Raw genomic sequence first — 72,089 nt, 5'->3', positions numbered from 1 at the left:
TCTGGATGAATATTTATTTGGATATTTATATCAATTTAGAAATGCATTATGTATTGAAATACTAATAAATTGGCATAGAATTTTTTTCTAAGAAATTACATCTCCCAAGTATGTATAATAAGGCTGATATTTATTGCCAGTACTGTCATAACAAAACAAGTATGCCTTTCATTTTAGAGAAGCATTGTTATCAAGAGAAAAAAAAAAAAAAACAAGGTCTATACTATGAAAAATACTTTCATAGAGAAAACCAAAAACATGACATTATATCGCCCCCTATTGTTGATAATGGGATATGCATCAGAAATAGTTTCCAAATTGTATACAGATTAATGGAAATTTTGGTAACTCGTGGTGACTTTCAGAGTAGATACAGACATTTAGAAAAAAGAAACTGGATTCTTAAGAGGGCACTTCCAAAGGGTTTAAGATTTACAACTTGAATAATTTGCCCATTGAAAAGGAAAATTTCTAAGAGCTCCAGAAGATACAAAGTAAAACCCAATTGAGTGACAGTAACAGTAAACTTATTTTAATGTCTATTTTGAATTAATATGCTTAAATATTTTCTATTTTATGGAAGTAATTACCCCAATAGACACCATACATGCCCATATAAAATGGGCACCATATAACGTAACCCAAACATTCAGGCACCATATAAAAATACCCCAAAATACAATCTTTCCCAGAGGAAAGCAGGTGTGATAGACGGACTAGCCACATGATGGCAACATTTCACCACGTAAATGCAGATAAACCAGCATTTGAGAGTGGAAATCTTCTTGAGTTAAAAAAAAGTGCTTAAAATATGAAGTAAATAAAGGTCTATCTTCTAAAGTAATTATTACCTAAACCCCTACCAACTACCTCCATTTTAGTATGAATCAATATACCTTTTCAATTTTATTTGGTGGCTATGTTAATTTTCACATATAATCTACTCTTCATGCACTGCATACATTATTTCAACTTTTTAAAACATTCTATTAAATTTAAATGTTCAATATGTGAGGAATATGATGACCCTCCCCCTTAGAACAGTTATGTATTATTGAATACTACGTTGTAGAGCTGAGCTATCTCCCTAATCTGTTCCAAACCTAGGGCCTCTCCCTCAACCAGTCCCCCAAACCCCTTCCTAGTAGGACACCTGGACTCCACAGCTGTTCCTGGCATCCAAATGGCAAACAGCCCTAGGGTTTGTGGGAATCTGATTATCCTTTAATGGAAATACCTAGAGTGGGGAAATAAGACATTCTCGTTCTCCTGACAGCTGGGTCCAAAGTGGCTTTCTAAGAGAATCTTCAATTGTCTATGATATTGATGACAAACAATTGGGTCCACAACATTTAAAAGAACCAAGAGGTAATATGTGATTAATTACTGTGATAAAAATAAAATCTAGTGACTATTTTTCTACCATGTGATACCTTCAAGTTATATCTGTAACTTTATATGTAGTGCAAGTTAACTCATTTTCTGAAGTATTCTCATATATGCACTATTTATTCATTCACTGACATATAAGATGATAAGAGTGATAGCTTCTCTACATATTAACATACAATCCAGATCAAAGATGCTATCTTCTTAGAAATTAACTAATGTCATTGCATCATTCTGCGATCAGAGGGCAAGGTGCCAGACCTCTCACATACGAGTACCCTGCATCATGAGGAAACTCTTTCAAGAAAAATATTAATTTCTTTTTACAAACCCACCACTACTGAGAGAGAAAGCTGCACACCACATTTCAAAAACTGTCCAATAGCAATATTTTGGCTTAAAAAAAAACATGTTCCATCATTCAGAAATCAGTTGGAAAGTAATGAGTATAAAACACACACACATAAATACATAAAATTAGGACTACATTACAGTTTGCATGACTAACGTTCAAGAGGACATAATAATAAATATGCATTTTAAGCAAATCAATTAGACATGAAAAATGATTAACCACATAACAAGTAACAGGTTACTGTGAACATCATAGTCATATATATAGATGTGTGTGTTTATGTGTGTGTATAAATGTATACATTTGAAATTACAGAGCAAAGATGAAAGAAAATATACTGAATTATTCATAAACATTTTTGTACATTGATTCCACTTGTACTCACGATCCCAAAACCTGTGCATCCCCAAAGCAGATGAAGCAGTTATAGTACAGAAATTCAAGCATGATAGAAGGCTGCTATATATATTTGCAAAATAAAGATATATTTTCTTATTTCACTGATGTTTCAGGATATTTCTAAAAATGCATTCATAAGAAAAAATGTGTCATTAGAAATTTTCTTTTAATTTAGAGCTAACCAAGAATTTTAGGATGCTTGTTCAGTGTTGTTCCACAAATCAGCGATCTGAGGAATCATTCGTAACCGTAATTTTCACTTAGGTTGACTGAGATATAAAAAAGCTAAGGAGTAAGTTTTGCCCTGCTGACTTGTTGTAGAGAGAAGAGGAGAAGAGCATCACAAAAATTTTGTACAGGGAAATTTTGTCTTTGGCAATAAGAAGCTCATACACACAAACACAGGTATTCTCATGTTTTGCTAATATATATTTAAATCTAAATAATTATAGATTAAATTATTTTATTTACCATTTAACTGTGAAAGATGAAATGTTAAGTACAAGTTACTAGCAAAGTATTTTATACTATTTATATCTTATAAAAATAATTATTACTTGCATCTTTAATTTTATTCCACAGAACTTCTCTGAAATACTAAAACAAATAATAATAAGTTTTTGTCTTCATAGCATATTCTTCTTCCCACTAGGTGGCTCTGTTCTGAAAGTTTCTCCTCTTAATTTTAAAATTATGAATATTTATAGTTTCCGTTTTTACTTGTATAGATACTTTCTATTAAACACACATTGACATTGTGCTAGGCACTTAACTAAATGTTTGATTAGTGTATCTAAAGAAAAAGCAAAAATAAGTAAATAAAAAATAATTTAAGTATTTATTTTAATGTAATGAATATTAGCTATCTGTTCTTGGCCACTATTACATATCAGAGATCCAAACTTTTACCCTAATTATAGCTCTGTTAGGATAATTTCAGCTACATTTTACAAGGAAACCAATTCAAAATGGCCTAAATGAAAAGGAAATTTGGGGGCCTTTATATTAGACAGTCTAGGGTTGAATAATCTGTCTGTTCTATTCTGTCATTAAGGACCAGCTCTTTTGGTCTCTCCATTCTGCCATTAGCAGCTTCAGTTTAAGGCACTTTCTGGCCTCGTGGCTTTAAGATAGTTACCAGTGCCAATCAAAGCCACATATTTTCTTGTTCCTAACTAGCTCAAGAGAAAGAAAACACCTCTGCCCTAACAACACACCAACATTTCATTCTATTGGACGAACTTGGCTAGCTAGGTTATATGCCCAGTAATGTCACCCGGGGAATGCAATGCACTGGCTGCAATATACCTAAGTTTCTGAAAACTAACAAGAGGAGCAGAAATTTCAGGATTGCCTGGGAACCCTCAAGTATCTCCTCTTGGATTTTAGGACAATTTGGTAAGTCTCATGACACCTACATATATGTGAGGAATGCACAGATGTTGGTAAGTCAACCACAATCTCTACTCCCTCACTGAATAAATACACCATCCAACCTAAATTACTTAACATTCATACCTAATATTTACCATCCCAACTCTGAGTCAATACATTTTAATATGTTTTTGTTTTGTTTTAAAAAGACTTCCCTTTAAGTCTGTTGAGGGTTTTTTCCCACAACAAAAAGTTACCTTCAACTCCTGAGCGTATCTTTTTATAATATAGACATAGGTAAAATCTACATCCTTTGGAAAAAATAAACATGAAGAAAATATTTCACTTTCAAAGTAGCAAATGTCCTTAGTTCTAGTATATGTGTACACTCTATTTTTTGTACATAGTTTATACATACATTATGTACTTTTTGATAATTTAGACATAAAATCAATTACCTATTCTAGTTAAACTTTCTTGTGCCTCGCCCTAGACTGTGTCAAATAAGGCTAGTTTTTAAGAGTGTATTTAAAGACAATAAAGAGCCCACTTGAGGTGAACATGCATTTTGAGGGGCATTGTATACAGGGTTTGAGGTCCAACTGGTTCACACATTTGCATGTAATGAACACTGGTCATGTTGTGTTAAATTTTTAATTATTCCATTGCATCTACTCTCTCTTCACACAATATTTGCCTCGAAAATAGTTAACCAACGTTTTAAAATCATATATTTACTTATCACGGTCATGATTACATTTAGAGCAGATTCATATTCTAATTACATTTTTTCCAATAGTTTTACATTTATTTCATTATGCAAATTTAAGATCAAGATGATGCTTAGCGCTTCGCAAAAGAAAAAAATGCCATACAAATTATTTTAAAAAGAGAGGGATACTTATTCTACAAATTAAATTACTTACTTTGCTGAATTATCAAAGAACTCTCATTTTCTAATCCCCAGTGAGAGTGATTTTTAATTTTTTACCATTTTGTTGTAATTTACTTTGTATGTTTAATTTATGTGCTTTTTCATACATACCACAAGGGCAAATAACATCTTGACTTTTTTAAGTTATAGACATTATGTATTTCCCATCAACAGTTACATTGATGGTCAGGCATTTTCCATCTCTCTCTATTCTGTTAACTCTAGGATGTGTGTTTCATGTGCAATAAGGAAAGTCTCTATGTCATTCTGCTCAAATCTATATTATCTTTCACTGGTTCTTTTTCATAAGGAGAACATCTGGCTTTATCACCATTAAAATGCATGAAGTACTCTTTTGGATGCTTATTCTTAAAGGTGGCTGAGTGGCCAAATGCTGGCAGTCTGGTAGTTTGCCAAAGGTCTGTGGTCTAGTCTGCTGTGATGGTTGTCGAAACTTGTCCAGAGCTGTTCAACCATCAGGCCTGCAATTCCTGCACCTTCACTCTCAGTTGAAACTCCGAAGCTGAGAACAAAAGAGGATAATCCTTCCCGTGTTTAAAAGAGAGATCAGAGAAACTGTGTTGGACTTGCTAAATGATGGCCCTAAAATAGTCAGACACCTTAGCCCGTCACCTACCACAAGGGTGTATAAGAGGCAGTGAGGAGAGTGATTCTTGGATGACTTTGAGAGAACAGGTTTTTGGAGAGAATTGTCAGAGACCCATGCTATTTTCCAGCTCTGTAGAAAGTGGGAAAATGTGCTTCCTAGTCACATCAAAACAACAGGAGAGCCTCAACCCTATCACTTGGAAAACTTGATCTCAGATTTTGGGAGTTCATGGGTTGCTAGAGTCAGTGACTGATTCTCAATTGGAAATGTGTGAAAATTAAAAATGCAGCAGGAGGCATCTTGACATATGAATGATGGGTGTGGGATGGGCAAGCATGTGTGTGTACACTTCTTATAAGCCACATTGACCCAGGGAGGTCCCCAAGTAGCAGGACATGAAGTGTTTGCAAAAAGGATCCAGCAAAAAGCAAAAAGAAGTTTGACCTATTATAAAACAAATAAATTCAAGGAGAGTCTAAGTCATCAGGAATAGAATAAGTTTTCTATTTTCTGTGTGGTTATGCAACCAATAATATTTAGTTAGACTTATTGCATTTTGAGTTTGGCTTTTCAGCATTGAATCTTTTAAATTTTAATTAGTGTTACAGTCATTGAAACAAGTAGATGGTTGAAGAGCCAAATCTACAAAACAAAATATATTCAATGACATCTAGCTGATATCCTATCCCTTCTGCCCTGCTCCTGCACTCTGTTTCCTCTTCTCCCATAGGTATATATTATTTTGTGGTTGCATTTGAATACACACCCATAACATAAGTGGCATAGAATATTGACACACATAATGCACATCCATATGTGTGTATATATAATATATACATATATAGTATATGATGTACACATATATAATATATACACATAGTATATCATGTATACATATAATATATACATATATTATATATTATGTACACATATTATATAATATATACATATATTGTATACTATATATACATATATAACATATACATATATTGCATACTATATATACATTATTATATAATACATACATATATTGTATGTTATATATACATATATAATATATATACACACACAGAGAAAGTGAAGTTTTCCATAGAACTCCATTGTGTGGCTATACCAAAGTTAATTCAAATTATTCCTTACTGATTTATATTTGGTTATTTCCAGTTTTTGCCATTACCAATAGTTGTTGGAGTTAAGACAGAAACTTGGAGAAGGGAGGAAGATGAGCCTGAGAGCTAAGAATGGAACAAAACTTCTAAGGCTTAGAAGGTCATAGTAAAACGTTTTGACATTTTTTCCAAGGGCATCCATAAGCCACTAAAGAATTTCAAGCAGAAAACTGACGTGATGTAATTTTGCCTAAGTCTGTGTGAACTGAAGAAAAGAGGAACAGGAAGGTGGCTATTGCACGAACTGCAAAAGCAGTTCTCTTGTAGGAAGATAATTTTTATTTTTGAAGTATGCTCTTTGCTTATCCTGAAGGCTACAATTTGGACTCATTTCCCAGGAGAGCAGATTGATATAGACAAATAAAGTTTGTAAGATACTTCAGAATAGATTTCCAAGAATAAAAGCTCAAAATAAACTTTGATATTATAATATATTGCCTAGTCGAAATACTTATATTTATCTAACATATTTAGAGTCTATCAAAAGTTCTATATAAGTTATAAACTAAGAAATATGCAAAGTAATTTCTATATGTATTCAAAGATATAAATCTAAAATAATTTCGTGGTCAATTAGACTACTAAAAATTATTTAGTTTTTCAGAATCTCTGATATGAGTTGGCTGAGACCCAAGTCTTTTCTTTATCTTTTTGCTAATCTCCAGTAGCTATTGTGGCTAATTTCATTGTCCACAATATCTGTGTATATCTCCATAACTACACTATGTCTGCACAGAGTGGTGGCATATGTCCAGCTGAAGGAGGATCCCAGGATTTGGTTTATTAATGGGTTAGCACAGGATATCAATTTAAAATGAACATGTACTACGTTGCAGTCATATTCATGTGTAGTCTCGAAGCCATTACAGATGGAAAACTTTCCAACACGCTGAGCTGCAAGCAGTATACCTGTTCATCTATTTTGTGAAGAAGAGGCACAGAGTTCACTTCTGGTGGAGAGAATATACACAGATTCCTTGACACTAGCCAGTGGCCTGGCTTTCTTGTCAAGGAACTAGAAGGAAAGGATTGAGACAAAAAGTTATGAGGTAGAGTTACGTGTCTGGCTATATGGAGTGGGCAGAAAGTATGTATATTTTTGTGTCAATGTTAATGCCCATCACACATCATACACCATGGAAAGGGACTGGAAAAACAAGTGGTCAAAATTACTTGACTAATTGACATTAGCATATATCATCATCGACAACCCCAGATCTGTCACAGAGGCTACATTAAAGGAATAGTCATAATAGCAAAGATGGACGCGACATAGGGATCCATGAGCATGGACGTCCACTTGCCAAGTTCTACAGAGCTATTCCTCTTTCTGAATGTGTAACTCGTTCAACAACAGAGACCAACTGTGCACCTGATTGCTGAAAAACAATTCTCCATGCGTCTCTCACATGCCTGCATGTCTGCAGTGGCTCTGCTTTTGTTCAGAACCATCTTTCCAAGGGTGTTTTTATAGCAAATAACCTTGAAAGACAGATCATGTCTTTCATTGGAGGAAAGGGCAGGTTTGTTCACTATCTAGTAAAATAATTACTTCTCCCGCTAGGGAAAAAATACAAGTTACTTGTCACATAAAATACCTGTGTTCCCTAAAATTGCCCTGTAGTTTAGCTTACTGCATGTGTGTTCCTTCTCTCAAACCTCTTTGGGAATTGGAGCTGGGGAAACCAGAACAAAAATGATGATTACTTTTAGAAGAAGAGAGTTACCAGAGGCTGGGGGTTCAGTTGGTGAACAAGGGAATGGGGAGTTGCTGGTCAAAAGGTGCAATGTTTCTGCTACACTAGAGGGATAAGTTTTGAGATTTATTGCACAGTTGGGTAACTATACTCAGTAGTAATATATTGTGTATTTCAAAATATCTAAGAGAGTAAAGTTCAAATATGTCAACACAAGAAATCTTAAATGAGATGATGGATATATTAATTAGTTCAATTTAATCATTCCACATTTTATACATGTATCAAAACATCACATGGTACTCCATAAATGTAATACAATTGTGATTTATCAATTGAAAACAATATTAATTTTTTTTAAATGATCCTCTGACTAATGCTATTGCTTTAAGTATTAAATGGCACATTGTCTCTTATCCAAGAGTCTCAACTTTTCTACCAAAATCGATGAAACGATGGCAGACAAATTAATTACTGACAAATTAGGTAAAATGTCAGATCCTTCACAGTTCTTGACATCAATATGGCCTTATTAGTTGGGGAGAGCAATCAACCACTTGGCCCCTCCCATACCGGAAAGGCCATCAGTACATCTCTCTTAGAGGATATATGCCTGTTCTAGGTTTGATTTTGCCATTTTTACCTACACAGTTTCAATCAGTCACTTTGTAAGAATTTATGGAATTTCTAATCTAAAAGCAAGAATTTCACATAGCATAGAATCTGAGCAGGGGTTCTACAGAGCAGAGGTATAAGAGTGGGCCTATGACCATAGAAACTACAGGTTAAATCATATACCTAACATCCAGAAGTGACTGGATTTATCAAAGGCTGGAACAACTTTTTAAAGGCATAGATTTAGCACCAGCCCAAAAGTAATTCTCTGAAAGGATGGGATGCCATTCTTTGGTATGTTTTATATGAATTAAAACAGAGACCTGAGTATGGTATTTTGTCCTCAATAGTAAAAATACATGGATTCAAGAACTAAAAGATATACACAAGAGTGACCCCACTTATCATCACTCCCAATTATTCACTGGGGGATTTTGTGCTGCTCATCTCTACAATTCTGGGCTGTACAGGAATGGGGGTCATGAAATCCAACAAGAGCATCCTTTTACCTAGTAAAACAGCAAGGGTCTCATTAAATTATAAGCTACAACTGCCCAGAACACCATGTCCTCCAAGGCTCCCTATATCCAGGGACCAAATGACAAGAATAGTAATCAACATGCTAACAAGAATAATTGACACTGAGCAACAGGTGAAGGTAGGGGTGTGTTTGTTTGTTTGTTTGATTGTTTGTTTGTTTTGCAATGGGGATAAGGAGAAACACATGGAACTCAAATTATTCACATAAATACCTCCTGGTACTCCCTTGCCCATTCATCATGCAACAACCCAGGCTTGAGTAGGATATATTCATCAAGCATTCAGATCCTCAGGAATGAGAGTTTGACTCACACCACCAATCAATATTTACCGATGTGATAGCTGAGCACAGGGATTTAGAATGGATTTTGTAGATGGAAACGAGTAAGTACCAACTGCAGCCCAAGATCCACTGCAGTGACTGGGGCTATTGGAGGAAAGACCCCTGGGAACAAAGATGCAACTTCTCCCAAACCTGGGTAGAGAAGTAAATCCATTTGGAGGAAGTGGTGGGCTATGGCAGCCATGAAAATGCACCACTCAGACCTCTTGCTAAAGGGATTGTAATTGACTGACAGCCATAACTGTTGCACCCAAAGCTGCCAACATTATTATGCTGAGGTCACACTTGAGAAATTCCTCTAATGGGTGGCTTTGGCTCAAGCACTCCCCATTGGCTTGACCAAAACTTTCTACAAACTACACTGCAGACGCTAATTTCTACTTTTATTCATGTGGGTCAGAACAGCATTATGTATAGTTCCAAGAATTCCCCATCTCCTCCAGCTCTTTTACACTTGTCCCTTGCAGAAGTTTTTCCCAATACATTTCTTGCATGTCAAATTCTTTGTGTCTGCTTCTTAGGAGACCTGAACTAACTCAGTGACTTACTGTCAATAAAAACAATGAGAATAAAAGGCTTTGTATTAGGTAAGCCACTACCGATAGTGTCAACAGTGATCCTTATTGGCTCTCGTAGATACAATCATCATTAATTTGGTGAATTTGGATAAGAAATAAAAGCTGAATATCCTGACTTGCATTTTAAGTTCAAAGGATATTTCCATATTTTAATGGAAGGAGGTTCTATCTAACCTTCAATTTTAAGTGAATAATCTGAAATGCAGTGACATACTAAAAGGCAGTATCTAGAGAAGAATCTATCAGAACTCTTTAAGTGCTTTCCATATGCTCTTGAGTTAATATCAGTATTTGTCAGTACCTGTCTGTATGAAAGATATTTTCAAAGATTAAATACATAAAATCTCATTAGAGATCAGCATTAACAGATGAACACTTGCAATTTAATTTGGTCATAGAAAACACTAATTTTGAACCCCAATTAAATGAAATAGTAATTCTAAAAGATAATTCCATCCTCTTAATTAGTAGGCTTGGATTCCCCAAAATTATCTTTAATTTTTATGTTTTATAATTTCATAAATAAGATTTTTAGAAACCTATTTTCCCATTTGTTACAAAAAGACCTATAAAACATTCTTGATTTTGCCTCTCGGCTGGCCCACAAAGCCTAAAATATTTATTATCAGTCTCGTTAACTGTGACAACATATAGTATAGGTTATAACTATGACAGAGTCAAAAATTGAAACCATATAAAAATCCCCATTTTTGTATTGTATATTAATTTAGTATCAGAGTTTTATTCGAGAGCAATTCTATGATGCCTTTTTCTTTAAAGACAGCATACAGGCAACAAAACAGATATGTGAATGGAAAAGTTCAATGAGTAGTTTCAGAATTATGCCATTTAGGTATATATAACCCAGTTCCTCTAATACCACCTGAAGCCATTGTTTGTGGCTTGACATATGACAAAGTTATTTGAAATTGTTCAATATTTTCTATTATATCAGAACTTTCACTATGCTGTCAGATGCACTATTAATTTAATTTGTTAATTATATTGCTGCCTAAAATGTTTTAGCTGTATTTAAGATAACATACAAGGACATACCAGTAACAGTAATCTAGGGTAAAATATATAAGTGTGCAGAAATTTTATGTTTGGTCAGACCAGGAAATTATTCATGGATTCTACCTGTTTTCTGTCATACTCAGTGGCACATCGGAAAAAAAAAAAAAAAAAAAAAAAAAAAAACTATCTCAGAGTGAAATAAATAAATAGTTCATATACAATTTAATATAACATATTAAATGAACTTGTGTTCACATTAGTAATATTTAAAAGGTACAACATTAGAAATATGGTGCCCCTAATAATGAGGGTTTTAAAAAATATACACACCCAAAATAAAACTTTAAATTAAAAATAATAGATATTACTTATATTGCTCTTCTGAATGGAATTTCAAGACTGTTATTAAAAGTACAAAACAAATTAGACTGAGATTGCTAGTGTCCTTTTTATTATTATAGAAGATAAATGCTTTGTTAGAATTAAATTCATCTCAAACTTATTCCTTCAACATGCCAATTAATAGAACAGGATCATGGATTTGTTAATTAAGATGAGATACCTCAGGGAATGGAAATTAATTTTGATGTCCTAATAGATACCCTTATATCAATAAATCTCCCAGATGTTTTGTCAGCATTATACAAAAGTGTATAAAGAGCATTTTTAGCTTGATTTTGGCTAAAATGAGAAGGAATTATTCATTTTAGGCTAGTTACAATGTATGAGGTAGATTAATGTAGGTTTTCATTAAGACTAATCTCTACGGATATGTTAGAAATTTTAGAGTAAGCCCTCAAACACTATATATCTAAGTCATTTGTTCAAATGTGATCCTGTTTAATAGTTACTGAAAGCTATAACCATCTGGCAGATGTTTTCTGGCCTATGTGAAATGAGTTGAGGGGCTCATTTCTGTTTCTATTGAACACATGTCCGGGTCACCAGAAATACCACCACAATTTGTACCCTAATTAGCAATCTCAACCATGTTGTGGGCTGCATGGTAATGGAACATGGGCTACTCTCCAAATTTGGATATAAATCTATTCAGATACAAATAGAAATGCCCTTGTAGGGTTAACATCAAGAGAGCTTGCATTTCTGTGTAGTGTAAATTTCAAGAACAAAAAAGATATTTTGGCTTATTCATTTGGCATTTTCTCTGAAAATTCTTCTTTCTCAGTAATAATTGTAAAATACAACACAAAGCAAAAGAGTATTGTGGCTTTGGTTCTTAACATTTGGGAAACACAGACCCCTTTGAGAATTTCATAAAAGCTACTGAGTCTTCACCGAAAAATTAATGTTTATATACATACACCAATATTTGTATATAATTTCAGAGTTTTCACAGAATATCCTTACTTTAGCATAATTAAAAATCTTAAAATATGATCAATATTTTCACTATGATGCATAGGCTAATATCAATAAACAAGGCTTTTCATTGCAATACTAAGGCCAATAAAAATACATCGTAAGAATTTTTAAATAAAAGTCAAGAAAATCTATATCATTTCTTTTACATCCTAGCTAGAATCACACACACACACACACACACACACACATACACACACACAAATTCCAGATGATTTCTGAAGTTAATAGTTCTTTAACATCAAAAGCTACATTTAAAAGTCTTTGGTCATATAGGCCACATGTTTATCAAGTCACCTGCATTACATGAGTCCTTCTATTTGGTTCATAAATATCAAACACATACTATGAATGGCTATATAGAATGTTCTTGGCCTGCTCATAGAACCGTTGCCAAAGTATAAAAATAAAACTCGTTTAATTGAGGGAAAGCAAGAATTTTCCTTTTATATCAAATGTATATAATAGTCATGCGGGTGGTGCTGTGATCTGAATGTTTGAGTCCTCTCTCTTCCAAATTCATATATTAACATCTTTACCCCCAAGATGATGGTATTTGGAGGAAGGATCTCTGGGAGATGATTAGGTCATGAGGATGAAGGTCTCATGGATAGGATTAGTGTCCAGATATCAAATCTTCCAGTGCCCTGATCTTGGACATCTCAGTCTCCAGAACTGTGAGAAATAAATTTTTGTTGTTTATCAGCTTCTGAGTTTATGGTATTTGTTTTAGCAGCCCAAACACACTAGGACAGTGGGTATGTGGCACTTGGGAAAATTCATTCAAAACGTTTATCGAGTTATAATGAAAGAAACAGGATAGGGGAAGTTTCTGTCCTTTTGACAGAAATGAACATAAGAAAATAGTCGGTTATAGCATAGCATAACAAAAGCTTTGCTGGGGAAGGACAAGTTGGCATGGTAGCCTCTGAGAAATAGATCTAAGAGAGAACTGAGGGTCTCTGGACTTAAAGCTCCTAAAAGGTCATGTGTGTATTTCATTTGATTATAAGTACTTTGTCCAGGACCATGACAGGTCCATAGAAAGGCTATAACAATTAACAATGGAATTGGTGGTGGTGATGGTGTGTGTGTGTGTGTGTGTGTGTGTATATGTGTGTGTATAATTTATAGACCATCTGAGTTTTTTGAGTAATCAATGTGGATAATTACTGTTACATTTTATAAAAATTTTTATAGAAATCTGAAGACCAGAAGAGATGTATGAGCTAATATCATAGATTTTTGAGTTGATAGAGATTAGAGCCAGCATGTAGATACAATTGTTCAGGGAGAGGGTATAGAATGAGAAAATTAAAAAGGGGGATCAAGGGTGAAGCATAGATAACACCAAAATTAAATGTTAGGTAAAAACGAGAAAGCCCTCAGTGCCATAATAGCAAAACTAGGAGGAAACACTATCAAATAAGCCGGAGAAGGAAAGTGTTTTGAAACAAAGAGAGTTGTTAACAGTCAATGCCAAGAGAGGTCAAGTGAGTAAGGATTTCAAAGCATATTTAGGTTTGGCAACCAGAGGGCCATATGTTACCTTGGAAACAGCAGTTTCAGGGAAGCGATAGACCTTTGAAATAGCGAGCGGAAGCAGATTGCACTTGTGTCAGTAGAGAATGGTGGGTGGTGGGTGGTGAGAGAAAGTTGACAAGGCAAATATCGACACATGTTTTAGGAAGCTTCTACTCAGATGAAAGACAAAGCGTTTGACATGGCAGAGCTGCAAAATAGGAAAATATTTCTTCACATTTTCTGCCGTATGATATTTAAATCCTGAGCAAAGCATTCCACACAGATTTATGATCTTCGTGCCAGGAATGGGAGGTCAAGAAAACATTACAATGAATTACTAGAAATAGTTTATGGAGCCACCTTTCCTCTAAGTTTATCTGCCCAAATTACTTATAAAATGTGTCTGAAGTTAATGAGATAAAGCAGATAAGCCTTGGACCTTCCTTAAAACTCTGTAGCACTATCTACTTCTTCTGCTTTAATTAGTCTTCTGTGGAACAACTTCCAAAGCTAGTGTAACATTTCTCAGATTCTTCTTGGTTATAAAGAAGATAAAATATGACGGAAAAAATTAAATAGAGATGATGTATAAGCCTTTGCTTCAATTTCCTTATCTACAAATACTGCATCCAAATCCTAGCCAGATCCTACTACAATTTTCACATTTCTTCCTTGCCATTGTTTTGTTTGTTTTACTTAACAATGGGTTTTCTTCTTGAGTTCTCTTGTACACTAATATATACAAATGTAAACAAATTGAAACACAGTCCAAATGAATTAGATGAAAATTTACATATTCCTTTTTTCCTATATATAATAATTTTTAAAATGGAAAACTCTCACATATAGTTTGTTTTTCTTCATTGATTTAAACTGGAAGATCTCTGACCCTTCGCTTTCCTCTAACATGCCAATAAGGAGGAGGAGGATGGTGGGCTTCTGTGAGATTCCCTATGGTCTCCTCCTTGGGAAATCCTATTTCAGTTATAAATAAAAGATAAATTTATCTTGAATTATTTTCATCTCACTCTTTTTTAAAAATTGATTTCTTATTTCATTTTTAAAATTTTGTTTTTAATTCTTTGGGGTACATAGTAGGCTTATATATTTATGGGTAATATAAGATATTTGATACATGCATGCAATGCAATATCCATTACCTCCTTTGTGTTACGAACAATCCAATTATCCTCTTTTATGGAGGGTTATGTGTGTACAAAAAAAATAGAAAGAAAGAATAAGACCTAGTGTGTGATAGTACAACAGGATGACTATAATCCCCTCACTCTTTTATCAAGATATCTTGGTGGCAGAGCCACTTAAGGCATTCTGTGTTACTTGATAGGCAGGTTTCACACCTCCGCCTGCCTGGACAAAATTACAGATTACTTCTAGATTCAGCATAGACATGAAAATGCAGTATTTATACAGTAAATGGACAAATTATGCTTGCTTATTAATTGAATAAATTTCTTAAAGCTATTATCTTGATAAATGTAAGAAGACAATAAGAGAACTCCCTAAAATTGACAAATGCCAGGTTTTAAACAGGAACATGAAAATAATCTTTAGCCTGAGAGGTCACGTGGTACTCCCTTTCTCACTTTCACTTTCTGAAGGAACTGCTCACGTGGGATCGTATATTTGTTTAATAAACTATCTGGCTTTCAATGACTTAATGGATCTTTGTTTGTGGAGCAAAATAGGTAATACTGAGTTTTATGTGAATAGCAACCTGTTGATCTAGTTTCTTACTTTATCACCTTTCATTCCTTTTCCAACTTGGGTTATTTTATGGCTCATAATCACTTCAACTGAAAAACAATCAATAACGTGGCTGGAACCAAATTTTGTAGAAAACATACACAGCATTTATGAAATTAAGAGAAAATTACTCACTGTATCAATTCACTGTAATTAAATCTGTGTGTGTGTGTGTGCACGCGCACACAATCCCTTATTGTAGCAAATGATGCAAAATATGTTAAGTGCATGTGAATTTTCTTCCTTCCCTTTTCCTTCTTCAAGTACTCCCTTTCTCACATGAAACAAGGGATGTAGAGATACACCTTAGGCTTATTTTAAGAAAACAATCTTTATTTAAAGTCATTATTCTCTAATAAGAATTATTTCCCAAACGATGGGTATACATATTCTAAACAAGGACTGTAGAAAATGGAATAAATTTGAAGGAATTTCCCATTAATGGCTTTTAGGACCTGCTACACATTGATGGGACTGGTTTCCCACTTCTGAATTCTGTCAGTGTGACCCTGGTGATGTAATACATTTTAAAATCACAGTAGCTCCATTTTACTGGTTAGTGGGGGCATTTTAAGCAAAAGACACAATGCATGGAGTCATGCTAAGTTCCTAATTCTGAAATTTTTGCTCACACATGAGGCATGGCTTTGCAGGTTGTGCAGTATACAATGTCGTATTATCTATAAGAAGGCTATTCAATTGCACACAGGGCAAAAATCATTGAGTCCAATGATTTTTATGACAGATGAAAGTAACATCTCAGTTCTAACAAAATCAGAAAAGGGTCTCAACGTAGGGATTCTATGACAGATCTTTATTTTAGCCCCATACACCCACTCTCTGTCCATCTCCACCCATTCCCACCCTGCTCTCTGTCAAGGGAAACTGACTTCTTTCTCCTAAAAAACAAAATTTTCACGTCCTCTGTCTTCTTGTTGGCATTTAGTCAGTGAAGAGCCGGGAGATGGGAAGGTGGGAAGAGAGTGAGATCAGAGTAGCTATTTCCCTGTTTCGATCCCTCTCAAGACAGCCAACTTCCATGACTCTATTCTTCTCCATTCCTGTTTTAATTCATATATTTCTCTTTAGGACTGACTAATAGACTAAAGGGTATTTGTCCTTGGTCCCACACTCACAGATTTATAAATAATGCCTTTGCAAATGAGCATTCTGGATCTTCTTCTGTTTTGAAGGCGTCATCGAGTTTCTATTTGTACCCTGACTGCGGGAGGTCCCTTCCTCATGCACACTCAGGCATTTCATGTCTAGCCCTTCCTTGTGCTCATGTTCCACATTCAAAATCTCAGTTCTACTGATATATGCCTCTGCATCTCCCTAATGGGAAAAAGGAAGCAAGGGGACGATCTAAAAAGAAGTGTAGAGACCGGGCGCAGTGGCTCACGCCTATAATCCCAGCACTTTGGGAGGCCGAGGCGGGTGGATCACGAGGTCAGAAGATCGAGACTATCCTGGTTAACACAGTGAAACCCCGTCTCTACTAAAAAAATAAAATAAAATAAAAATAAAATAAAAAATACAAAAAATTAGCCAGGCATGATGGCGAGCGCCTGTAGTCCCAGCTACTCCGGAGGCTGAGGCAGGAGAATGGCGTGAACCTGGGAGGTGGAGCTTGCAGTGAGCCGAGATGGCGCCACTGTACTCCAGCCTGGGCGACACAGCGAGATTTCCGTCTAAAAAAAAAAAAAAAAAAAAAAAAAAAGGTAGAGTAGAAAATCTAGCAGATATGCTTATGTTCATCTTCAATTAGGAGAGAAATAAAAATTCCTAGACATTTCCTTTTACTGTGAGAAATGCTACTACAGATTGCAAAACAAGAAATATTTTGATTTTAAATTTGTTTAAAGTGCTTAGTGCTCAAAACATGGTATCAAACCATATAAAACTTTTAAAATATGAGTTTTATATTCCATTCTCCAAACTCTGGTTCCATTGTCTTTTTTAACAATTTATTCCTTTCTCTTGGGATAGATGCCAGAAAATAATCTTAAAATGCTCTAAAAATATTCAACTTTCTAAATATTATAAATACATAGAAACACTTATAAGATTAACCTAACATAATGCTTCAGATTCCTGATTTATCAATTTAACAGTATCCATTTATTCTCAATATAGATTAGCTATCTAAGGAGATTACACTTTCTCCATATACGTGTGTGTACACATACACAACTGCTGTTATGTTTTCAAGGTTTATATAATTTATCTTCTATTATTTATGTATAACCAAGACCTTTGGGTTTTATCCATAGGTGGATTACAAAAAGTGAAGACCAATAATATTATTTATAATATAATGGCATACAATACTTCAGAACAAAGTTACATGAAAGAAAAAAGTACAAGTAACCTTAAGCTACTAAATATGAACCACTAAAGGGAAAATATTCTCAGCATTAAGGTCAAATTAATTCTGTTTTCAGATCATCAATTGCTCAGAATCATGAGTGTGCTCGTTTCTCCACCTTGAACTGCAAATCTAGTTATATATAATTTTAAATGGAAGATAATTAAAAATAATTATATGGTCATCAATATATCATACACAAACATAGCATTATTTATGTTAAATTTTCAATGAATTTATTAATCCTAGGAAAAGCTGATAATGAGAATGAAATCACAGCTTCAGAAGCGTAACCTTGGTAACAGTTTGGCTTGGTTTCCATGGTTACAAAGAGTACAGCCGAAAGGCTCAAAGAATCACAATTTCCTTTGATTGGTAGATTCTCAAAAATGATGACTTGGAAAGTGACAGAGGATTAAAAAAGAAAACATATTTTTCTTATAAGAAATTAGGCATTGGAAGTAATAATAGCGTATTGATGGTTGGACACACGACAGACCTTTGAAAGTTAATGAAAGTTTTGCTTCATCATTAAATATTGGACATAATATCTCCATTTTTAACAATATGAATCTGCAAACAAAAATTCCTGTTCCTGATTAACTAGCTGAAGTATATTAGATTGTCTATAATCTACTTTAAATATTAGCTGAAAAATCTATTACTTAACTTACTTTGTGAATGAACCCAGACTAAAATCCATATTTTTTTAAATCTCTGTATTATTTTATGGAGTTTAATAGAGAAAAAAAAAAAGGTTGCAATAGAAAGCATACTAAGAAGGGCCTTTAGAAAACTAGAGTCGAGTGTATCTCTGTAGCTAGTTGCATAGTTTGGGTACATCATTTTAGTTGCAAATTGCTTTTCTTCTGACCAAGTAACTAACAGTACACACTATCAAAACTAACACAGAAACAGAAAAACTACCTAAGTTACTGATTAGGAAACACTGTTCTACGTGATTTTAAGAATGTCCTGTATGTGTTGAATCCTATGATTTTAAAACATTTTCTTTCAACTTGAAACATAAACTTGAAGAGATGTGTAGACAGTCCAGGAAAAAAATGTAGACAAAGCTTTAGATAGCTTCATCTCCCAAGCCTCAGAAGACTCAGGAAAAATATCCAACACTCTTCAGGGCTTTTTCTCAGAAGGAAGAATGTTCAAAAAAAAAAAAAGAAAGATTGAACGATCTTTCCCAGAGTTAAGTGGGAAAAGCAAAGCAATTGAAGACAATGCATTGAAAAAAACAACAACAACAACACAAATCCTCTGAAAGGGGGGAAGAAGGTGAAATGGGTGCACTAAAGGCCATGGATTTAGTAGGGACCTTGATGCCAACCTCAGTCCCCTCTACTCTGCAGTGCCCTAAACCCTCAAACTCTAACCTCATAGTCAACTGATCAGTCATTCTTGAAATTTTGTGATAAAAAACAATGGTTTCCACTTGTGTTTCATTCCAGTGTGAGGAGAGAGTGTGGAAATGGCTGCTGGAAGAAGTGATGAGAGAATTACCTAGGCTAACCACCTCAGGAGCAAAGGAGGGCTCTAGGGTCCACTTTATTTTGAATGCAAGAGCCCCCACCACAGAACAGAAGCAGGCTGCACAGCCAACTCAGTGTATTGAAACTTGATACAACATATTTCACCAAAAAAAAAATGGAAAAAGGAGCACAGAAAACATATCCTTTATATAAAATATCACAGAACCTAGGTTGAATTCTCCTCTTGAAACTTCGTGGTCTTAGGCAACATTAAAAGTAATGCAATGCAAAATAACAGTGTTAAACTGAAGCTCTGTGAATTTTAAATTTGGTTGAAAAATTTACCCACACTGCATCATAACAATTAGAAGACCATGATATAGAAAAAAGAAAGCAGCATGTCATACTGCAAATATACCATTATAAAAGGAAGGAATAAAAGAGAAAGAAAAAAACAGATAAAAGAAAGAGAGGAAGGAAAGAGGAAGATGAATGACCAGGGAGAGAGCAAGGAATGATGGCATACAAAAATGAAATAAAAAATCAGCTCTGGAAGAAAAATATTACCTACCAAAATAAAGAAACATATTGTACTGTTTCTTGGAGAACTTAAAGAAAACACACATTCAAGATATCAGTATACTAAGTTTACAATAATAAAATAACAGACTAAAGTGAAAATACAGAGCTAAGAACAAAACTGAAGGGGAATTAGCAGTATTAAATAATTAAAGAATAATTGGAAAATAACGGGTAAAATAAGTAACCTAGATAATATTAAATAACATAAGTAGAACAGATAACACAGCCTTGAGGCTATAAAGTGAATGCAGAGAAACAAGACCAAGTGATTAAAGTAACTAGAAAAAAAAAAAAAAAAAAACTATAGACACAAGCAGGGAATAAAAGTAAAACTTAAAATCTAGAATAATTCTTGTATGCTAAGTAGAGAACACAATCAATGGGACAAAAAAATTTCTTAAGAAAGAAATCTAACATATAGTAGCCCACCTCTTGAGATTCAAGGGTAAAGATAGACTTCTTCAGTCATGTAAGCAGTAAAAGCAAGACATTTATGAGGTGGAGAATGCAGATTGCCTTTAGACATCCACATGAATATTCAGAGACCATAGAACAGTCTACAGTGTAAAGGGAAATGAAATGTAAACCAAGAATGCTATACTCAACCAATATGCCAAGCAAGTATAAAGGCAACAGAAATTTTGAGATACACCTGAATTAAGAAAATATGAACCCATGAACCCTTCATGAAAACACAACATTATGACAAATATAACCATCAATGATATGGTAATGTTGTGGTTGAAAGGCTAATGATAAGCTCTAAAAATTCTATAATAAGACTTAGACTTAAATGTTGTTAAGAAATATGATTGTGGAAAACAACTTTTGACTTTATTTAATATGCATGATCAGTTTGTAAGGTTGAGGTTCTAAAAGAATGCAAATAAAACCTTTAACTTCCAAGCCAAGAAAGAAAAAGAAAATAAGGAGGAAGAATTAATAAAACTTTATCAATTCAAAAGGAGACAACGTGACTTTTTTAAAAGAATCAGGAAAATAATAGGTAACATATGAAATAACATGGTAGAAATAAGCCCAAATAAATCAGAAATTGAAATAAATATAAAAGTAATATGCACATTATGAACTTATATACTGGAATATATATATTATCAGATAGGATGGTTTTTTAAAAATCAGCTATATTTATTTCACATTTAAAATTTTGGGGGGCATATGAACTAGAAATTGAGTTAATCACAAACCTGTTTAATTCAACATTATCAGAACCATCCGTTATTTAGGTATTGTTTAACACTAATGTACTTGATGCATGTATTGGTGTGTACCTTGAAATACCTGTAAGATTGGTTGATGTTGTATGTTTCAACAATTCTGTTGTCATTTTGAGAATTAACTGTAGGGAATGGGTCAGAAATGAGAAGCTTGTTTATGAGATGCCTGCAATAACACAGGCAACAAAATATTATGACTGGACTAGGATAGAAGTCGTAGAGTGCTGAGAACTGGTTGGAGTCTTTATGTATTTTGAAGGAAGAGCCAAGGGATTCTCTATGTAAAATATAAGGTACATGATTTTTTTTTCTGTGAACTCTTCAGAGAAGTAAAAATATAAGGTATGAGATAAAGAGGGGAGTCACTAATGGCCACAAGATTTGGCCTAACTGGAGAGAGAGAGTTGGCATGGACTGAGTGGGTAAAGCATATTAGGAGTTCAGTTTTCATCCTGCTGAGTTTGAAGTGTTATTATACAAGTAAAGAATACAAAACAGAAGCCTGAGCTAGAGAAATAAATTGGAACAGTCATGATGTATATTTTATTTAAAGCCTTGAGACTAGACGAGATATCCCAGGAAGTAAATATATAGATAAGGGATTAAGGAAGAAGACTGAGGCACTACAAAATAGATGTCTGAAAGAAGAGATGTTGCCAGCAAAACAGACTGAGAAAGAATGATCAGTAAAACCAACAAAATGTGGAATGCTAAAAGCCTATTGAGGAAAGTGTGTCAAGAAGGAGGACGTGACCAACTGTGTCTTGGTGTCAGTAGGTCAAACAAGAGGAGACACAAAAATTAATCATTGGACTCAAGGACAGGGAAATTATTATTAACTTTAACAAATGCAATTTGTGGAATAGTGAAGGCAGAAGCTTGAGTGGAGTGGGTTGAGGGAGTATGGGAGTAAAAAATTCAGGGACTGCAAGTACAAAACTCTTCTGAAGAGTTTTGCTTACAAAGTGGAGCAAAGAACGGGATAGCAACAAGTAGGGGGAGTCAGTCGGTCAAGAAAAAAACATTTAAGAAGGGAGGGAGTTGGATATGGCTAATGAGTACAAAAAATAGAAAAAAAAATCAGTAATACCTGCTATTTGATAGCACAACAGGGTGACTATAGTCAATAATAAGGTAATTGTATATTTTTAAATAGCTTAAAGAGTGTAATTGGATTGTAACTCAAAGGATAAATGCTTCAGGGGATAGACACCCCATTCTCCATGATGTGCTTATTTCACATTTCATGCCTGTATCCAAACATCTCATGTACCCCATAAATATGTACACCTACTATGGACATGATCATGTGGAAAGTGAAAACTTGATGAAGTAGGAGAGAAGAGAGAACTGCTGGTGCACTGTCTTGGAGTGTAAGAAGAGAGGATGAGACCTAGTGCACCCATGGAGGGAGAAGGCTGGCTGTATCATCTTGGGAAACACGGGGGAAAGCAAACTACATGTAGGTGGACTTGGACACTGGTGGGGAGACATGGTGGGGGGAGTTTTTTTGTTTTTTTTTTTGTTTTGGGGGAGTCTTTTCGCCCAGCCCAAAGTGCAGTCGATCTCGGCTCTGCAAGCTCCGATAGCTTCCATTTATCAGTTTATGTAAAGTCACTGGGATCTCCTGACCTGTGATCCGCCCGCCTGCCTCCCAAAGAACAAGCATAGGATAGTTTTAAGTCAGGATAGCTTCCATTTATCAGTTTATGTAAAGTTCTGGTTGTGAACAAGCAAGAGGAGTTTGTAATAGTCATCTAGGAGACTGGGTGACATGGACATCTTGAGTATTGAGGGCCCACCTGATTTTCAGGCTTCTGAATATGAAAGTGAGAACAGTAAGTATTATTTTGTTTGCTTTACATGTGTTTAGGCACAAACTTGGAAAAGGAGAAAAGTCAGAATAAACCAGGATTGTTCTTTTTTCCTTTGATCAAGTAAGTACTATCTAACAAGATATGCTTATATTCGGGAGTGAAATTATAAAAATTCTTTCTGGAATTTAGGCTGGGTGACTAAGAGAATGAGGACATCAAGGGGGCAAAAAATAAGTGAGATCAAAGACCTTGGTGCATCAAAAGCTCATTTCAGTGGGAGCACCAGAGGGAGTGGGCCAGAAATAGAGGAAGAAAATAGGGCAATAGGTACCTGAATTTGATATTGTAGTAGGACTGCAATTACAAGTTACAACAAATCTAAGTTATAGCTATAAAATTATGTTTATTTAAATCAGGCCAAGGTAGAAGAAGAGACAAGATCATTGGAGAAAAGTTAAGAGGACATGCAAATGTTGGGATCATTTTTATGTACATGGAGTTTTCTAACAGTTAAGGTAAGGGTAATATAGGCCTACCTTAGAGGTATCACTGGTTCAGTTCTAGACCACTGCAATAAAGCAAGTTACACAAATAATTTTGGTTTCTCAATGCATACAAAAGTCATATTTATACTATACTGCAGTCTATTAAGTATGCATAGCATTATGTCTAGAAAACAATGTACATAACTTAAAAATATTTTATTGTAAATAATACTAACAATCATCTGAGCATCCGGCCAGTCAAAACCTTTTTGCTGGTGGAGGGTCTTGCCTTGATGTTGATAGCTGCTAACTGGTCAGGGTGCTAGTTGCTGAAGGCTGGGGTGGCTGTGGTAGTTTCTTAAAACAATACAACAATAAATGTTGCCACATCAATTGACTCTTCCTTTTTCAAAAGATTTATCTGTAGCATACAATGTTGTTTGGTAGCATTTTACCCATGATAGAATTTTCAAAAGTGAAGTCAATCTTCTCAATCCCAGCTGCTTTATCAACCAACTTTTATGTAATATTCTACATGTTTATGTCTTTCCAACAATGTTCACAGCATCTTCACCAGGAGTAAATTGCATCTCAAGAAACCTCTTCCTTTGCTTATCTGTAAGAAGCAACTCCTCATTCATTAGATTTTATTGTGAGATTGGAGCAATTCAGTCCCATCTTCTGGCTTCACTTCTAATTCTAGTTCACTTGCTATTTCCACCACAAGAGAATTAGTAATCATTTCCTCCACCAAAGTGTTGAACCCCTCAAAGTTATCCATGAGAGTTCTTTATTTCAACTGCTAATGTTGATATTTTGACCTTCTCCCATAAATCATGATCTCAATGGCATCTATTGTAGAATGGTGAAACTTTTCCAAAAGGCTTTCAATTTACTTTGCCCAGATCAGAAGCTTAGAATTGACTTCTCCTCTTTAAGTATGAAAGTTCTATCTAGTATCTTCTTCCAATCAAAAGCTGTTTCATATACAATGAAAATCTATTTTTTGATGTAGCCACCTTCATCTATTATTTGAACTACATCTTTGGGAAAACTTGCTGCAGCTTCTACAGCAGCACTTGGTGCTTCACCTTGCATTCTTATGTTATGGAGCTGGCTATTTTCTTTAATATCATCAGTCAACTTCTGCTAGCTTCAAACTTTTTCTTTATAGCTTCCTTATCTCTCAGCCCTCACAGGATTGAAGAGTTAGGACCTTGTACTGGATTAGGCTTGGATTTAAAGAAATAATGTGGCTGATTTGATCTATTCAGACCACTAAAACTTTCTCCATGTCAGCAGTAATGCTGTTTCACTTAATTTTCTTCAGGAATGTTTCTTTGCATTCACAACTTGGCTAACCAGTGCTAGCATTCAACCTATAATGGCTTTTGACATGCCTTGCTCAGTAAACTTAATCATCTCTAGCTTTGATTAAATGTGAGGGACATGTGACTCTTACTTTCACTTGAACACTTAGAGGCCATTATAGAGTTATTAATTGGCCTGTTCAGCTTGTGTCCCTGAGAATAGGAAGGCCTGAGGATGAGGAGAGAGATGGGAGAACACTCAATAGGTGGAGCAGTCAGAATACACACATTTATTGTTTGCCATTTTATAAGTTGATGGTTCATGTATTTCAACAAAAACAATTACAGTAGTCACATCAAAGATCACTGATCACATATTATCAAAACAGATACAATAGTAATGAAAATATTAGCAATGTTATCAAGATTTCCAAAACGGGATACGAAGTGAACACATGCTGTTAGAAAAATGGCACTGATGAGCTTGCTCAATGCAAGGTTATAAATCTTTAATTTGTGAAAAGCAAAAAAACAAAAACAAACAAACAAACAAAAAAACACATATCTACGAACAACAGTAAAACAAGGTATTCTTGTATTGCAAATGGTGACAGAAAGTCAGGATCTAAAATCATTAAGAAGTAAAAAAGGAATGTCAGATACCAGCAACAGATTGAACTTTGTTGTATTCTTACTTTTTTACTAAACACTTTTGTCAGTATCTACTTAGGTAACTGTATGCACATCTACTTCATTATTTCTACTATTTGTATGCTATTCTACAGTGGGCCTCCATCACATTTTACTTTTATCCATTTTTTGTTATGAACACCTGACTTGCGTACAACTTCTCACTATCTCTAGCTATCATGAGTGTCCTCTATGAGCCCATGGAAGAATTTCACTGAGGTATGCACCCTCTGTATACTCACAAATACTGCCAGATTACACTCCAAAGTGACAACACCAATCTACAAACCACACCAGTAAGAATTAGAATATTCCAAGTTATATTCTTAGTTCTACAATTAGAACTAAGAATCTAATTGTAGGTCCCTACCCTGTTCATATCATTCTCTCCCCAACTAAGGTAAATAAATATCAGTCTGATGTTTGTATTAGTCATATGCCTGTTTTATTTTTTAAAGTATAGTTTTAGTATACAGGCATGCCATTGGTTTAAGCCATTTCAAATTATATAAAAATTGAATCATACTCATAAGCAGTTGTCTCTGAGTTGCTTTTTACATTTGACACCATCACTATAATACCCATGTCATATGCATGTAGCCATAGGTCATTTATTTTCATTGATGAATAATATTTCATTATATAGGTATGCAACTGTCTCATGTTTGGTAAATAGACATTTTGGTTGTTTTCTATTTGAGGTAATAATGACCAATACTTCTACAAATAATTTTACATAGTGTTCATGGTAAAACTATTCAAGGTTTAAGCCTATACACCAAAAAGTGGAATTGCTATGACATAGAGTATGTATCTCTTCAAATATACTAAATACTGTCAAACTGTTTCAACAGCCTTGTAGACATAGAGTCAGTTGCCAGGAGTATGTAAGAGCTGATATTGCTTTACATTCTTCTAACACTTGATATTGTCAGTCCTCTTAATTTTTGCGTCTCCATCTAGTATTTAATGGTAGCTTATCTAATTTATCTCTATTTACTATTGAATTGGGCAGTGTACAGACAAAATCATATAAGATTTCATATGTGTAGAAATTATAATATATATATATTCCATATATAATTATAAGCACATTTTTGACCCAAAATAGATACACAATAATTGAAGCAATTATTTCTAAGGAAAAGAACTGATGGCAGGGGGGAGATAATATTTTTAATTTTTATTTCTCATTTTACAGTATAATTAAAGTTAGTTTTTCATATTAATGTGCTACTTTTATTTTTAAAATATAAATTAAAAATTGAAGTTCAAAATTATTTTCAAACACTTATATTTAAACAAACACATAAAGTTAATAAACAACATGTAATCTGTCACCAGCCAAGTCTTTTGCTAGATCAATACACAAGGATTTTCATGTTCAATACAGTAGTCAATAGTCACATGTGGCTACTGAACACTTCAAATGTGCCGATGGCCACATGATGAAATAATAGTATTTTTAAAATAGTTGGTTAAATAAAATATATTATTGAAATTAATTTAACCTATTTCTTTTTATTTTCAATGTGATTTCTAGAAAATATTAAATTGCCTATATTGCTTACAATGTATTTCTATGGACAACATTGCACTGGAATCTATTTAATAAATTGAGAAAGGCATGACTAAGGCAGTTAAAAAAAACTATACAAAAATGTACTTCACTTGAAACAAAACAGAATTTGAAGAGTGTTCACAGAAAGTGAAATATGAATGTATGAATTATTTTATAAATAAAGTAGGCAAAGATAATTTAGTTGAGTATTTAATACATTTTAAATTGATTTACATGCATCTGTTTACATGCATCTTTTTAAGAATTTGCTTAATTTATACAATAACCCCATTGTAGTTTCATGTCTATATTTATTATCGATGCCATTCATTCAGCCTAGAGTGCTTGTGTTTTATTACTCTACTTGGCACAATACTCGTACTATTCAGAATCAAGGTAAGATATCTCATCCCATAAGAAGTCTCGAAAACCCCAACACCAGAGTGTTATCCTTTTCTTTATATTATACATACTTTAATTACAGGACTTTGTACATGTTATGCTTTGCATCATGATTATTTGTTTATTTAGCTGCTTCTCACTGGACTACTCATTGCATTTTTTATTTGATCTTTTAGCCTCAAAACATAGTACAGTACATGGTAATTCCAAAAGACTCAATAAATATTTTTGAATTGACATTTGATGGATACCTCTTAAGAGCTATGGGTCAAAATGCCCGGTCAAAAATTTCATATAAATTGTGTGTGTAAATAAGGTACAGTAGGAATACGAATCTGAGGTAAGCTAAAAATCTCAAAGCCTAAATTTTTGCCATGTCCATTTGATCATTATTTAGTTCTGCAAAGAATATCTTAATAACACATTTTCCAAAAATTATAGCAGTCTATATTTCTAGTCATACCAAAAATGCAGTTATTTTATATATATATATATATATATATATATATATATATGACTATAATTTGAAGTCAGGAGCCAGATCATAGTTTTTATCTATTTTTCAAAGTTCAAGGTCCAGGCATGGTGACTCATGCGGTAATCCCAGCACATTGGGAGGCTGAGGCTGGAGGATTACTTGAGCCCAAGAGTTTCAGACCAGCCTGAGAAACACAGTGAAACCCCATCTTTTAAAAAAAAATTAGCTGGGAGTGGTGGTGTGCACTTGCAATTCCAGCTACTCAGAAGGCTGAGGTGGGAGAGTTACTTGTGCCCAGGAAGTTGAGGCTGCAGTGAGCTTTGATCACGCCACTGCACTCAAGCCTAGGTGACAGAGTGAGATCCTGTCTCAAAAAGAAATATATATATATATATATTATTTATATATATATAATATATATATATATATTCTTGTATTAAAATTGTTAAGGAGGAAGACTGAAGCCAGAAATAATGCTTAGAGTGACATCTATTCCATCATTCTTTCAATGAACATTTCAGGAAAGCATATAATGGGCCAGGACCTGCATTAGCAGCTTCTCTCCATTAGGCAACAACAATGAAAAAAAAATTCACAAACAGCACAAACAGACCTTTTTCCACCAAACTTTAACCTTTCATTCAGGGAAGCAAGATTCTACATGGTATATAGGACACATCCCACACTTTTAGCCACTGCTTAGCAAAGCATGCCTTCAAATGCAGTAACATTTTCTCAGTGATTTAGCCTATAAATAGCACCAGAAGTAAACACTAAACATGAACTATTAAGCATAAATTAACTCTAATGTGTTTTGCCTATATATTTAATGTATATTTAATATAATAATTATCTCAATTTCTTGAAAACTTTGCTCTTGGGGGATCCAACCTCAGAGAAACTTATTTTCATTGCTGGAAATGCAAAGAAAATGTGCTGCAGAAACAATTTATACACGCTTGCTGGCACTGAATTGCAGCTCCACTGGCTGTGCATGATATGGCTGCTGTCAATGAAGGCAGTTGTATGCAGAGCACTGCTGGGCTGTCGGCTGCAGCTACCAAAGGGCACATTGCAGTATTTCGGTGATATCTGAAGATGCAGACAGATGTTGGGAAGACAAAGTGACTACATTGAGCAAAACACAAGAACGAAGGCAAAGGTAAATATAATTTAAATAACGGTAAAATAAAGAGATTTTGAAAACAGTAAAGCAATTATTGGTGGGAAGAATTGGGGTTTCTGAAAATTGTTAATGTCTTCTTAATTCTTCCCTTCATCTACTTAGTAGCTCCAAATTCTCTTCTCTCCTTCCTCCGTCCCTTCATCTCTCTCTCTCAGACACATACATAAACATATACTCTGAAGAATATCTAGAAAAGTAGTCGCTGCTATTTCACAACTCTGTAGAGGGCAGTTTTCTGCTTGCAAATTCCATCTCGTTTTCTTGTAATATAGCCTAGAATGTTTACATGCAAGAACCCCTCAGAATATTTGCTCTTCTTTCTAGACTCTTTAGAGGAAAGTATCATCATGAACTATTAAAAGTTCATATTGTGAGTAACAAATCATGCAAATGCCAGAAGACAAAGGCACTAGTTTTGCTCCAAGAAAATATATAAGGTTGAACATTTAAAAAGAACTTCTATAGATGAAACTTTTGCTTCTGCCTTGGACATTATAATCTACTGATAATGAAATATCATTTGTACCATGTTGTGTCTGTGCACAGGACTCCAAATTAGAAGTTTTTTTCCATGTCACCTTGGTACATGGAGACCTAGATATATCTGCTCCAGAATTATCTTTTTCTTAATTTCAGACAGATTCTACCATATATCCAGGATTCTTTTTCTTTCATTCTAAAGAATGGATATTGAGTCAATATAATTTTAGGTAGGCAGAAAAAGAGGGAATTAAAAAATTATCTCTTATCAGAAGCTAAGAAGGGTGATACAGTTTATTATCCTCATTATGTAAGAAAGAATATCTTAATAGTTATCACTTTCCTGTTTTAAAGTAACAGATTAAGGAAAAATCTGACACATATGTATGAAACAATGAATTTCTCATTTGAATGACACATTACTCATTCTAATTTCATTTGCTTTTTAGGGAGGATGGGTTATATCATTTTATTTTCTGTAGGTAGTAACTTACAATTTAAAAAAATAAAAAATATTGCAATATTGCATCCTTGTATTATGATACTTCATTAGAGTACATATTCCCCAGAGTGGGGTTCACATCATTAAACATCAGTATGCTCCCCAATATCATGTACATGGTAAAAAGTTAGTAAATGTTTGCTGAATGAATAAATGAATAAGGCACTGAATGAAAAGGGCAGGTTTAAATCAGATACTAAAAAATGCACATTGATAGGAGGTTTACAAAGGGTGAATAACTGGCTAATAGAAAAGCACATTCCCAGAACAGAAATATCCAATTTACATTAAGAAACTGGTGTTTCATATTTAATATGGTAGTTATAAATCACATGACTGTGGAAAAACTATTTATAATATTTACTCCCATATTTGTTTTATTTCTATAATTTTTTATTTACACATACTCTGTCTTGCTCCACAAAGAATTTTACTACAGAAAATTATAAATACAGGAATGATAAGACTTAAGCATAGAAATGCATGCCTTAGGTGCTGCCTGGTTGAATTCTTATGTGGATTCATATTTTAGCAGATCATGCCAGTAGCATCACTGAATGAAAGGAGCTATTTATCACTGAAGTATAGTTCATTTACACACCATTCCCCACCTCTACAGTCACTTTTATAACAAATTATTCATAAAATGTGCTATTATTCTTCTATGATGCAGTATAAGAAAAGAGGAAAAAAACACAAAGTGTTTATGTTACCCAGATTATAATGTAATCAAGACCTCTGAATGCTGCTTTCTCATAAATGAAAGACCCCTACTTAATCCTCTACTACACTGACCAAGCCAGTACTGGAACTGACATGTGGCAGTAGGAACTCTTACCCACTAATGTTAGGAATGTAAACTGGCACAAGTACTTTAAGATCAATTCAGTGCTATCTGGTAAAAGTGAAGCTCTTCCTACCCCGTAAACCAGAAATTTTATTTCTGAATATATGCCTTCAACAGACTGCTATGAATGTGCATAAGAATAATTGTTTTACATAATGAAAACAATTTAAATGTCCATTAAAAAGGCAATGGCCAAAAATTATGTTCATTATATTTATAAAATGAAATAACATGCGGTGGTTTAAAATAAATGTAATTTTATGTATTAATGTGAATTTTTAAAAAATATAATCTTAAGTGAATAAAATTTGTTTTAGAATTATACCTAAAATAATATTTATATAACTCAAAAAACAAATAATTATCTCTCATTCCATATATTTGCATATATATGTATGTATATGTTTGTAGATGTATGTATGTATATAATTTTTAAGATACATACATTTTGTAGTAAAGTCAGAGGCATAGTCACCATAAGTCCAGTAAAGTATTTTTAAAGCCAGTTCATCCCTGTCCTTGGTTTTGCCCCAGACCTGTAAGATTATATCTTTCTCCATTTTCCATTCTAGAGAATATTAGTCTTTGTTTTGATTCATAACAGGCAACATTTCTTTTCTGTCACTATATAGATTTAATTGACATTTCTCTCACCTTGTGCTGAGAGAAAGCATTTGGATGCGTCTTTCAGACATTAAAATGTAAGTCAAATACTAACCACTAAATAAAGAGTAAAGTTATGAACATCACTGGAATATTGAATGGACAGCTCTTTAGAAACAGCTGTGATATGTCCTGAAAATAGTCTATGGGCAGAAGGTAATTGTGCAAGAATTATGGTGCAGTTTGTTTTCATTTCCTTTTGGCTGGAACCGAAGAGAAGGGGGGATATCAGAGGCTCCTCTTGTTTCAGGAGGGACAGGACCAGAAAGGCAGATCATCCTGAGTAAATGAGCAAGCCCATACAGCAGAGCAGCAGGCCAGTGGCTCAGGAGACAGCGGTGGCCAATAGGGAGTTTCCTGGCAAGAGGCAAAGCCCATTGACCCTGTGGTTTCTGATATTCATGTTCAAGTTTCCTGCTTCTTACAGCAATGCCCTCGATGTGATCTCAAACCTTGAGTACTGTCTGTTAGTCTGTTAGACATGCCACCTTGGGTTGCAATCAAGTGAGGGGGCCAGAAAAACCGCAGGCTGGTGGCAAAGTGAAACTGATGCTTCTTGAAAAGGTCAAGGGCTTCATGGCACAGAGCCCAAAGGATGCTGTGACCACCTTGAGTAAAAAATGGTTGCCCTGGTTCTTCTGGGAAGGCAACAGATGTTTGGAGAAGAGCACTGAGTACTATGAAGGTGAAGTTGAATGGCAGCAGCAATAGCAACAGGAGAGAGGCCAGCTTGTGGAGCAGCATTTCTCAGCTGCGTGAACACACAGTGTTAGAACACTTGAAACATGCGAGAGTCCTATTAAACAGAGTTTGTGAGCCTCTCCTTGAGAAAAGTTAAGACAAAGAAAGGAATGAAGGAAGGGAGATCTCAGGTTGGCAAACACTGAGCCTTTAAAAAGAAAAAAAATACAATATTGGTATTATCTTTGGCAAGACAGGGAGAGTGCATAGGGGAAGAAAGAGGCTTTGACTATACCTCACCAGTAGCATTACCAGGTTTGATGATCTGAAAAGCCTTCACTGCAGATTAAATATTAAAAGATCCCATCAGTCAATCATATGCCTATGTCATCATATGCCCATGTCATATATGGTTGTCCTTGGAGAGTTCACAAATGTGTTTAATTCACTTAGATTTTTATCTTTATTCCAAAATTTGTGCTGTGTAGAGCAGTCAAAGTTAACTGGTGAATTATGACCACATTTCAAAACATCTTATTTGATAGTGTTAATAACTTAATTTTTTGCATTAACATTTTTCCAAATGCTCTTGACAAACATTAAAAAAACTTAGGAAACATACAGTTTAATTTAAAAATACTAATCATATTTACACATCTTTTCTGCCAAACGACAACTTAAATAATGGTAGCTTTTTTCAACTCCAAACACTAAGAAAACAACAACAACAAAACCACTCCTCTTTGTCAAATAAGGAAAATTCAAACTTTTGGCAGTCTGCAAACTGTGAGATTTGACTTTATAATTTTTCATCCCCAGGTATACCTTCTGAAGTCTCACAACACCCATTTTAAGTCTCTGAAGTCTCTTAACTATTTTTAGAAATAGACACTATTGCTGATAACGCAATATATCCTGCATGTTCAACCTTTGTGAATCATACCATCTAGGGCAATTGACTTGGTGAGCAAAATCTGCATGGTCACCTGGGCAGCTGCATTTAGAAATACGAGCTGTTTAGTCAAGGTTACAGCATTTGTTTTCTTTCCTTAGAATTCAATGCAGTTAAATATCATCTAAATTTTGATTCGCTTTGCAAGGCTATTGAAGGTTTGTATATTCCAATGTCTCTGATTAATCAAATTCAATTAAAAAATGAAAATAAAGATGTATTTTTATAGTCGTAAGGAATATATCCTCTTCTTGTTTGTTTTGAGTTGAAGGGATGGAGATAAAGCCAAAAGAAAAATAAGAATAATAATGTTCAAACATTTTCAACATGTAAAGAATTGTATTTAGAACTGTCAAAAATTTACACGATAGGAGGTTTTATCACAGAATCTGGAATGGAGACTTCTAGAAATTAAGAAATACAGGATATTTCTGATATAAGACTGAATGAAAGCATGTATGTTCTAAGAAATACAAAAACAACTTGGTAAAAAAAAAAAAGACACTTAAAATGAGTGTTGTGTGTTTTCCTTTCTGATTTTTATTATTTTTAAATTGTTCCGTCAGCCACCAAAGTTATATGATGGTTTCTGAACAGTGTTTACTTTTGTGACAGTTTCATCTCACTCTGTTGTCCAAACCGATAAAATCCGGAAGTCTAGAAACAGCAAGGGACTCCCTTCCTCTGTTATATGTAAGCTGACAAGTGGTAGACAAACACCTTCTGAAGTTTTATTCATGCTGCGTTTTCTCTCCTTGCTGCAACAAGAAAAGCCTTTGTTTTCCAACCTGGCAGCCTTTGAAGAAGTGACTCAGACATCTTCATGGCCTCTAAAGGTAAGAGTAAATATAACCAACTAATAATTTTTTTCTTATATTATGACTAAAAATAAACAATTATGGATGTGTTACAACCAGTTAGATTGGTATCTTAAAAGCTGTTATTTGTCACTTTTGAACATTGTGATTTTAAAATTCTAACTCCCAGGAGCATGTTGAGTTAAATTTAAAAACACTCTATCTGACAGACTGTAAAAGTTCAGATGTAAACGATGTTTTAGTTATCATGAACACAAACATAGTGAATTAATAAGAAAAGCTGCATAGCAAAGTTTAGAATGAGAATCTTTAATGTTAAACGTAAGGACAGGGTGATATTTTAAGTTTAAAAGGATTTGAAGAAAACTTTTCACACATAAGTCAGAAAGTGTTAAAGTGCAATTTAATAATTTTTTAAAAATTAAAATTTTAAAAATTTATGTGGGTACATAGTAGGTATATATACCTATGGGATACATGAGATGTTTTGATACAAGCAGGCAATGTGAAATAGGACATAAAGGGGAATGGGATATCCATCCCATAAATCCATCCCATTTATCCTTTGAGTTACAAACAATCCAGTTACACTCTCTAAGTTTTAATTTCCCATTTGTTATTCAAATTATGTGATATAACCGTTTATTATAAAGAATCTGACAGGTGTTATTATTGATTCTTAAATTTGATTGGCTAGAAATAAGTATTTCTGAATTATAAAGCAAAAATACCTTGAAATTTCCTTGTGGTAAATTAAAGATAGAAAACAAACAGAAAATATCTACTTTAAGCACGCAGATCACTTAGCAGACTTTTGGGAGTAGGACTGATGAGTTTTTTCTCAAATTCCTAAAACTGCAAAAATATCATAACTGTTATCTTACTTTAAAGAAATTCTCAAAAGACAAGAGATATAGTTGTTTTTAAAGTAAGCTGCAATCTCACTAAAAACACTTGTGAAACTGTATAAAAAATAAAATTATAACGTGCTCTCCTTTCATTGTCAGAATGAACCATTAAAGCCTAGGCTATAATTAAAAGTTTTAGCATGAAGAATTATGATTAGTATAATTGGTGAAAACCTTTTAAATTAATTACAGATAGGATAGTAGGGCCCATCAATTTGCAGTATCCTAAATTAGTGATCCATTCAAACAAATGTGTATGCTTACTTTCTTCCTTTATCAAAACATACTTTTGGACACTGTTTAATATGAAACAAATGAGATAATCTTTCCATTTTTATCAATCTTTAATGTAGACCAGTCCCTCGGTCCCTCAGAATCACTGGGAAAGCTCACACAAATTGTAAAATATACATGTGAAATAGCAAAATCATGAATTTGATATATGTGTCATCATTTTTTCTGTCTGAAGACAAACAAAAAACCTTGACAAATATTTCCTTTCATTTAAGGCTGACACTAACATTTAGTCCAAAATACTTTGTCACTTTATAAAATAAGAGTTACAGCAATACTGTAGCCTGCAAGGTAAAGAGTTGCAGAGTGTATAAAATATTTATAAGCTAGTTATACATTTTTAAAAGAGTAGATAGAAATTCAAAGCCAGTAAGAAATTCAAAGGAGTTCCTTCTTCATCTGGTGGTCTGAGTCTTTGAAGAAACTTGTGACTGGAAAGTAATATTATGTCAAAATATGATTAATCTACCAGGAAGCAGTGATGTTCCATAATGATAAAGACCCAAGTCTAAACTTAGAAGCAAAACTTCAGGTGGAAAACTGACCCTCCTTCTGCACCCACCTCAAAATATTTAATACATGGAGTGGATAAAACACCTATTAGAGACTTCATACTACCTAGGAGACTATAAGTGACAACAAAGCTTTCTTGTGAATTAGATACCTTGTTTAAGACAAGTCAAATTATCACCATTATCTAAGTAAAACACTTTTGCAGATAGTTTTCTTCAACTGTATATAAAGACATAATTTATAACATAATGTTTTCTTGCCCAGTAACTATATTGGCAATTCCCATTTTCCCAGGGAACGCAGACTAAGTGTACATTTCACACATTTCATAGGCAGATCAATCAGCACTACTAAACCAAAAGACAGTCTAAATGCCGGGTGCCATTAGAACTGAAGAGACATTTGTGTGATCTGGAACCCCCTGACTCAGTAGAAATTAACAGAATTTAAGAGCAAGTTGCTCTCAAACAGGGTGATCTGAACTGAGCAAGAGCTGTCTCCAAAGGTTGCTTCAATGTGAACTAAAATCCCAGAAGCAGCAGCAGGTGAGCGCAGAATACTGATGTCTCTCAACAGTCTCAGGCAGAGACTCACCCATACTCTACTCCTAAATAAAGACTTTGGACATAATATCCTCTGAGCCTCAAGTGCATTAATGCCTCTGGACCTGCTGTGAAGTCTAAGGCCCTCCAGGCCTGGGTGGGAATGTACAGTGACTTGCCAAATCCTCCATAACCTACAGCATTTTGTTACAGCAAACATAATTTACAGGATAAAATTGGGGTAATCTGTGAGTCCCTTTAACAATTAAGTTTACAGTGAGAGAGAAAATAATAATCTTATACCAGCTATTGTTAGAAATTGATCCCTACACATGGTTTTTAATTGAGAGATAATATGTGCAGTGAAGGACATAAAGAGCACAAAACCTAGGCTCCATGATTTTTAAAATAAGGACACACTCATGACCACCACCAAGATCAAGATATAGACATTTCTAGATTCTATTAAGTTCTCTTTCTAGCCAATAGCCATGCATCCTCTCTTTCCCAAGATGGACCACTATTCTGGATTTTATCATTGTGAACTAGTTTTCCCTAGATCATAATTTTGCCTCTATGTTTTTCTGAAAGTGATAATGGTACATTTTGCACTAATGCTAAAGAAAAAATGTTTATTGTTTATTACCTTTTAATATTTTGAGTCATTATTGCTATATTAATGGCCATTAGCTCTTCTCCCAAATCTGACATAGTGTTACATAGTCTTTCTCTGGGTTTACTTCTTAGGATCCCATTGAGGAGATGTTCTCAAGAGCAAGGGGAGGTCTAAAACCTATATCCTTTGTATCTGCCCCAGATGTATGAGAAGTTCAGCATGGGGGTCCTTGTGGAAACCAAACTGCTATAGTATTGTCAGTATTAGGCTGTATTTTAGTGGGGCCATTTGACAAGTTATTCCATTCGATCCTAACCATAAAGCATGTCTACATTCTACATATCACAGACCAGTACAAACCGAATGGCCCTACACTAATAATAATAAACTCAGTTTATTCTAATAACCTTAAGGTTAAATAAATAAATGAATGAATTTACTTCATGAATAAATGAATGAATGAATGAATGAATTCAGAATATGCTTGAGTTTTCTTAATGATGAGAAATTTACTACCACCAAAGGAAACCCAAATGCATTTTTAGAATTTATTTTTCACAGATTTAAAAGATAAAGATATTTCTTCCCCACCACCCCCCCCACACACATACAAACCTTCATGAGTCTGAGACACATTGCTGAAGTGAGAACATTGTAATTTGCTGCTAATTGTAGAGATTCCACTTCAATTTTGGTATGTGAGTAATGAGAATACTTATTCAAATCTTTGTGTAGCTGTTATAAATTTCCTACTTGTTGTCAATGCAGAAGCAATTTCCTTGCCCTTCTCTTTTATATGTCTTTAGGACAATCTGAATTGCTTGTCTTCGTAATGGCCCTTCTTATATTTGAAAATATCTGTCACAAACCTTGCTTCACATCTATACCCAATCTAAAACAGCATAATGTGGATAAACTAACTGAATGCACTTGTGAAAGCTCTAACACTTTATTGATTACTAAACATGAGAAGTAAATATACTGATATTCTTTGAAAAAAAAGATATCTAATGAGAGATATATCCAAATGGTAGTTATGTGAGAAGAAAAAAATCATAGAAAAGCTATCATTTATATTTTTAAACAAAAAGGCCTTTGCATATACCACCTTATTAGGGGTTATACATAAAATTATACAGAGCAATGCAAAGTAAATAATAAACCCCCAAATTTCAAAGTAAAAGACGATTAAATTGTAACATATTTACCTGGCAATAATTTAGAAAACAGGTATCCTCTCTAAAAATTTTAGTCAAACTTTATATAATTATTTGGTTCTGATATCTTTTATATTTTGTAATAGTGGGTGAGCTACAAAAGGATGCATAGCTTCAAACTATTATTGGTTATATATAGACTTATATAAACATAAATATATAAAAATAAGTATATATATAAATAGATAGACATATATTACTGCATATATATTCAAGTAACATCAATTTATATGTATATACTTATATATGTTTATATAATATATAATTTATATATGTATAAAGTAACCAATAATTACTCTCCACATTTTGCTTTGTATATTTATATAATATATAATTTATGTATGCATATAAATATATATGCAGTAAGTGTATATATATATGCGCAAGTAATTACATATACACACACACATATACACATACGCATATTTTTTCTAAAGTCATTTATTTTGGCTAAATTCAACTTTTTCTCACAACTACTACCGGAAGTCTCCTGCCCTTCTTTTTTTCTAACTTAGGGGACAAGTGGTAACGGCAGTGAGTAGTGAAAATAAGGAAAAGGGCATTAAAATGAGAGGCAGGAGATAAACTATCCTATCAATCAAGAAGTAACAAATATTTTAAGAAGGACTAAATAAAATGGCCTAAATTTAAATATGGATTGGGATTTCCATTCTCTTGCAGATGCCCAGAACCAAAGAAGAGGTCTGCCTAGTTTTCTTCCTGGAGTTCCAGACCCAGACCAAAGCCTTCCTGCCTCATCTTCCAATCCAGGGAACCAAGCATGGCAGCTGAGTCGCCCTTTGCCAAGAAGTTTCCTGCCAACAGTCAGTCTCCCTCCGGGTCTAGAATATTTAAGCCAGGTGTTTTTATCTTTCTATTCCTACAGATAGTTCTACCCTTAAAATTAATACAAACTTTCTTTCTGACTTTTCAATCAAGGTTGAAAGACTTTAACCAATAATTTACTGAAGTGAAAAAAGCATTATAAATCATAAAATTGTAAAATATTAATTTTATTTATTTATACTATTTTTAAAAGTGTGTCTTATTACTACTTTTATCTTCCTTATTTATTTGACAGAATGATGAGGCTAAATATTTTTGATGGAGCTGTTTAGCATGTTTAGCCACTTGTTCATTGATCAAGGTGTCAGCAAATTTTTCCTCAAGAAATTGTCTAATATGCCAGGCATGGTGGTTCATGCCTGTAATCCCATCATTTTGGGAGCCCAAGGCAGGCGGATAAGCCAGGAGTTCCATACCAGGCTGGGCAACATGATAAAAACCCCATCTCTACAAAAATTAGCAGGGCATGGTGACATTTGCATGTGGCCCGAGCTACTCAGGATGCTGAGGTGGGAGGATCACCTGAGCCCAGGAAGATCAAGGCTGCAGTGAGCTGTGATCACACCAGATTGGGTGATAGAGTGAGACTCTGACTTGGGAAAAAAAAAAAAAAAAAGAAAAAATTTTCTAATGTATCTAGTCACCTACAGCTATTTAATTAAAGAATATTTGTCGAGTGCTTGCTATACTCGAGACATATAAAAAGCATGAAACCTAGCCCCTGTCACCCAAAAGTTCTGCAACCTGAATGGCAAGACAAAAAAAAAAAAAAGTTAATGCAAAGTGCATGCCTATATACAAATGATTGATAAGCACACTATTGTAATTTGTTCAGGTGTATAGACTCAGGATGCTGAGGTGGGAGGATCACCTGAGCCCAGGAAGATCAAGGCTGCAGTGAGCTGTGATCACACCAGATTGGGTGATAGAGTGAGACTCTGACTTGGGGAAAAAAAAAAAAGAAGAAGAAAAAATTTTCTAATGTATCTAGGAGACATATAAAAATAGCATGAAACCTAGCCCCTGTCACCCAAAAGTTCTGCAACCTAAATGGCAAAGACAATAAAAAAAAAGTTAATGCAAAGTGCATGCCTATATACAAATGATTGATAAGCACACTATTGTAATTTGTTCAGGTGTATAGAGGAGAGAGAGGTTCTTAAGGATCAAAGTACTTGAAAGAGACTTCAGCAATGAGCTGAGAGCTCAATGTCCTCAACTGAATCTCAAGAGGAGGACACAAATCCAAGAGAAAGCAGTTATAAAGTGAACATTGTCTGCTGATACCACTGCATCTCCAGGCCAATTTGCTTAAAAGAGCATATTGCTATTGGATATAGTCACTGTTCCAGTCATTGTAGAGTAGGCAGGATTCAAACCTTACAATAAATCAATCAAAATATCACTATCTGAATTTTATGGCATATAAATAGCTATTGCTATTCGTGTATGTATATTATTTTTGCTTTTGTATTTTATCCTAAAAAAAGATTAGAAGTACAATTACACTAATATTGAGATGTCAGCACATCTGCTGCAATTTTCAGCTTGTTTGGCATTCTTTCAAACTATAAAGTCTATCTCCTTTATCAAAATCAAATCTCTGTGTTAATTCCCTTAAGGTACAAGAGATTTCTGTTATGCCTGATAGGGTTTAAGCTGCATGCAGCATATGTTCCTGGTAAAATGTTTATAATTGCAGATGCCTTCTCCAGAAACCCACTGGCAGACAAATGTACTTTAGAGACTGGAGAGCTCAGGGAGATATGTAAAAGAGCTGGAAACGTGAACCTACCATCTTCCATCTGCAGAAAGGATCAGCTGTAATAGCTGACTAGAGTTGATTAACTGCTGCAAGCTGTTTGGGAATGTTGTCAGACAAGGTTTTGCCAAGTATAAAAGTGATATACCAGTGCCAGAGGGCTGAAGTTTGATGATCACATATGGTCATCACATATTCTTCTTCCATTCATGAATGATGACACACCCGGAGCCAGATGCTTGACATGAATACATTTTTGTTACGTTCAGTAAGTAGAGATATGAACCCACTGGCTTTGGTTCTAAAATGGAATAAATTTTCCAAAAATATACCTTTGGTTTTTTTTTTTTTTTTTTTTTTTTTTTTTTTTTTTTTTTTTTTTTTTTTTTGAGACAGAGTCTCGCTTAGTCGCCCAGGCTGGAGTGCAGTGGCGCGATCTCGGCTCACTGCAAGCTCCGCCTCCCGGGTTCACGCCATTCTCCTGCCTCAGCCTCCCGAGTAGCTGGGACTACAGGCGCCCGCCGCCTCGCCCGGCTAATTTTTTGCATTTTTTTTTTAGTAGAGACGGGGTTTCACAGTGTTAGCCAGGATGGTCTCGATCTCCTGACCTCGTGATCCGCCTGCCTCGGCCTCCCAAAGTGCTGGGATTACAGGCGTGAGCCACCGCGCCCGGCCAAAATATACCTTTGTTAATCGTTCCAAGAAAAAAAAAATATGCCACCAATTGTTGAATATTCTACTTCTAAAGAGAAAGATAATTTCCTCACTTTATACTAAAAGAACATTTATTTTATTTACTTTAAAGCAGTGCACATATAAAACCATGAATGAGCATTTCAAAAGTGTTATGCCATGAGTCTGGAAGAGGCACAATACAAAATGAATTTTTAGATGCTACGTTTTCTCTGAAAGTCACAAAAATCAAATAAAATAATGAACATTTGGAAATAGTACATTAATCAATGAATAAACAGGAAATATACAATAAATATCTTTCTAAATTAAAAAATTTAAATAAAATAAAATATTTTAACATTATTCTCTTTTAATTAAGTCCATCCAATTACTATTGAGAATCTTGTTTCCATAAACAATTTGAAAATATACGGGGCCGGCCGCAGTGGCTCAAGCCTGTAATCCCAGCACTTTGGGAGGCGGAGGCGGGTAGATCACGAGGTCAGGAGATCGAGACTATCCTGGCTAACACGGTGAAACCCCGTCTCTACTAAAAAATACAAAAAACTAGCCGGGCGAGGTGGCGGGCACCTGTAGTCCCAGCTACTCGGGAGGCTGAGGCCGGAGAATGGCGTGAACCCGGGAGGCGGAGCTTGCAGTGAGCTGAGATCCGGCCACTGCACCCCAGCCGGGGCGACAGAGCCAGACTCCATCTCAAAAAAAAAGAAAAAAAAAAAAAAAAAAAAAAAAAAAAAAAAGAAAATATACGTATATGAGTGTTTATCTATATAATGTATATTAAATCTAAGAATAAAATTGATAAATTCATTACAGATTAGATTTACATGTTCATACAGTCAATAACATTTTATTGTATAGTGTCAAAGTGTCAAAGAATAATTATTATAGTTTAGTCACCTGTATGTAAGAATAATGAGGTAAAGTCTACAAAACATATAAATATCCAATTTATTTTGAAATACGTATATCAAATGGAATAATTGATACCTGTCAACGTGATTTTTTAAGAAAATTAATTCTTAAGCCATACATCTAACCCTCTCATTGTATTTTCATTTCTACAGCTTTCATACTTAAGGAGTTAAGTTTTACTTGCCATGACACCTAAATGTATAATTCAATCTGTTTAAAGTTTTCAAAATTCCTAGTCTATCAATCAATAGAAAAAGAATGAAAAATGTCCCTTTGGGCCATGGTTTATAAGTGGCTATGTGCTATTTAAAGAAAACTACAAGAACGACCAAAAACAACTCCCCCAAATCCAGGAGATTATTTCACAGAGAAAGCAAATCAAATGTTATTACAGAGGGTGGGGAGGGTATAAAAGTAAGAAAATATGAAAGGTATTCAAGTTTCATATTGTCACTTGAGATTTATTTCCCTTAAATTTAGCATAGTGATGTCAGTAAAGAAACAGAGTAGAATGCATGGTAGAATTGATGGCCATTTACAAGTTCTGTGATCGTGGGCAAATTACTTAATCTCTGTGGGCTTGTTTCCTCACGTTTAAAATTAATGATATTTATCTCTCCAAGTTTTTGTGAGGATTAAATCAGACACTGTCTAAACATCTAGCACAGTGACTACCTTATGGTAGTTATTCAATTTAAAAAGCTGCTGTTGTTGGATATTAGAGGGGTACTACTTCTTTTTCATTGTCAGGTGGATTTCAATTAATAGTTTCTAAATTTCAACACTAAAACTTGATTCACGACATCAGTATTCAGAGTACCTAAACTCCCACTTTATTTTTGACCACACAGATCTCTATTTCTAAGTTACTTGTGCATAGATCAACTGCTAAATAATAATGTACATCCTTGTTGAGGCTTACCACTCCATTTTCCTCAGAAGATAACAAAACTAATGCAGTACATTACTAAAGACTTGGTCAAGTATTTTTTTTTCTAATAAAAAGCTTTGTCATTATTGTTAATTTAGGTTTTAGAATATATTCGATCATAAATTAGTTTTGGAAAAATAATTTTTGCGAACCTTAAAAAAGTAGCCACACATATTATTTTATCAATAAGAAGATTTAAATAGAGAAAATGATATTAGTTTTACCTCCACCTTAGGACATACAAGGACAATGAGGGAAATCACGTAGCTTCAAATGTTCTGAGATTGTAATGTCCACTCAATACCAAATTTTAGTAATGACTGGTTAGTTTAAAAGTTACTGGTGAGTTTATTAATGCGAAGGGAGAATATGGGGAAGAAAATTTTAAGGTGGAATGAAAAATGAAGCATTAGAAAATACAATGATCAGCAGCATATTCAGTGTTCATGCTTTTGCATTACTGGATCTTCAAGTACTGAATATCAGATTGAAAATAAACACAAATAGGCCAGACACAGTGACTCATACCTGTAATGTCAGCACTTTGAGAGGCTGAGGTGGGTGGATCACTTGAGGTCAGGAGTTTGAGACCAGTCTGGCCAACACGGCGAAACCCTGTGTCTCTACTAAAAGTACGAAAATTACCCAAGCATGGTGGTGAGCACCTGTAATCCCAACTGCTCAGGTGGCTGAGGCACGAGAATTGCTTGAACCCAGGAGGTGGAGGTTGCAGTGAGCCAAGATCGTGCCACTGCACTCCAGCCTGGGCCACAAAGCTGAACTCTGTTCAAAAAATAAAAATAAAAATAAAATAAGCACAAATAAATTACTTTATAAGAACAGAACTTTCATATTTCCTTTAAAAAACAATTTGCATTGCAGACTTTTTATTTTAATAGTCATTTCTCAATTATCTGTGGATACTTTATCTCTGTAAATTAACTTTATTTTTAATTACATAAGTCAAATTTTGTAATGTATTTAGTGCCATAACATTTATTTGACTTAGATTGGTATTTTGTTGGCATCCGCAGGAACTCATTTTTATTTTTAGTCCATAGGAAAGTGTGAATGAGAGAAAAATATATACAATAACTTTTCAGGTTTAACAAGTTTATTCCATCACTGAAAGAAATGAGTTGTAGTTTGACAGAGTGATAGTAGAGGTAGGCAGAGGTTAAGAGGAGAGGCCAGGCATTCAAATCATTATTGTGTTGTTTCCTATATTTAAAAAAAAATTGAATTGTAAAACATCTTAAACATTATAATTCAGAGATTGTTTAAAAATCTTCACAAACTCTTGTTTTCAAGATCAACTCTAATTTTCTCATTATCGCAGAGTTAACATGTAGTTCTGTCTCCGCCTCCTTTTTTTTTTTTTTTTTTTTAATTGAGACAGAGTTTCCCTCTGGGGACCAGGCTGGAGTGTACTGGGCTCATGGTTCCCCGCAACCGCAACCGCAACCTCCCAGGATCAAACGATCTTCCCATCTCCGCCTCTCTCCAGTGTAGCTGGGACTAGAGGCACATACCACCACAGTCAGCTAATTTTTGTATTTTTTGTAAAGACAGGGGTTTGCCATTTTGCGCAGGATGGTCTCGAACTCCTGGGCTCAAGCAATCTGCCTACCTTGACCTCCAGAAGTACGGGATTTACTTCTGGAGTAAATATAGGAACTGCGCCCAGCTCCGTTCCTATTCTTATTCTTGCTCAATGCTGCCTTGGAATTTTCAGGGTTCTTCTAAATTTTTACTTAAATAATAAAAAAAAAAAAGTTACATTCTTTTGCATTATAAAATGTGAGATATTTTCAACCGTTTTCCTAATAGAAAGCATGAAAATCACCTAATTTTATGCAACGTAGTAAATAGGGTAATAGTAGTATCTCCAAAGGTTTTCGATGTGATGTAATACTTTTTATTTCCTTTATGTCATCCTTTACAGTTAGACCTGATAATTATACACCAGCAGGTGGAGCTGCTTGGAAGTAAGTGCATTATATATATTATGCATTTATTAAAACTATTGAAAATATTTTAGTTTTCACAAGTTTCTTTACATCTAAAGATGTTATAAACGAGAAAGTTAAATGTGTAAAACAGAATTAGATCAAAAAGAGTACTAGGTCTTTTTTTAATTAAAAGCTAAAAGTAAAATTATTAGTCTTATTTAGATAAAATAGAAGCATAAAACTCTGAATCTTTGGTGATATTGCCATTCAAATTCTGACATTACATCTACTTTAAAATAGTAAAACGTATTTGATTATTTCCATGGATGCTAATCATTTAAATTTCTTAATAATTTCAAAAATGGAAACCGCGGTTTTAACTAAATAACAAAAAGTTATCAAAACAAAATGTTACTGTTTTATCATTTTATCAGTGATTTACCAAATAGGAAAATTATTTAAGAATCTACAAATTTACAAGCATGACTAACTGGATTCAAATTACTTGAGTATTTTCTGGTTTTGGTGCTCTATATTATTCCTAAATATATGTGAAAATTGAAATAGCCGGATAGCATACAACTTTAGATATATTACCAGCAAATATTTTAGACAAAATCACTATTATCACCATATGGTGCCAATAGTTCTATATAAATAATACAATTATTTTTTGAGTTATAAATTACTCTTTAAAGCATTTGTCCTTTAGTGAAAAGGTACACTATATGTTCTCAAGTAGGTCATATATCTGGAATAAATATTAATTAATTATATAGCTTTATTCTCACCATTTACTTTTATTTCTATGGCTAAGTCCTACAGATTTAGAGCACAGAAATAAATTTGTGTGAAGAAGATACCATATACTTAATAAGTGATCAGACACTGTATTCTTTTAATGACATCTCCTCTTTATTTACAGTTATCAATACTAAGGAAAAAAAAGTTTTTATAAAAAATGGTTTATTTTGCTCCATCAGTGATACTTGGTACTGAGACCTCCAACAAATATGAGATTAAAAACAGCTTGGGACAAAGAATTTACTTTGCAGTGGAGGAAAGCATCTGCTTCAATCGTACTTTCTGTTCCACTCTGCGATCTTGCACCCTGAGGATCACAGATAACTCAGGTCGAGAGGTCATTACAGTGAATAGGCCCTTGAGATGTAACAGCTGCTGGTGTCCTTGCTACCTCCAAGAGGTTAGTTACTGGCTATGGTTGCCTTTTTTGATTTTTAAAATTAGCATTTGTTTCTTTAAAAGGAATTCATTTGGAGCAATGAGGCAATTAACCTGCCAGTTGTTTCAATTATTAATAGTATGTTGTTCCTTTAGGATCAGATCAGCTTGAGGATTTGGTGATTCACTAAATTTTTTTTCCTTTCCAACCAAAAACTATGGTGGCTTTCGTGATGTAAACTGTTGAGGACAGCTCATGCATCATGTAAATGAGATAGACCTCTGGAATCTCTATAGTAGTCATGTAATTGTAATGTCTACAGGTTCCACGATTGGGCATATATGCCCTTTGTCTTCTCCAACTGGAGCAAAGTCCAGAAAGTGCTAAGTGATACTAAACTCCTCTAAGGTGTCCTCTTGGATAGCTATTATTATTTATTATGGAATCTCACACATTTACCCGTTTATGAAAAAACCCAAGGTTTGGCAAGACAATGTTATTGTTCTACAGGAAATAATTCAATTATTTTATTTTAATATATAATAGATTTACATTATTATTTAGTAGACCTATAATAATAACTTTCATTGACATACGCAGTTCAATTGACATAGAACTTTACTTACTTTGCTGGCTTTGATACCAGGATATTCTACTCATGAGCAAGAATAGAGTCATGAAATCTCTAGGAGCTAGAAATAATTACTCTCTACATTTTGCAGTCAAGGAAGGAGAGTGGAGGCCGCTAACCTATGACTATACATTCAAGAAATCAGGAAATATCATAGATGGGACTTGATCCAGGTGTCCTAACTTAGGCCCAATCTTCTCTGTTAGAACCTGTGGATAAGTACTGACCTTAGGATGATGGGAAAATATTAATATGAAAGATGGTTATTTAGGGAAGTTTCTAATAACATATATCAAAGCTAATTCTCCAACTATCTTTAGGCAAGCATCTGACTAAGTGATAAGATGACTGAAGTGCTCATGCATGGAGCCCAAGAATTTCCATCCGTCTACTGAGGATATTTAATATTAATATGCCCCAAGAGAGTGTAGTCATTATGATCACAGAATTATGCTCATTTAAAAATTTTTGATAATTAATGTTTTCTTTAATGGTAGTACAGGGTCATAAATTAAACATAATATATATCTTGATACCTATTAGTAACTTTTTAAAAAATTTGGTCAATAGCAAATTAATAACTTTAAAAGCCACCCCAGAACAAATCTATATTAATTCTGAGCAGTCTAGTTGAAATCACTTTTATCTATCCAAGAATGTTACAGACATATGCATAAGACTATGAACTTAATAAGAAAAGTCAAAATGAGATCAGATGATGGAGAGATGGCTTGGTTTAAATGCAAACATTTTAAAAATTTGTACCCGCCCCCAATTTATTTTACAAAATATTTGATTTGATTACATAAATATGTAACGGTAATGGAGTCAAATACTAAAGTAATGCCTGATAATGCAAAAATCCAACTACTAGTCTCCAACACTGTGGAAGCCACGAACCAGCAATCAAACTCGTGTTTAATGACTACAACTCTGCAAGAAGCATTTGTTTTCAATTAAATGCAGATAATCTGGGAGTTTATAATCTGACTGAAAAAAGTATGAATACTCAATAATTGATAAAAGAGATGAGTGTTGTGGCTACAATTAGAAGGAGTAGATGTGAGTTACTGCATAGGAACAGCTTCAGTGGTTGAACAACTGTTGTACTTGGGATAAAATGACAAAGAAGCCACTGTCCCAGGGTCAGAAGATAGTCGTTGGGTAGATTCTCTTTAGTGAAATAAGACAAAGACTTTTAGTGCACTGTGCTAAACATATGTTTATACAGTGAATTTCTTTGTTCTCTGTAAAATATTTTATAAAATCTGTATCCTTAAAAGCAGATATTTAGAATGATTTATAGGATATCAAAATAATTTTATAACAGTATATTGTTTACAGGTAAATTGACATTATAGTAAAATTAAAATATGATAACCTAAGAAAATCTTATTTTGTCATTATCTCTTCTTGCAGTTAGAAATCCAAGCCCCTCCTGGTACTATAGTTGGTTACGTTGCACAGAAGTGGGACCCCTTTCTGCCTAAATTCACAATCCAAAATGCAAACAAAGAAGACATTTTGAAAATTGTTGGTCCTTGTGCGACATGTGGCTGTTTTGGCGATGTGAATTTTGAGGTACAATTGACAAAATGAAAGAAGTTTTCATTTAGGTCCTGATTTTTTTTTGCAATATAATTCAATTTTTTATATGTTCAAATTAATTTCATCTCAGATAAGTTCAGAAAAATAACATATTTGTAATATAATGTAATCAGCCCATATTGTACATGCTAAGAATAGGAATATGTAAATCCAGAGATATAAAGTCCAAAGATTTTTAAAAAATAATATTACAAAATTTATCACCTTGGCCATCGTATCATATGTCATAGACCAGTGTAAGTATTATTCAAAATAATTTTAATAAATTTAATATAACAAAAGCATATTTAGCTAAATATAATTCTATGTGTTTTATGGACAAAGCTACTGTATCTCTTTGATTAGAATAGTAAATGTGTTGCGATTTTAATGTGTCCAAGACTTTGAACATCAAAAATTTTTGGACATATAGTTTTACTTTTTTAAGATAACCAATATTTCCTGATTTTGAAAATTAGCACTTCATTCTCTTTTCAGCATGTTTTATTAATGTAGAATCACAGGACACATGCCATAAAGCCAATAAATATAGTTTAGAATCACCTAAATTATGTATCTTCTTTCCTATGGCCCTTGTGATCACATATCCCAGTAGGTCTCATTTCAGCAGCATGTTGCATTAAAACAGCAGTAACTCAAAAGTTGTGTTTCCAAGACCTGCTAAGTTAGTTTTGTAAAAAACAAACAAACAAACAAACAAAAAATTAAAAAAAAACTTATATGTGTATGAATTGAATATTTAAAAAATAGAAAGTTGCAAATTTGATCTGCAGCCATATAAACTATCTTAACAGGTTGTCCTGGACATACATCTTAGGTAGAGGAGACAGCTTAATTGAAAGTGTATATTTATTTTTCATGCATTCATACATAAATATCTCAGCAAGGGCATTCAGTTCTCAGGATTTCAGGAAACACTATGCACATAAAATACCATGGAAATTTTGCAAACTGAACTGTTCTAACTTCACACTGTTCCCAAAGGATTTGGCATGACTTTCCTAAGAGTAATATGATTGAGAAAGATATTAAACATGAGTTTTAGCATTCATGCTATAGAAATGTCCTAAGTAACTCTCTCTATTCTCTATCTTTCACTACCCTGAAAAAAGTGATAGTTTCTCTTGAATTACTTTCAGCATCAGGATGGCAAGCAGAGTAAACAAACGAATAACTGATAAAGTTGATTTGTGAACTCCTTCTAGCTGAGAAGGACTGATAGACTTTGATGTCCAGTTGGTCTTAACTTCCTATGTGGCACATTAGCCAGGAGGACTTTTTTAATGTAAAATTGGATTTAGGATTTGTTACAAAGGATTGACCTAATAAATGTCTGAGTATAATATAAAAATGTGATTTAACAATGTCCAATAATATTTAAATGTTTTAATAATTATAAAATTTTAGCAACTGAAACTTGAAAGTTTACAAATTATGCCTAGAAATTCATTTAATTCCTCCTGAAATATTTTTCAAACATATCTTCTTTTATATTTTTAAGATACGGAATTCAGGTTTAAGATCTGGACCACAGGTAAAGAAATTGCCTTCATGCTTAGATAATTCAATTGAACTATGTACCTGCTGCCATCTTGTGGTGGCTGAGCCTTAATTATTTATCCTGCATACAAAAAAAGAAAAAGAATTATGATGGACTAGAAAACTGTCAGAAAAGCAAAGTTTCTAAAAAGTAAACTGAAAAGCTAAATTTACAAACCTATGCTTATATGATGGAATGAGTAACATGGAAGTGTCATTTGGAGATGACAAATAAAATAATTCAAATCTCTCATGAAATAAACATCCTTGGAAGTACAAAACCAACTTTTTTCACTTTCAAATTTAATACTCCTTATTTTCTTTCTAAAGGTGAAAACCATTAATGAAAAGCTTACAATTGGGAAGATTTCAAAGTACTGGTCAGGATTTGTAAATGATGTCTTCACAAATGCTGACAATTTTGGAATTCATGTTCCTGCAGATCTAGATGTAACAGTCAAAGCAGCCATGATCGGTGCCTGCTTTCTCTTTGTAAGTATAGGCTTCGAGAGCATGAGTGATTTGTTATTCTCCTTCTTGCTTGTTAATTACAATATAGCCTATTCCATTTACACAGTGTTTACCCCCAAAGAGTATATTTTATTCATAGAAAGATAGCTTAGGACCAATGTTCTTCAAAAATTAGAATTTAGAACCCTGCATTTCTGTTAGGCAGCCCCTCTCCAGTGATCTCATATCCCCTTTCTCAAAAACTGATACGCTATCCCATCCTCTTCATCATTTCCCTAAAAACCGAGTTTCCCCTTGCTTTTATGTTCAATTTAGATTTTTGGCTTATTTTCACTTTAACTAAAAAATATGCAAACATAAATATCACATGATTTATCCTGGGTAAAGTTCCAGACTGGTTCATTAAATGATAGTGAGCTAGATGATATTAAGGATGTTGCCTTCTCAATATGAACATAGATACATGAAATGATTTGATGAGTTAATAGGTACCAGTTGTCATTATTTCTAACATATTATGTTCCTGTTATTACTTTCCAACTTACAATTATATTGAAAACCTTTTCTTCTTTGGTGTATGGAGATTGATGATAGAAGAAAAGAAGTCAACTAATAACTGTGTCAAAATGCGTGACCTATATCCTGTTCTTAGTTTTCCCTCTAATATTTATCTAATTTCCTACTGCTTTCAATGCAGCCATAAAGACTTATGGAGTTTTTATTTTTTGATATATAAATGGCATGTATTTTTGACATGTATTTTTTATAAATACATAAAAATATGTGTATACACAGGCACACACATAAGTGATTAAAACAGCATAAGAGTTGAGAGTAGGTTGCAGACATTATGCCTTTTCCCCTAATTATATTAATGTGCATTTGCTAAAAACAAGGAATTTTTTTACACATCACAGTACTATTGTCAAAATCAGGCACTAAACACTGATTCAGTGCTATTATCTAATCTACAGACTTTATTCGGGTTGCACCGATTTCCCATAATGATGTCCTTTCTAACAATAGAAAATCCAAGATCATGAAGTATGTCCATTTTGTCACATCGCATTAGCTTCCTTTCACCTGGAACAGTTCTTAAGGGGGGTGTGTGTGTGCATGAACATGTGCACACTCATGTGCATTTTCCTGAGTCTCATAACACTGGCATTTTTGTTTTTGTTTTATTTTTGGAGATAGAGTCTCACTCTGTCGCCCAGGCTGGAGTGCAGTGGCGCAATCTTGGCTCACTGCAACCTCTGCCTCCCGGGTTCAAGTGATTCTCCTGCCTCAGCCTCCCGAGTAGCTGGTATTACAGGCATGTGCCACCACACCTAGTTAATTTTTTTTGTATTTTTAGTACAGACGGGGTTTCACTGTGTTAGCCAGGATGGTCTTGATCTTCTGACCTCGTGATCCGCCCGCCTTGGCCTCCCAAAGTGCTGGGATTACAGATGTGAGCCACCTTGCCCGACCGACATTGGCATTTTTTTAAGTGCATAAGCCAATTATTTTGTAAACTGTGGTCTAATTTCAGTTTGTGTCATGTTTAGATTCAGGTTATGCACTTTAGGTAAGCAAGAAATTTTTATAAAGCTTAAAGTCTTTCTCATGTTTTATTGTTTTCTGGGGTTTCAGAATGCTAAATCTGATTATTTACATTAATGCCCTACTTACTGAGTCTCTTCTAATGATATTTGGAAAATATATGAACTAAAAATTATTCCCGATGACTTCACTGATGGAAACTCAGAATTTAATACAGACGTAGATATACATATGCATATATACATATACATATACACATACATATACATGTATGTATATTATGATTATTTCTCCAGGATTTCGGAGGAATTATTTTAACTTACCTGTCTCCTATTATTGGTAGAAGGTGGAACTAACATCTATATAGTGCTAGGTTTTTAAACTGACTAAGTTGTCACTCTCAACTCCCATTTTCATCTGCAAATCTAACCAGTTCAGTCTATCTTGCCTGTTGCCTAATGTCATCTCTTCCATATTCTCCTCTATCCACTGGACAGTGCTTTTAACTTGTCACCCTTCCTTTGCTTGTTTTCCCATCTTTGATCATTCTGACTTCAACACCAACCCATCCACACACACACCCTTTCCCCAAGATCTTCATTAGGCCTTTCTGATTAAGCCCCTCACTTAACATTGGTATTTAGAAACCAATCATTTTTAACCTGCCCTACTCATCTATTTTACATAACAAGCTGATGGTTAAAATGTACTGCCGAAATTGGAACTACAATTCTCTGTATTTTAAACCTTACCAGTTTTTCTTATTGTTTCAGAACCCTCTAAACATATGTTCTTCTTGAAAAAGCATGTATTTCTTAGTCCATATGCTTTGAGAGATTGATGAGATGTAGGTTCCATAAAGGTTGATCTAGGTCATACTCAAAGTGTGGTACAAAGTGTAAGCATCTGCACCACCTAGAAGCTTGCTCAAAGCAAAGAATCTCAGATCCCACGCCAGATGCATCAGGACTTGCACTTGAAAAAGATGCCCAGGTGCTTCCTCTACGCACTATAAATTTAAGAAGCACTGATCTAGATAATACCCTAATCATCTAAAAGGATAACTTTTAAACTCCAGCATTTAAGGGAGAAATATGTTCACTGAGAATAGTTAATGACTCCCATTCATTTCTCTTTATTTCTTTTTACCATCGTATTGTAAAATACTTGCCTTTTCTTGCCAGCCAATATAGCTTTTAAAACTATTTCTTACATGTATTACCTAGGTAAATTACTTTGTTCTATATATAATTTTATAGAAAGAATTATGTTGTTTTTTTTAAATGCTGTTTCTATTTTATTCAGGTGAAAGCTTTAGAAAGCTGCTGGTATAAGGGTATTTCCTGATTTAAATACAAATCTAAATTCACAAATGAAATCTAATTTTTGGTCTCCTCTAGTTCCAGGCTACCACTTCACAACCCACCACTCCTCCAACTCACCACTCACTCTTTAAGTTCTCTCTGGTATAGTTTTTAGTACTCCCTCAACCACCTATTTGCTGACCACATTATCTGTGATAATAAATCTAATTTTTGTTCAAATATTGGTATCCATTATAACTTCCTACACTGACCCAGAATGCCTACTGTCTAATTCTGGAAAGGGTTTATCACCCAAAACTTTGACAATACTATGCAGAGTTAGATAAAGTTTCCAAGTTACTTATACTCTGAAAATTCAACATGAAAATAAAATGTCATGAAGCTTAAAACTTTTAAATTTTTATTTCCTGATAAATCATATAATACTGGAACACTTTGACAATACTATGCAGATTCAGATAAGGTTTGCAAGTTACTTATACTCTGAAAATTCAGCATGAAAATAAAATGTTGTAAAGCTTAAACTTTTTAAAGTTTTCTTCTTCTGATAAATCATAATACTGGAACACCGTTGGAAATACAATTGCTTTACAGAATCAAAGCTTGCATGTCAAACTTTTGATCTTGTTTTCTTTTTGTAAATTCACTTATATTCAGTTTATTTATTTGTAGGATTTTATGTTCTTTGAACATTCACTGGCTGGATTATAATAACCAAGATAATGAAAACAATAAAATATGCAGAGCGTATTTCAGTAAGTAAAAAGCAAGTTTAAATGATCTCTTTCCCTTTGAAGATGTCTATATTTGACGCTATCTAATTCTTTTTCATTTTCTTCTAGAAATCCCTTGGGCTCTGGATTTCATTTCTGAATGATTTGAGTGTTTGCTTTTCTGTAAAAAAAAAAAGTTAATTACTATATTTATTAAAACAGTTTAATGAGGCAATTATCTAGTTGTGAATGCATGATAGCTAAATATGTGATTACTGGCCTGAGCACAAGGTTGCTTTGAGAGATTACCATTCTTTCTTTTTATCCTTTTGAAGTTATTGCAATGGTAAGCATGAAAGATGAGAACTAAGGCTTGCAGTATCACTGATGAAAATTCAATGTTTAGAGAACACTTTGAAGTTTTTCTGGTACTAAGGCTGGTTACTAATCAAAAGCACTGAGTTTCTAAAACATTTTTTCAAAAGTAGTCCCTTTATACTTTGTTTATTAATCTTCTTATTGTAGTGAGATATTACTACTTTACACTGGAAAAGTTAAAAGCTGGGTAAATAATACATCTAAAGATGAAGAGGAAGATAGATGGTATGAATTCATTCTAGTGGTAAGAGGCACAGTTACATTCCGTAAAGAAACTAGTATTTACAAACCAAAGAATGCTTTATATACCTACTCATGCCAGAGATTTAAATAAGCATATAAACAGACCTCTAAGTCCTACAGTGTTGTCTGGCAGGAATTTTATCTATTTGCAGAGAAAATTCAGTCAGTTAAGGGATCTAAGGCTCTGAAAAATAGACAACTCAAGGACTTAAAAACAAGCAACAGAAACCAAATAAATAAAATCTTAATCCATGAGTCAAATGCAGATGTAAAAGAGTACAGTACATTCAATTAAATTAGTATCTTTCAATTCAACATTTATGGAGTTTTCCTGATCACTATCCACGAGTTATCAACATATTTCCAAAACCTACACAAAAGGAAAATTTGTTATGAATGACAATAATTATTCTCTCCCTTTTCCAAATGGAACAGATTTCTTTTAAGCAAGGCACCATGTAGCCATGTAGGCTCTGTTTTAGACTTACACAAATACTACCTACAGATTTATGTACATATAATGGTGTTTTGAGAAACTCCAGGCAATTCTTCACTTAGAAAAAGGGAATGCATGCTGAACATCTGTTACTAAGTTAGTCAAGTTAGAGTCATTTGAAATTAGGAGATGATCATTTCCTAGAAATAACATTATGGGTGGTAGTTAAATTCCCCAAAGAGCGCACAAATATCAATTCAGTTCTAGACTCTGGAGTAAGGGCTTCATGCTGTATAACATAAAAATGAAAAACTTCTTTCCCCCATATTCTGGTTCAGTATTCTTCAGTTAATTTGTCCTTATTTACACCTGAACCTTTTCTGACAATCCCTCCCTCCGACCTTTCGCATGTAAAGACTATATATTGCCTCAATCGACCATAACATATCTTGTACCTGAGGCAGAGTGGTTTAGGTATTAACTATCAAAAAATAACTGTATTTTAAAATCACATGCAAGCTTTCTCCCAGTCATACCATTTATTTTTTCAGTGTAACTGGTATCACCTTCATGCTGGAAGCAATGCAGTCATAGAAGGGAACAAAAGGCTTGTGTGCAATAGACATAACCTGGAATCTAGTTTCGCTCTTTGCCAGTACTGCAAACTTAAACTGTGATCTTTGGAGATCTCCTTGAGACTCTCGTATTACCTTGAAGAACTCTGGTGATGATGAAGGAGAGCTCAGCATTCCTTCCCTTTCCTCTTAATCTATTGCAACTCAAGTATATGGGATTTATGGTTTTCTTATAATCAGCTAAAGTAAATTACACTTTTAAAACTGATGCTTATTAACTAATAAAATGGAGGACAAATAACATGCCAGGCACCTTGCTTTATATAAATTTTTGGTAGGGTAACAAAATGAAATGACAGCAAAGGAAAATCAGACAGTATGAGGATGACTGCCTGGGAAATCATCTTCCCCCCTTCCCACCCAGCACCCCTGCTTCATGTCCCAAATTTTCTTACTAAAGATAATCTTGTTTTCCTATCTTCTCTTGTCGTTTACTTTTGATTTCTAAAATATAAGATTTTTATAACTGATGTCACAACAGCAACAGCTGAGATTTTCACCCTGGGGCAAAAATGGGAAAAAGAAAATATCATTTGTAAGTGCTGCATTTTACCATGATAAACTGCTTTGGAGGTTTTTTTAATATTAAATGAACCCTAAAACTATTGGACAGAGATTCAACACTTACACCTAAGGAAGACTCACTAAAGATTAAAATCCTTCTTAGAATATATCACTCATTTTTAAATTGGCTGCATTTAAATAAAAACCTGATGTACTGCTTTGATTCCGAGTTGGCATAGTAAAATAAACTGAGACCCATCCTGTCTCTCCTTTCTTATTAAAGGTAAAATTGATCTTCTTATCTCTTCTATGCTCTACTTTTCCCTTTTCCACCAAATGTAAGTCCATGAGAGACTAGCAAGACCTTATGATTTTTAGTGAAAAGCATGCAGCTCTAGAACAGGACTCATACTTGTACAACAGTGTTTCCTAGTGCACTACTGCTTCTTGTCCCCAGAACAACCCCAGAACACAGGCTCCAACTCTGTTTACTCCAACTCTGTTTACTGTGTTTACTGGGAAAGACTTGACCAGATTCACACACCTCTCATTCATTCATTCATTGAAATAAATATTTATTTACTTGCTCTTACATGCCAAATATCTAGACCCTTCTCTTATAGTGGTAACAGTTTAGTTGAAGAGATGGCTTTTAATCCAATAATGACAAGAACACATATTACATTTCAGATATGAGAAGTGTTTAATGGAGATGGACAAGATGCTAAGGTATGGCAATTTGACTTGGTCAGAGAAGGAGGGAGTGATGCTGGATTTAATTATTACTCAAATCAGTCTCCCTGAAAATTTGAAGGCTAGGGTTTTTCAAGAATCATTTGTCAAGCAAGGGGCTAGGGAATGGGTGCTGCTGATTGGCTGGGGATACAAACATAAGGGGTGTGGAAAATGGTCTTCATGCACTGAGTCCACTTCTGGGTGGAAGCCACAGAGGAATTGCTGGTCTAGGCAGGACCATTTGGTTATTTGAAGTGCAAAAGCCTGAAAAGACATTTCAAAAAGCCAAACTTAGTTTCTATAATAGTAATGGTACTTACAGGAATAACCGGGAAAGTTGTAAATCTTGTGACCTGCAGTATAATGGCTGGTAATCTTTTAATTACACCTGCATCTTAACAGAATTCAGGCCCCTCTCATCCTTTTAACCTGGTGGCCTTTCATTAGATTTATAGAGGCAGTTTTGTTCTGGGAAGGGCTCTTCTCTTTTAAACTACAAACTAAATTTTTCCAAAGTTCTTTGTCTCACAGCCAAGAAAATCAAGAATGCGACATGCCAAGGGTGAGGTTAGAACAACAGTTTAATAAGCAAAAGAAAGAGAGAAAGCTCTCTGCCTCAGAGAGGGGTCCCAGAAAAGGGTTGTCATTTTACAGTTGAATACAGAGGCTTTTATAAGAAACCAATGAGGGCTGGGCATCTAATTTGCATAAAGTGCAAATTTCTGGTAGCTCCACCCTGTCCTCCTAGTGTGCATGCAGGCTCTTACCTTGATTTACTCCATATTGCTTTGTTCCCCTTAATGCACGTGTGTCAGTGGATGGAATTTTCCTTTGCAGACATGTCTGGGCAAGTCAGTCGTGTGGCCTGTCTTATCTATGTAGTGTGGCCATGTCTTAGACAAGCTCTCCTGTGCAAGTTCCCTTATTTATGCTTGCAGGCTGTTCTTTTGTTTGAAAGAACTCAACCAAGGACCCACCCTAACTGACTGCCTGACCAGTTTCTCCCTACCTACTCTCTGTGAGCAAGAAAGGATTTCAGGCCTTTGCCATTTACTGACAGAGGAAATATTAAAAGAGGATCTGGTTTAGGGCAAAGAGCATGGGTTCAGTTTTAGTCATGGAAATTGCAATGCCTTTAAGTCTTTCAAAAAGAGATGTCAAAAAGAAAAGTGGGTATCTTTTCAACTAGAATATTTCTAAAAAGAGAAGTGAGTTTATGAGAACTATATGAACGCATTAAGATTTTAATACTTTCTGGTTTACTTCAAGGATGCTCCTAAAAATGTTTTAAATAATACACAGACAATCTTTTTTTTCATTTTCATTTATTTTATAATTGACCAATAAAAATATAATATTTATCATGTACAACATGATGTGCTGAAATATATCTATACATTGTAGAATGGCTAAGTTGAGCTAATTAACATAGGCATTATCTCACTTTTTTTTATGCTGGGAACACTTAAAATCTGCTCTTAGCAATTTTCAAGAATACAAAACATTGTATTCTAGAGTCACTCCTGAACTTTTTCTTATTCATTCACTTATTTAGCTAATGTTTTTGAAACCACTTCTATGTACTAGGCTCCATATCAGGCAATGGGGATATTATACTCAAAGGTACATTGTCCCTGCTTTAAACTCTCTTCAACAAATATTTCTGGAATGCATGCACTGTACTAGGCATCAATGCCAGCATTAAGTTATAGCAGTAAACAAAAGCAACAAGGTGCCTGCCTTTGTGGAGCTTACGTAGAATAGAGTTGATAGTAAACCAACAGGTAACAACATGATAAGGTTACCACAGATAATCACAAATATTGACAAGGAATCTACCACTCAATATCTAAAACAAAAAGCTAAACTTATTATGTGTTCAGGCAAGGGAGAACTGGTTTTGCAAGACACAATTTATAAGCAAAGAAGGTAAATTATATAGGGTTTTGGGAAAGTGTGGAGTTTAAATGATGGAGTATTGACCTTAGCTATGTAAATATGTTCACTATACTAATTGTTGACTGGCTGACCCTTAGGAATCTGTTCACTGGACTAAAGTTATTACTGATTATCTGATTTTCAGAAATTATGTGAAGAAGATGTTTCCGATTATCTTTCAGAAGCGTGTGTACTTTTGTAATCAATCATTGATTGATTAAACAGGTTTAATACTAGTTTTGATTGTTACTCGTTTGATTGTTAATGCAAAGGGTGAACAATCAATTATTTCCTAGGAGGATGAGAATTTTACACCCTCAAACCCATGAAAAAAAGTAATTCAGGGTAACAAAATAGAAATAGAACTGCTGTTACATTTTAGCATAGACGAGAAACAAGAAAGCAAGACTTAAGAATATTTAGGAAAAGAGTGTACCAGACAGATATAAAAGCAAATGCAGGGCAGGTGCAGTGGCTCAGGCCTGTAATCCCAGCACTTTGGCAGGCCAAGGTGAGTGGCTTGCCTGAGCTCTGGGGTTCTCAACCAGCCTGGGCAACATGGTGAAACTCCATCTCCACTAAAATACAAAAAATTAACTGGGCGTGGCAGCGTGCGCCTGTAGTCCCAGCTATTCGGGAGGCTGAAGTAGAACAATTTCTTGAACCTGGGAGGCCGAGATTGCAGTAAGCTGAGATCGCGCCACTGCACTTCAGCCTGGGTGACAGAGCAAGACTCCGTCTCAATTAAAAAAGAAAAAAAGAAAAAAAAAAAGGCAAATTCAAACGCTCTGAGTCGAGAGCAACTGGGCAAGTGTGAGAAGCACAGGAAGCCGGTATGGAGTACAGTAAACGAGAGAGAGAGAAATGAACAGCTGTAGGAAAAGTAGCCAGGGGTTAAATCACATACAGTCTTGCAAGGCAAGGTTAGGAAGAGGAAATGACAAAACTTGGCATTTCGTTAGATATGGAATGTAAAGGATTTTAAGAATTCTAGTATAAAAAATCAGTTCATTCCAATTTTTGTCATTAGAAACTGAAGGTATGGCCATGACACTCATAAGAACAGGTTCAATTCAGTGTTACGGGTGCTACAATAAAGAGAATTTACCACAAAGGCACAAAAAAAGGAAGCATCCAATATCATTTAAGGTAGAAGGTTAGTACCCCTAGAGAGTAGCTAACAAATAACCCATGAGTTGAATATGTGTCTTCCATGCTAGGTGGGGTCAAAGCTAGGAAGTGTTTGGCTGGGAGAACATTCCAAGCCAAGAGCGCAGCACAAACAAAGGCACAGAAGAGACAGAAATATAGTAGTCAAAATGAAGAATGAAGAGGATGCATAAGATCAGAATGTGCTTAATGAGGTCAGACTCTCTTGGGCTAGGCCACATCTTCCCACTCAGCTGTGCCCCAGGTATCCTCCAAGTAATGGTGCTAGATCATGATTCAAATAATATTTTCTTCTGAATTTATGTACTTTGTATTTGGCCAAAGCATCCTCTAGGGGCTTTGGCAATTGTTTAGAAACGGTAGTGAAACTCGGAAACTGAATCTGAGCGAATAGACAACTATTAAGGGGGAACAAAACAGTATTTTTCTGAAGCCATAATATCTTGAAGGAAGGAAGATAAAACTTGTCAAATAAATTAGACTTCCCTACAAAAGAGAGGTTTGGATAGATGATCTGAAGAATTCAGGTTGTAGCCTAGACAGGTTGCACACTGAAATTCTAATTCATTTGAGCCTTAATTAGAGGTTTACAGACCTATTATTTTTAGATTTGTTATATTTTATTTTCAAAACGAAAACAAACTGAAGAAATAACATAAACATTTACTATTTCATAATTTACTCTCATTACTGTTTTGTAAGTTTTATATTATTGTTTCTTTAATTGCTAAAATAAGGTGAAATGAAATTATTGTTTATCATATTTTGACTTTTCAAATTAAGCATTTTTTCCTTTCTCTACACTTTGATTTTTATCATTTCTCCTTACATTGTGTTTTGCTCATCTTAGAAGAAAAAATTCTTTTTTTCTTTTTAATAAAATTTCTCTAAATAAATGTAAATGGATTTTGTCTATTTCTTATGCTGTGAAATTTTTGGCATTAAAAATAGGTGGGAATTGTACTTAGTGACATGTATTGTGGTTCATTCCAACTGTCTAGGTGTTAAATTTAGGCATCACTTATTTAAATAATTTGAATTGAATAATTTAAGTAATCTATAATATATCTTAAAAAGAAAGAAATTTTCATTAAAAATCTTGTCAAAGAAATGGAAAAAACTAACTAGTTTTAACTAACTGAGCCTCTATTTTATGACTGCCTGCCAAATATTATTATCAGCATTATTGAAAATGCATTTCAAGGCATTTTTGATTTAATTATAAATATATTGTATTTTTAAAAACAATTACAATAGAACTATAAGAGATTTCAAATATTAAAATTTGATATTTTGCCTGAAACAAAATTAAAATGCAATAAGACTATTTGTTTCACAAATACATAAAGCCTAGCATTAATGAGCATTATGAGACACTGGGCTAGACTTCTTACATACATTTCTCATCTAATTCCAGTGCCACACATTATAAGCCCAAAGGTATAGATGAAAAAAATCAATGCTCAGGAAGGTTAAGTAACTTGCCAGATTTTACAAAACTGTTAGCTTTTTGTCGACCTTCCAGAATGAAGAATATGAGTGGGCAGGAAATGGCACGATGAAATAACTGCTAAAATAAAATAAAATGAGAATCCAAAAAACTAGGGGAGAGGTGCTTTTATTCCTTTAAGACCTGAATTAATAATATTCTCATCAATATTATGTGCTGTCTCTATTTAGAAAGGTAACATATAAACAACTTTAAATCTTTCATCCACTGATCGTATATCTGTGGTGTTATTCTGTGGATATCTTTTTGGTTATTATTCCATATAATCGATGAAGTAGCTAATGTGTAAGCCTGAAAAAATACCTTTGAGAAAAAGTTTACATTATATTGGATTATTTAATTTAAAAAACTTTATTAAACATAAAAGATTTGGAAAATATTTTCCAATATCAATAAATCATAAATGTGGTTTTGGTCTACCATTTCATTGCTTCTTCAGTATTAATTGTAGCTTAACCAAATAATAAAAGAAAATAAAATGTCAGTATTCATTTTGGCACCTGCATTATATACTTAAGTACATCGAATGTTTTAAACTATACCATATTTTTAATTACGTTGAAGGCTAGCTGTAGAAAATACACAGAAAGACTAATAGAGAAATTAAACAGTTCTTACTTTTTAAATCCAGTTACATATGCCTAGGTAATATACACGTTTAATAAGTCTTTCATACTGCAGATGGCAGCAACACTTCACATTGTGATGACATTGCTTAGCTACACCAGCAGAATCTTGAAAATACAAATTTCTATTGAGCATTCATTTTGTTCTTTCTGTAATCCGGGAAATAAAACACATCAATTTTGTATGTAGAAGGGTGAAATTTGATGTTATGTTTTTAATAAACTGAGAAACACTGTATTTGTTGATGGATTATGCACATGGTGAGAGTTTAGTAATTATTATTTTTAATGAGCAGACTGAATTGATGGACAATTTCCATCAATTTAGTGAATGCATATATTCCTATTTTTCTAAGGAAACTGAGTAACGTTGGCTTATCAAATAGTTAAATAAAAGCACCATAAAATCAAGCATATAATTGAAAGTAGAGTCCCAACTCTGATTTTCTATTTGTCACTTAAGAGTTAAATCATCAGTATACAAAATCTAAAATTATTTAAAGTTATGCAGAAAATCCACTCATTTTTGATCATTTGTATGTTGCATCTTGATCACCTTCAGAGGAAATTTGTAGGCCAAGCCAAGACACATCCATAGAGTCAAGTTCCAGTTTGGTGACTCAAGGTCATCCAGCAAGTGTGAGTAGGTCTAACAATGGATACGAATGCCCCACCATTTTAAATAGGCTTTTAAGATAGCAAGGTGATACGAACACAAAACCATAATAAATATTCTATCTAGAGTTAGGGTCTGGGTCAGAAGCAAGGAAAAGCAATATAAATGTAGAAAAGTCAACTTATTCTATGTTGACTTTTAACCCAGGTTAAACGTTTAAATAGCATAGCTATTTTTTAAAAATATCCATACCCAGACCTCATTCTGTATCAATTAAGTCAAAATCCCCAAGAGTATCTTTTAAGTCACTTAATTCTTTTTTTTAAATGACTAGTAATTCTAACATACAACCAGTGTCATAAACAACTTCTTTTCTAATGCTGACAAAATAGTATAACTTCTATTTTTAAGTCCAGATCCAAAATTTGGCTTTCAAATGCTTTAGTAACCAGTGTCTGGTTTACTTACATAGACTTTCCTTTAGCCTGAGACTTTATATTATAGTACTATAATGCCCCTCTGGAGTCCCATTATAGATCTCTACCCTATTATCTTTAAGCAATAATAACAATGATATCATCTTATTTTTAAGAATTCTTTAGAATATTTCAAAGCACTTCCACACATATGACTGGCCTGCATTGGACCTCACAAGAAAACAGAGGGTTTCAGTTGTACATACCATCAGAGATGACCAGGTACAACCTCTGTATACTGAAGACTTAGAAAATGAGAAATATAAAAACTAAATTACTTTGTTTTACTTTGTGCCCACAAGTCTTTCTACTATACAAGAGTATGTATAAAAAGACTATACATAAATATATAAAATGCTCACCATGGTAAATTGTTTAATAAATTATGGTTTATACATAGAACGGAGTTCTCTTTTCTTAAAATGAGATTTTTAGATGATAAAATACATAGAGAGATAGACAGGATGGAAATTATAATATAGGTGGTAAAGGAAAAGCATTTACTTTGCATGTATGCAGAACTATGATTCAATTCTTGTAAAATTAAAAACTAATTACATATAATGTGTGTGTGTGCATGTGTGTGAGAGAGAGAGAGAGAGAGAGAGAAGTGGAAAAGGTTAAATTTCTTAATTGCTACAGCAGAAGCACAGGTATGCAAATCACGTAAAAGCCATATTGATTTATTTAAGATATACATTTAAAAGAATGCCAGCCCGGACATAGATCTGCTCTAAGGTATTTCAAATTAGTGGCTCACCTTTCAAAACCATGAGATAACTTTTTTGATCAACAGAAATATTGTAAAGATTTGAGAGAAGTATTAAGCTCCTAGATCTAACTCTGGGGAACCCGTATGATTGTGATCAAATTCAGAACAACACATATTTTCTTGTGGAAAATAAGTTCTTCCTGAGGGCTGTTCGTAAATTTAACTTAGACAATCTTAATGAGTGAGGTTATTCTGGCCTACAAAACACAGCTGGGAGAAATAGACATGCAATCATAAATAGGAATGTGTCTTCCTGATTCTTGGCAGCCAAGTTCCAGAAACACAGTTACTGGCTCTCACAGTCTCTCAGTACAAATAGGAAGAATTACAGGAACTAAGACAGTTTGGTTCTTAGTAGAAATTTAAAAAAAAAAAAAGCCATACATAGTCCAGAAATATAATGATGCTTACTCTATATGGAAAGTTAATTTATGATAAAAGGATGTTTTCAAAGGAATAAGTCAATAAATAAATGACTATTTATTCATTGAATAATCATTCAATAAACTCTGGTAAGGAAAACCTTAGCCAACATGGAGCCACTTTTGTTTAGCTAGTGCATTTCCAGACTCCCTTTTGTCCATATCAATCTCAGAGGCTAAATGTGTGGTCTGTGTGTGTGATAGAGAGAGAAAGAAAGAGAAAAAGGAATATGAAAATGTTATGTTCCTTACTTGCTACAGCAGAAGAACAGGTACACAATTATCTAAAAGCCATGTAAGATGTTTTTGATATATGTTTAAAAGCATGATAGCTAGATTATAGTTCTACTCTACAGCCCTACGTCTATTACTTTCTCAGCTTCCTTGTATCTAGGGGCCCCATGTAGTCAGGTATTGTCAATGAAACATAACCATAACTGTATTAGGACTTTTAGTAAAGCATTTACTTCTCTGTAAAAAGGGGAAGATGTTGCCGGTTCTATTTTTCTGATTACTTCTTCCTCCAGGGAACACAATGTGATACCTGAAAACAGAGCATTGATCTTGTGTGAACAAGTGAACAAGCCAATACTCTAAAGGTGTAAACTAAAAACCACAGAAGGAACACAGGTCTTTGATGATACGATGAAATTGTTTTCCCTGTCCTGGACTACCTACCTCCAAAATTCTTAGCTGAGACCATTAAGGTGTTATTGCTTAAGTCACAAGTGTTCAGGTACACTGTAACATGAAGCTGAAAAGATTGTTATCTAATACGACCAGTTAGAAAAATTAAAATATGATTTTAGGCCACATACAAATATAAATCTAGATATAAAAATAGAGAAGTAGAATTCAACATTAACATTCCTTTTATGCAATAAATTAAAAAACAACTACGGCAAATGAAAACTAAGACAATTGAAAAAAAAGCTTGCAATATAAAAGAAGACACAGTGCTTATCCATAATGAGGAAAGAGCTTCTGCAAATATATGAGACAAATATACTGAAAGAAAATAGGAAAAGCACAGGAACATAAAAATCACTAAAAGACAGTATTAATGGCCAGTAAAAATAAAATTATGTTCAAAGTATCTGTTAAAGAAATGAATCAGAATAAAAGATTCAAAAATTTGAATTATCCATTGTTATCAAAGATTCAAGAAAGTATATATACTTGGCAGTAAGGTAAATTGATACAACTAATCAGGAGAGAAAATTTGCTTCAAGTGCATTGATTCTAAATATATATTTTAGTCCAGTAAGCAATTTTGCCTGTAGATTTGCTAAGTAATCACAAAAGCTTTCAAAGATGTGTCAGGGTGCTTGCTGCAACATTGTTTTAATATTCTCAGTAAAATCAATGAAGACATACTAATGTTCACCAATGGTGACTTAGTTAATAAATTATTGTTCAAACATAGAATGGAATCATCTCCTCTTAACAATGAAATAGATTGGTAGCCAAGTAGATGGGAGTGGAAGGGAAGGAAGCAGGGATGAAAAGTATCTGTAATATTGTTGGTAAAGGAAAACCAAGCCCTTTTCAGAGCATGTGAACACTGAAATGAAATTGAATGAAATGAAATAATACATTTAAAATGTTAATAAACAAAAATAATTACATGTACACTAAATAGGGCATTCTAAAATTCAAAAATCTAGAATGCATACCAAAATTTTGACAGTAAATATTTCAATATAGGGTCAGGCATAATGGGGGAAATTAAATATTACTTTAAATAATTCTGTGTTTTTAAATTTTTGAACAATAAACCCATTTAATATATAGATATAAAAATACATATAAGCACACACACGGCTCATACACAATCGTTAAAGTACAACTATTTTTAAAAATAATTATTCAGATTTGCCTCATAAGGAAAACCTTGTGACATTTGAATTCATAGGAAAAAAAGTTAAGAATAAAATTTTTAAAAATAATGTTTCTTTTCTATATGACTACTGTCAACCTTTCTCTTCAGTTGTTTCTAAATGAATCCATCTTTGGTACATATCTATTTCATTTTTTCATTGATTTATTTGTCAAAATGTCTAACTCATAAAGATGGATAAATTTTCCTGGGATTTATCATACTACCCAACATATTAGAATCTCAGCTGTTAGTATTTTATTTCACAAAATTCAGTGGTTATTTGATTTGATATGGGATAAATCCAACATGAGAACTCAAGGTGGGAAAGATATATTCATCCTTTTTAAAAAGTGTTTTAAATTGTTATATTTATGGGTGCATTGTAGGTGTATAATTTATGGGGATGTGTGTGTCCTTTCATCAAAATAATAAATAGGACAAAATATATACTCTGAAATTACTTGGTATCTGATTTACCATCAATGCATACTGTAATACTTTCATTACTAGTTTATTTTACAGCACGTAAGTGCAGTAAGAAGAGAAGTTGAGAAGGTGGAATTCATTTCTTAATGTACTGGTCTTGAGGTGCTTATGGAACATCAAAGTCCAGAAAATTTGCAAGTACCTGCCAGGAGAATGCTCTAGCTTAAAGTTTTGAACTTAGAAATTTAAACCATGAGTGCATGACGTAAAACCTTGAAGCTATATAGCAGGAAAAGATAAGTGTCAAAAGTGGAAGAAAGCCCTGGGACACCATACTTTCAAGAATAGAAGAGTCCACAAGGGACAGAGCAAAACTGCCTAGAGAATAGCAGGAAAAACAAAAGTCTGATGCTTTAGAAATTAAGAGAGGAGAGATTTCTATAAAGTGGGCAGTGATTAACCAGGCTAAATGCTACAGCAAGTTAACAAAAAAGATAGGATTTAGTTATTTCCTTTGGATTTAGATCTTAGAATATTATTAGGCCTTGGAGAAGGCAGTTTAAATTTATTTTGTTGAGGGTCCTAATTTAATGCATCTGGGCAAAATGAAAAGCAAGAAAGCAGATAAACTAGGTGACTTTTAAAAATACAAGAAAAATAACTTAGAATTAACATAAAAAGTTAATAACAATCACGATGATCTGGGAGAGGGTAACACTGCCAGGTCGTAATGAAGCCGGGACTATTTTATTTTGCTGCAGAGGAATTACCAGAAATATAAACGAAGTCCAGAGAATAATAATATAAAAACAGCTCAATAACCCTGTTATTCTAGTAAGAGTGAGGTACTTATTCCAGAATCAAAAGCCTGCACATTCTGTTAATCATGAGTTAAAAGATTAAGCTCAGATATAATTTTTCTGGGGTTATAGAAAAAACACAAAGAAAAATAAAGAATGAGATAAAGAATTAGAGCTTCTAACTTTGAATAAATTCCTCTGTATGGGTTGCATGCAAACCCAGATGTCATGGTTCCATATTAGATTTTAGAAAATATAATTTATCAATTAAAGTTAGCAGTAGAACCTAATTATAGAATTAGAAAATAATTTAGAGCAGAATGTAGTCTGGATATTCACATATTGTATTTACATTAAAATTGTATCTGTTATTCTAAGGGAAGAAATTATTTCTTCTTGTGTATTCACAACTGTCATTATCTTATTCCTAAACCTGCTTATTCTCCCTGACACCATCCAGTCTATCCTACAATCCATTCTCCATATAATTGCTAGATTAATCTTTTTTCTTTTTTTTTTTTTTTTTTGAGATGGAGTCTCCTCTGTCTCCAGGCAGGAGTGCAGTGGTGTGATCTCGGCTCATTGCCACCTCTACCTCCCGGGTTCAAGTGATTCTCCTGCCTCAGCCTCCCGAGTTGCTGGGACTACAGTTTTGTATTTTTGTTGTTGTTGGGGTTTTTGTTTTGTTTTTGTTTTTTTCGGTATTTTAGTAGAGATGGGGTTTCACCATGTTGGCCAGGATGGTCTCGATCTCCTGACCTGGTGACCCGCCCTCCTCAGCTTCCCAAAGTGCTGGAATTACAGGCACTAGCCACCACACCTGGCGTAGACTGATCTTTTAAAACTAAGTGTCTGAAAGTGCCTTTTAAAGTTCAAAATGGCGCAATGAAAATAACTTGTCTCTCCTCTCTCCTAAGTCCCCAATACAATTATAGCAAATGCAAATGATGATAGACAAAACAACCTCTCAAATTTGCATCACAAATTTGTGTGTCATCCTTGTGCAGGGGCCATGCTAATCTTCTCTGTATCGTTCCAATTTTGGTATATGTGCTGCCAAAGCAAGCACAGGATATTTTTAAAAAGATACTCATAAATTCTAGGCTGAAATTCCAAGTCATATTGGAACACTGATGGATCGAGGAATATGTGAACCTATCAGTCAGATTAAATGTGTACATGCGAACAGTCTATGATGAAGAAAAGTCCTTATCCCAGGGAGCTACCTGGCTCAAAGGCAGCAATACCATGCAAGGTGGGAGTACGAAGAACAACTAAAAACAGAGTTAATTGAAAGTCTGTCTAATGAAATACGCTAGTCAGGTGTCCCACACCAACCTCACTGCTAGCCTCTTCCTTGTCTCAATGAACACTAAGCCTAAGCAGCCAAGCATTATACTTTCAGGAATCCAAATTAGTACTCTTATTGAATCTTAATTAATTGCACAGGGAGAACCAAGATTTTGAAGTTTCTGGAATGGCTTCCCACGCCAAAGGAAGAAGTTCTCCTCATTTTAGCATCCAAAGAGTGATTTCCTCATCTGCTCACCCTAATTGCGATAAGCACAGTCTCTACCTTGGTTCCCAATCCTAGTCCTACTAGTGGGAGAGATCTAGTAGAAAAATGGACAACAGTATATAAAACGGAGAAAAATAACAAGAGTCACCAGTCTTCCATTCTTAAATATAAGTGAACTAAGAACCACTACATATATGAAGCATAGAAAACCAAGATAACCAAAACATAGCTGACCAATGAAGAAACAAATGTAAATCAAAAAACATAAAAAAACTTTAAAAACAAAGTTTTACTGTATTTTGAGGAATTTGAAGAATTAATACATTCATTAAGGAAGAAAAAAGGGTCTGAAAAATAAATAAAAGGAAATGTAAATTACACATGCAATATAAACATATTACTATGTTCCTGGAACAGCTATGATTTAGTATAATCCAAAGAAAATTTTTATTTTCTATTTGAATTAAGAGTTTTCACTCCCTTTCCAGGAAATATTTTAATATAAGTGTTGGTAAGAAGCATAATCTACAAATTACAAATATTATGTCTTTTCATTCTCAAATAAAGGTAAGTATCAGCAATAAAGACATCACTAACCAAAACAAGAAAAAGTAATCAAAACATGTAGATTTCACATAAACAAATGTATAATCAGTTGCTGACTATTTTGCTTACATATGCTTAATAAATGCACCAGTCACTCTGCACTTTGGCACAAGAATTAGGAGCCAGATTTGTGTATTAGTAAAAGAAAATAAAACAGAATCTTAATTTTTTGCTTTATTTCATAATACTATAAAAGAAAGAAAAGGAAAATTATAAATGTATAATCCACATGAGTGATTCATGAACTGTCACAAGTAATTGACAAACTGCTAGTTGTTTTCTTAGATATTAGTATTACTTTTCTGAAGCAAATATAAAATTCTGTCATATATATATTATAAAACATTTTCAGCTATAGGAAATTAATGTTATCTCCTTCTTACCCACAGTCTTTAATAACCACTATGAATGAACTACTCACCTTTTCCATGAGATTGAATGTATGGAAACATTATTGTATTGCTTTGTATTATAAATAACATAGATTTTGCAAAAATAAATATTATAAGTAAAGTAGAATGGATTTTTAAAAACATGTATTCAATAATTATAAAATGATTTACAGTGACTGACTCTTAAAGTAAACTCTTTGCTATGACTTATGATTCTTTCTCATTGTGGGAGGTAAAACATATTTCAACTCTTGATATTCAAGTTGTAATTCTATCCCTTTGTTCTCATAAAATAGGGTCCACCATGTGCATTTATGACTGCAACAGACATTTATATAGGCACATCACTCACTGTGTTTATGCCTGGTTGTATCTTCCAGAGAATACCAAAATGTAAATCTCTTTGCAAGATGGAATGTTTCAGTTATTCAGACTGCAAATTGAACAGCTGTGAGGGCTGAGGAATTATCAAAAATCACCACACAGGATGCAGATTTTAATTCCTGCCCTTCATACATTTATGTACAATTACAAAAACAAGAAAACAAAAACAAATCTGCACATGTATTAGCCTACAAGAGAGGGAGGCAGTGAAACCTCAAGGTTAAAAAGTTGAAATATCAGTATAACACCTTTCAAATTTAATTCTGAAGCAAAAAGAATGACATCTTAATTTTAAATCTCAGCCTGACTAACTTTATTCAAATTTAACTATGCTTGAGGCACTCTGATTTCCCTGCATTCATTTATGCTTTTCCATCTCCCTTAGTACACTTTTTTTTTCTGTTTTTCTACTGGTCCGAATACTCTTCATATTTAGTTTTTGTTTTTATTTTTGAGGCAGGGTCTCACTCTGTCACCCATGCTGGAGGGCAGTTGTGTGATTACAGCTTATTGCAGCCCTGACTTCTGGGCTTAAGAAATCTTCCCACCTCATCCTCCTTGAATAGCTGAGACCATAGACACATGCCAGGATGCCCGGCTAATATTTTGTTGTTGTTGTGTTTTTGATTGTTTGTTTGTTTGTTTGTTTGGAGAAATGGGATCTCAGTATCTTGCTCAGGCTAGTCTCAAACTCCTGTCCTCAACCTATTCTCACCAAGCTTCGTGAAATACTGAACAGGCATAAGCCACTATGCCTGATTCACTTTATCTTTTAATGTCAACATAGTTTCTGCCTCAAACTTGTTCTCTAATTTTTTTCCAGTGTGTGTTACTTTCTCCATTCACTTCATGCAAAAAAAAAAAAAATGCAATGATAAGTTTATTATGAAATTACCATATTCTACTGTGTATTACAGCTATTTACTTTCTGTCCCTGATGCACTTTCTTTATTAGACTGTGAGCTTGTTCTGGGCAGGATTTGACTCAGAACCATTTTCCTGTCTGTTCCCCATGGTGTCAAGAACACTGTGCTTTGGATATAATTAATTTCCATAAAGATCAATTGTCTTATTGTAGAACAGATGAAAATGTAAGCAGATACTTGTAATAGCTAAGACTTGACTAATATTCATCATTGAAATTTCAAAATGGAGAGTATGTCAATCTTCCATCACAACCATC

The 72,089-nt window shown here is 34.0% G+C and overlaps 1 protein-coding gene and 1 non-coding gene across 3 annotated transcripts; one reads left to right on the top strand and one right to left on the bottom strand.

Moving 5' to 3' along the window:
- The first annotated feature begins 34,103 nt into the window (after window positions 1-34,103).
- On the top strand, window positions 34,104-63,990 carry PLSCR5 (phospholipid scramblase family member 5). 2 transcript variants are annotated; one of them, XM_050782135.1, is made up of 8 exons: window positions 34,104-34,250; window positions 39,004-39,146; window positions 45,415-45,457; window positions 46,405-46,625; window positions 48,655-48,816; window positions 50,713-50,874; window positions 54,396-54,478; window positions 63,820-63,990. In XM_050782135.1, the coding sequence occupies exons 1-7, from the start codon at window positions 34,238-34,240 to the stop codon at window positions 54,432-54,434; spliced, it is 783 nt and encodes a 260-aa protein (XP_050638092.1). In that variant the 5' UTR covers window positions 34,104-34,237; the 3' UTR covers window positions 54,435-54,478; window positions 63,820-63,990. The 2 variants fall into 2 exon arrangements, with proteins under 2 accessions (XP_050638092.1, XP_050638091.1); XM_050782134.1 differs by lacking the exon at window positions 63,820-63,990 and adding an exon at window positions 54,566-54,671 and having other exon boundaries at window positions 39,004-39,182.
- Window positions 63,991-68,963: 4,973 nt separating this feature from the next.
- Window positions 68,964-69,074, bottom strand: LOC126949396 (U6 spliceosomal RNA). Its single transcript, XR_007723702.1, has one exon. It is a non-coding gene; the product is annotated as a U6 spliceosomal RNA (small nuclear RNA).
- Window positions 69,075-72,089: the final 3,015 nt, after the last annotated feature.

Source organism: Macaca thibetana, chromosome 2 (assembly GCF_024542745.1).
Source record: "Macaca thibetana thibetana isolate TM-01 chromosome 2, ASM2454274v1, whole genome shotgun sequence".
NCBI lineage: Eukaryota > Metazoa > Chordata > Mammalia > Primates > Cercopithecidae > Macaca > Macaca thibetana.
The sequence above is the reverse complement of the archived record's forward strand: the minus strand, read 5'-3'. Positions and strand labels throughout refer to the sequence as shown.

Bases quoted from the DNA above. Each gene is read 5' to 3' on its own strand.
- PLSCR5 (XM_050782134.1), top strand. The intron at 39,183-45,414 runs GTGTTTTTATCT...CATCCTTTACAG, and splicing joins GTCTAGAATATTTAAGCCAG to TTAGACCTGATAATTATACA. The intron at 46,626-48,654 runs GTTAGTTACTGG...CTCTTCTTGCAG, and splicing joins GTCCTTGCTACCTCCAAGAG to TTAGAAATCCAAGCCCCTCC.